Raw genomic sequence first — 63,017 nt, forward strand, 5'->3', positions numbered from 1 at the left:
CCATTTCATAGACACGGGGTTGGTCAAAATAAATGTGAGAGGCGAGAGCCTGCTGACCTGAGTTCGTCTCTGTTTCATGGCCGCCATGATGTTGGCTGCTCTGTTCCATGCCCTCTCTGCTGTGCTGGATTGAGGTTCTAAAGCAGCGAGCAGCCTCTGAATAACCCTTCCCTTCTCTGACTTGTTCCTCTCACGTATTTGACAGAGCATACTGTACACCCATGGATAACAACTTTATCGGTGGAGAACAGTGCTACCTCAGCAGACGTTAGACGCCACTCCTCCCCACGAGTACTCAGGTGGCGCTTTGCTTCCTACAGCTGCATTTGATCCTGTGAACTGCTGATCTCCTGTGAGATTTTATTATAACTTAAATTGAAAAATGCCAGGGTAAGGGCAAGGGAGTCACTCGGGTGGTAGAGCCCTTCCTTGTCTCGCAAGCATGATGTGCCTTTCACCGCCAGAACCCAGGTCAAATAATACCAGACCTGCTGGTTTGCATGTGCAATCCTGCACCAGGCGATGAGATAGGCTGGCATCTGAGACTCGCTGGTCAGCCACCCTAGCCAAATCCAAAAGTTCCAGGGCAGTGAAAGACCCTTAAAAACCACGTGGGATAATAAACAGGCCATAGCTGAATGAAGACACTGAATTGCTACAGTGACCCGAGTGAGTGACCCAGGAAATAAAGCATTCACTTGTGATGTTTACTGAAAGTCAAATTTATTTTCAATTCCGCTTTCCCCAATTAATAAAACTGCTCATATCGGTACTGCTGTTAATAGGCAGTTTGATGAGACCACTGCTCTAGGCCTTCCTCTGGTGGGTATCTTCTCCACATGCTGTTCTCTTGCTGTTTAATATTTAGGACAAATGTGTAGACATTATATATGCTGTTTTCAAGGGGTGCCGGCTACATTAGATTTTGCTTTGAGCAGGACTATTTGCACAATTCTAATAAATGTTTTTGACCTTAAAAACTGAGGATGCTACCTGAGGAGTGAGACCTGACCTGTAACTTTTGTTTCTACTTGCATGTGCAATGTCAGTGCACACTTGTGCACACACACATATTCATGTACCTGTACATGTATGAACACACAGTGCATAAGTGGGCACACATATCATACACATACCACACACCACATCCACACACCAGATACATACCACATGCACATACTGACACACACACACACACACCACAAACATACACACACACATATACCACACAAATCACACATCACACAAACACACTACATAAAACACACACATGCTACATAAACACATAACACACCCAATACACACATACCACACACATATTAAATACACACACACAATACACACATGCACACACTGACACACATACACCACACACGTATACATCACACATGCATGCCACATCACACACATGCTATACACACACACACCACATGCACTCACTGACACACATATACACATCACACACACACACACACACACACCACATAACACATACACCTACACTACATACTACACACACCACATACATATCACACATACAAAGACAAGACAAGTTAGTGTCAGGGAGAGCCTCACAGGTGAAGAAGCCCTCTTGTTTCCAACCATCAGACCCTTTGATGATGAGAAACTACACTACCATCCAGTTTTGTATTCAAAATGCCATTCGATTTCTGGAATTTTCTTTCTCTCCAGAATCAATCCCATGATTAGAAGAAAAGTTCCTAAGGGGAATCAGGTTGTTGGACAGAAACAGAAGACAGACCAGATCCTGACAACACCCTGGGCCGCTGTCTCACCGCACTCACACTCATCCTTCTGCCCACACTTCAGCTGAACAAAACCTAACCTCTCCTGCCCAAAGAGAGCCCAGATGAAACCCACACAATTACCATATGCAGATACCAGTCCAAGACTACTAAACATCTGTCTTTCAGATTTGAATATGACTCTTCAGAGTCACTCAAGTTTTTACCCAGAAGTACTCAGTCTAAAAAAAAGACAAAAGAAAGAACAGAGTAATGACTAACCTGAAGTTTTACTCTTTAATGAAAGGGAGGTGTGTGAGGTTTTCTCAGTAAGCATTTGTACCTTCATACTTCTCTCTGTACTGCGCCAAACAGATATTCAACTACTCCCTTGTGTGTTAATCTGGTCCTTCAGAGACAGCAAGAGGGAAAGGGTACAAACCATGTTTCCCAGTGTACTGGCTGGTTTTGTGTGTCAACTTGACACAAGCTGGAGTTATCACAGAAAAGGAGCCTCAGTTGTGGAAATGCCTTCATGAGACCCAGCTGTAAGGCATTTTCTCAACTAGTGGTCAAGGTGGGAGGACCCAGTCCATTGTGGGTGGGGTCATTCCCTGGGCTGTTGGTCTTGGGTTCTATAAGAGAGCAAGCTGAGCAAACCAGGGGAAGCAAGTCAGTAAGAAACATCCCTCCATGGCCTCTGCATCAGCTCCTGGTTCCTGACCTGCTTGAGTTCCAGTCCTAACTTCCTTTGGTGATGAACAGCAACATGGAAATGTAAGCTGGGAATAAACCCTTTCCTCCCCAACTTGCTTCTTGGTTATGATGTTTGTGCAGGAATAGAAACCCCGACTAAGACACCCAGGGACATTAGTTCCTACCTCATAATTCCCTAGTTCACACTCTTATCTGTCTTCATTGAGGGTGTGCCCCTCGGTGCTAACCGAAATCCAAGTGTGCACCCTTATTATTCTGACAGTTTCATTTAGGAATGATTCTGTGTCTGCCTAGAATTTGATGTGTGTTCTCCAGCTCCACTTTGCTCGATTTCAAAGCATTGGAATTAAATCATTTCAACTGTTTACCTTGAATAAAATCCTATGAATTCCTCCAAAGTGCCCGCAAAGCCAGAAAGATGGTGTTACAGAATGCAGCCTTAGCTGATCTGGTAAGACCAAGGTTAACAGTAATGACCAACTGTGATGACTTCTGATCTGCTTGGTCAGCTGATGCTTCTCAGCCTATAGTGGAAGAGGATGGAGTAAAGGGGGTGGGGTTACATGTGAGATTGTCAAGCTAGGTAGCAAGCACTTTACCCACTGAACCATTTCATTAGCCCTGGGGTAGATTTTAAAGAAGCAATACTTCCATACATAAAGATACATTTCCCGTATCATACACACATGAAACGATACCGTTTTCAATTTAGAAAGGAGATAAGCAATGCCAGATGTACAGTCATCAATAGCTAAGCTGAGGACGATGAAACAAGAAGTATCCACCGACAAGACAAAGGGAGACATTTGTAATTACAGCTCACCACATCAACAACTCCTGTCTTCATAACTGATAGAGAAAAACCAATAAGTACACAGGAGATTGAACAATATATCAACACTGATATCACAGACGTGCCACACTTCACAACAACAGGATACCCATGGCCTTTATCGGTAAATGGAACATTCATCAAGATTCATCATATTCTGGAGCATAAAATGAGTCACAGAAGTGCAAAGAAATGAAATCATACGGAAGGTGTTTTCTGAAGATAATAGAATTAAATTACGACTCCATGGTGGCATCTCCTGGGGGATGGGTTCATGCATGGGAGACAAGATGCTACCTCAGGCTTACACTCTGGGGAATTCTAGTGCGATGGCTAAGAGTTCTCAAGGACAGCCAAGGAGGAAAGATCAAAATAATTAAGGAGAAGCAGAGAAAAGGAGCCGTGGAGACACGGGGGGCAGAGACTCCCAGGAAGCAACAGGATGTAGAAATGACTGATGACGTTAGAGTTGAGGCAAAGCCTTTGGGTTTTGAGACAGTGAGATTATCTGTGACCTTGGCAAGAGCAACTGGTGGGAAATGAGGAAGTAAATGTGTGGAGTATCTATTCCTCTTCCAGGCAAACCTCTCCCTCATGGGAAAGCCAAGATCATGAAAAGAAGGCAGTGGCTGAGGGGAGAGCTGAGGTCAGAAGTGAAGTCCTCCCCCCGTTTCTTGGTTAACTCATTTGTTGTTTCTAAAGATAAGGCAATTTGGACATGTTTGTAGACTGCATATGACAGTTAGGGGCTGGAGAGCTGGCTCAGCGGTTAAGAGCACTGACTGTTGGTCTCTCATCCTTAACCCTTCTTTTACACCATGAAGTGATCGGTCTTTTGCGACAGGCTGCCACTGCCATGGTGTTCAGTCCAAACCTGTGGGACCCAGCAACCAAAGTCTTGGGAACCATGAGCCCAAACATGTTTGTTCCTTTGAGCTGTCCTCTTGGGCATCTTGTTTATCGTGACAGAAAAAGTAATTAATGCAGTGGGGACTTAAACCCTTTACACAGAGTACCACCATGGATTCAAGGTTTAATTTTGTTCACTGTCTTTTAAAATGTAGCCCCAGGGGTTGGGAATTTAGCTCAGTGGTAGAGCGCTTGCCTAGCAAGCGCAAGGCCCTGGGTTCGGTTCCCAGCTCCGGAAAAAAAAATAAAAATAAAAAAAATTAAATTGTAGCCCCAGCCCTAGCCCTAGCTTTCAAGCTGTAGACTCAAGTTTTAAGTGTCTCACCATTACAGCCACTTAGACCACTCCCTTCCTGCTTACCCTTCATGAAAGCAAGGCATTCTCCCACACCTTCTTCCAGGTTATCTTTCGTTTGTTCCTTCTTGACCCAGGCTCCCAAGGATCCTGATAGTGGTGTGTTCTATCCTTGGATCAATGGAGAGGCAGTGTCACTTGTCAACTGCTGCAGAATGTCAGGTAGGCTGGTGACATGTATGAGGGGTAGGCTGACTATGGATCAGAGAAGGTATTTTTTAATTAAAAATTATATCTATGAATATTGGGCCACATACATCTATATTTACTGCATGTGAACCTGGTGCCTTTGAAGGCTAGAAGAGGCCACCCGAGCCCCCTGAACTGGGGTTACCATCGCACTGGGGTTGTGAGCCACTGTGTGGGTGTTGGGAATAGAACCTTGGCTCTCTGTAAGAGTAGCAAGCGTGCCTAACTACTGAGCCATCTCTCCGGCTTCAGAAAATGTGTTCTGAGATGGTGGGGGCAGATCCAAGACAGCCAGCTTGTCCCAGAGTGTCACCAATGCACAGAAATAAGATGGGTGAGCGATTTCCATAAATAAACAGTAAAATGAAGTCTTGAGATTCTGAGGACTGAAGAGTCTGTGAGAAGCAGGCCCTAGAGGATGCTCTGAACCATGAAACACTGAGGCAAACCCCTTCAAGGTGCTCCTCAGAGCAGGAACATGAGCTTCAAGCACCTCACTAAGCAGCAACTGAGCCATGTGCTGAGACACACCTAAAGTCCTGGCCCACCCAGAGGCTGAGGCAGGAGGATATCACATTTGGGGGTAGAGTGCACCAAAAAGCAGACCCTGGGTCAAGAAAAAAAATTAGTAAAAGTAGCAACCTGGTCCAAGCTCCCATCCACCGTTGGTTCCGACATTCTTCCCAACTCCTGGTTTGAAATTTGGACTTGGCCTGGTGGGTCCCTTCTCATCTCACCCATAAACCACAATGATTCACCTCAGAGTGTCAGGAGCTCTCCTCCATGAGATCTCTCTACTGTGTAAGCATGGGGCTCCTCGTCCCTCCCTCCGAAACTGTCTGCATTCTTTACAGCTTCTGTTTCTAGTCAGTTTAGATTGTTAAAAGCAAAACAAAAAAACCATACATTTTCTCGTTCATTTCCTTCTCTTGGCAGAGAAGACCTGGCTGGAGGCCAGTAATAGTAATGTGTGTAAATATGACAAAAAAAAGAGAAAAGCAAAGAAAAAAAGAAAAGAAGAAGAAGAAGAAGAAGAAGAAGAAGAAGAAGAAGAAGAAGAAGAAGAAGAAGAAGACGACGACAACGGAGCTCAAACCAACGCTGGGAAATAACTTCTCTAAAATGTTGGTTGCTCTCCAGGGGAAGATGCTGGTGGCTGTTTATTTTCTCTGAGCAGACATGGTGGCTACAAGCTGCTTGGCTTCCCAAAGCTTTTCACAAATGCATCACAGCCAGACCCCAGGCCCCCTTTGGAGCAGATTTAATTAGGATAAATGATACTAATGTGTTGGCCTGGAGACCGCTAACCATGGTCCATTTGTCCGACCATGAGGCTGAGGATCACCCTGCTGGGTCCTGACGCCACTCTTGTGCTTCTAGCTGAGTTTGAACTTGGCGTGCGCTGGCTTGCACAAGCCCTCAGGAATGTGCTGTGTGGCCTCATTCCTCTTCCCACCTGGGATCACCCGTGGTTGTGAGAGCAGAATATTTCTGCCGGTATAAGCACAGCTCACAGGCTAGCCTGAGTAGCATCCTTGTGCTCTTTAAGGACAAACCCTCCATTTTGTGGTAGATAGATACACGTGCTTTTGACACAGAGGAGTGTAGGATCTTGCCAAATTTCAGTACAGCTGTGTGTCTGTCTTCTCTCTAGCGATGGACTGGCAACTACAGTGTGTGACCATAGTCTCTGTTACAAAAGCTGAGCCTCCACATCAACTGTGACTCCTCACTGCCTTGCTGGGTCAAACCACCCACTGGGTGTGTTCCTGCAAATGCTCTTCTCTGATAATACTGAAGGGTCATGCTGTCATCTGCCATGATCGTCCGTCCTGCAGCTTCTGTCCTTCCAAACTACCAAAGGTGTTTAGTGCTCCTAGGTAACTCCGGGACAGTGACAAAGTAACCCATTGTTGATTTTTTGTTTTTATCATGATGGCCTTTTCTGGGTTCTAATACGGAAGAACTTGTGTCCACACCACCAAGGAGCTTTGACACGGAGGTGAGCGGCAAGAGCTTATTGTTGAGGTCCACAGGAGGTGGGCGAGTTTGCAAACAGCTGGCCACTCTTTGGCCCCCTGGGAATATCAGTCAACCCCAGAGACAGACAGGGTAAGGCCACCAAGAAACCTGCAGGAGAAAGCTATGGGCTTTCCCTGGGCGAACCACTAGGGGCCACAGACTCCCTGAGGGTGGAGAGGAGAGGGGTGGCACAGTTTCCAGGCCATAGGGCTGATGACTGACTGCAATAACAGTACTACTGAGACTGAAGGCACTAGCCGAAGGTCCCTGATGGTGGTTCTCTACAGGTGGCAACCCCGTTAGACAGTTCATGAACATTCGAAAGGGACATTTCAGTCAGTCACCACTCTGTGAGCGCAGACACGAGAGACTCAGCGCGCGCGCACACACACACACACACACACACACACAAATTCAGCAAGACACAGGTTGATGTCTCCAAACAAGGAATCACTCTATTGAAATGTCCTTTGAGAAATATAGGGGCCGCAGGGCACCCAGGAGGATCCCACTCAGAGCCGGGGTACACCTAAGATAGGGCATATTTTGGAGTTTAAGTGTGGTGCCCTGCCCCAGTCTTTGCTGGATGGACAGGCATTGTTTGTCAGAGCACAAAGCCTTCAGAAGAGCCAGTCCAATGCCTTGGACTTGAAGTTGCCACTGTCCCGGAGTTACCTAGAGCACTAAACACCTTTGGTAGTTTGGAAGGACCGAGGCGGCGGGACAGAAGATTTTGGCAGACGACAGGGTGACCCTTCAGTATTAGCAGAGAAGAACGTTTGTAGGAGCCCCCTCTGCCTCTGCACTGTTCTCTGGAAGGATTAAAAATGAGCTTGGTGCTGGGGGAAGGGACTGGAAGCAGATTTACTGCTGACTCTGTTCCTGGCACCTGTAACCTTCAGAGAACAAAGCATCCCCTGAGACCCCAAGTTTCTTCCAGCTTCTAGAAGCTTCTCCCTGTTTGCACAACCAGACTCTTTGTTCCTGAGGCACAACGCTTCCCTTGCCCAGTTGCAGGTCTGTCGATCTCTCCCCTCCAACCAAGGCAATAAATATTTTGTGAAAGCTCAGAGTCAAGTTTAAAAAACGAAGGTAGATAAGTTCCTGGCTTTGGTTCCTGGATTTTCTGCTTTTTGCTTCATTCGGGGGCCTGCCAGGGCCTGGCTATTTGTCTCCAAGCGAAAAGATTGATTGAAAAGAGATCTTAGGCTCCCAGGGGCATAACACCCTTCATTTCACAATGGAGAATTATTTTTGTGATATTTATTTTATGATTCCTGACCCTTGTTCTAAATCTTTCTGGTGTGTTTTCATTTAAAATGTATTAACTGAAACCTGGCACGGCGACTTGGCTCCATTAAACTCCTCTACAACTTAATCCAGATTTTATTATACTGGGGCCTGAGTATCTGAACTTTAATATGGGAGGAAGCTTGGGGATGAATTGAGGGACCGCGATACTTACCCTTCATTTAACTCTTTTGGCTCTCCTTGCCAACTCACTGGAGTGTTGTGGTTGCATTTGGAAGTTGAGAAAGTGGGACTAGTCTTTCTGAGGGCTTGGTGTGCCTGTGGGTGAACGGCAGACTCAGTTGAGTGTTTGGGGTCAGTGATTGGGGCCTGCTTATGGATGTGGGCCCCTCCCAGCAACCTTTTGAGTCCCTTAACACTCTGTATCTAAACATCTTTCTTTCCGTCATAGCTCAAAAACCTTAGCACTTCCAACATGGCTCCCTGTATCTTCCCTCCAGCGGCTTCTGTACTGTGTCCACCTTGGAGAAGCAGCTGCTGTCTTCCTGGCGGTCCCTGAAAGCCTCTATCCTCTGCTGGCTCTTTCCCCCTCCCCTCAGCCTGTTCTACCCTGTTAGAGTCAGTCTGTTGCCTCCTCCCCCTCATCCTGTTCTACCCTCTGTTGCAGTCTGTTGGCTCCTCCCCTCAGCCTGTTCTACCCTGTTAGAGTCAGTCTGTTGGCTCCCCCCCCCCCCAGCCTATTCTACCCTGTTACAATCTGTTGGCTCCTCCCCCTCAGCCTGTTCTACTCTCTGTTGCAGTCTGTTGGCTCCTCCCCCAGCCTGTTCTACCCTGTTACAGTCTGTCCCCCCCACCACACACACACCTGTCACCTGTTCTACCCACTGTTACAGTCTGTTGGCTCCTCCCCCTAGCCTGGTTTTGTGTGTGTGTGTGTGTGTGTGTGTGTGTGTGTGTGTGGGTGTGGGTGTGGGTGTGGGTGTGGGTGTGGGTGTGGGTGTGTGTGTGTGCCCACTTTCTTCCATCTTCTCCCCTCCATCCCAGGTCTGGTATTAATGGTTCTCACCTGGAGACTTCTTAGCCTCTTGCCTCTCTTTTCATCCCTGCTGTGACCCTGTTCATCGGTAGCTTCCTTTTCTATAGCCAGAGTGATCTATACCTGGAACTAACTCAGCCAACATCCCTGCCCCCGGCCCTTTAGGTGCCCCCACTGTATTTGGCTTAGAACTGAATCATCCCTCCTCCCCACAGACCCTGTGTGATCCAGCCCCTCTCCCCCTCCCAGCCTCTTACAACCCATCCCTGGGTTATGTTAGCTCACCCAGGCTCTACCAGCTTGAATCAGTCCCTGGCTAGGACGATGCCGCCATCTTTTTTTTTTTTTTTTTTTTTTCTTTTTCTTTTTGGGTTTTGGAAACAGGGTTTCTCAGTGTAACCCTGGCTGGCCTCAAACTTTCAGAAATCTGCCTGCCTCTGCTTCCTGAGTGCTGGGATTGTAAGCGTGTGCCACTATGGCCTGCACTGCCTCCCTCGCTTGCTGGGACCTTTCTCGGCTCCTCCCAGTGCAGTCAATCAAAGCATCTCTCACTCTCATTATGCTCCAGGGTTTGCTTCTGTCTTTACCAAGCACAGGCTTTTGCTCCTGCTCAGAGGCTGCCCACCAGCCTTTCCGATGGCTTCTGTTGGTTGTCAATGCGACCCACAGAGCCTCTCCCTTTGTGGCTGCCCGACACATTTCCCTGAGGGGAGCGCACCTGCTTACTGCACCTCTAACTGCAGGGTTCAACTCGACTACCTCTTTCTCTTGGGAGTTCCCACAGTATATTCACGAACGGCACAGATGGACGATGAATTGGCTCTGGTTACAGATGCTAGTATTGACCATCTTGGTTCTGAATGGCTTCCAAAACGGAAATAATCTTCGAACTTGCAAAGTTGGGGAGTCAGATACAATTTTAGTGTTCTCATCAGATGGTTGGATGTAGTTCAAAGCCCACTTGGAAAAGAAAAAAAAATGATGCAGAAAGCACACGGCGCAGTCAGGTGGTTTGATCTGAATTGTTCCCTCTGGGCTCCTCCTGACGGCCTGGGGGCTTCCTACCTAGGGAGCAGAAGAGTACTTTGGGATCTGAAACACAATTTCTCTATAACAGCATAGTTGTTTATTTAATATTTACTTCAGCTAAGCCAGGGGGCATGGGAGGAAGGAATGAGACCCGATCCTTGATTGTACTGAGGTAATGAGTGGAGGCCAGCACTGATATTTTGACTTATCATGGTGTGTCCAAAACTGTCCCCCTGAGGAGTGGAGGAGGTTCCCTGCTTTGTGGGCTGAGCTGTTTCTCTGTCAATCCATGTATTGAAGTCCTCATCCCTAGAACCTCAGATTGCAAGTCGTTTAAGATAGAAACAAAGAGATAGATATGATGTCACAAGAATGGGTTCCCAATAAACTCTGACTGGAACCCTTAGAAGGAGAGGCAACAGACTAAAGAGACACCTGCAAATTAATCCACAGAGGAAGACGACACAGGAAAAACCAAGCTCCACCAACCTCTTGACCTCGACTTCCTCTCTCTCCAGAACAATGGGGACACCTTCTCATGGTTTAAGCCCTCTTGCCTGTGAGGTTTTGTTAAGGCAGAGCCCTGTGGAAGGCCAGGCCAAGCAAACAGGAGCCCTCCCCACCTTCCTCCCCACTGCTTTCTCTACCAGTTTATCCAGACAGGGTTTGTCTGTGTAGCCCTGGCCATCCTGCAACTCCTCTTATAGACCAGGCTGGCCTCGAACTCAAAGATCTGCCTGCCTCCGTGGGGATTAAGGGCGTGTGCTATCTCCCCAGCCAGGCTGGGTTTTTTGTTTGTTTGTGTTTGTTCTGTTTTTTTACATTTTTTATTCCAGCACGAGTTGGTGTTTGAAATCTTTTCTAAGTTTCGTATCCCATGTATTCCTATTAGAATGCCAGCCCCATAAGGGTAGAGACAAGCTCTGTTTGTCCTGCAGCCTTTTCTGTGAAAGACTTCTAATACACCTCAGGTGCTCAATGTGGCATTGGAAGCAAACGGCTGGAGTACTACTGAGAAGAGATGACCTCTTATGGCACGGGGTGGTGTCCAGGATTGCGTGAAGCATCTGAATTGATCTTCCACTCTCACGGGGCAGAGAATGGAAGGAAATACATCCCCGGAGTGAAATACATGAGCAGGACACCGAAGTAAACACCCCGTGTTTCTTCTTGGATTTTGTTCAGTCACTGAAAGGGTTTTATCATTTTCCCAACAAGCCGGTGAATTAGCCTCATTTTCCGATTGTAGCTGAAATGGTTTCCCTGGCTGGCCTGTCTTCTCCACTCAGGTTTACTTTTCGGCAGCTTCCCCGCTAGGCCTGAAACCTGTCACACTGCAGCCTTCCCCGCTGGAGCTGCTCTCACGGGTGCACATTTATCTGTTTATACTCAGGGAGTCTGCCTTCGAAACCACGCACAGAATAAGCCTCTTCCCTTCATGAAGTAGCCACTTAGGTATTTTATGGCAGTCGTTAAAAATAGACCAATATAGTTCCTGTTCCAGGCCTCTTTGATGGGTTCTGTGTTAGTGGTGAGTGAGGCCACTCAGGGAAGAAAGACACCAGAAAATCAGACACGCGTGGCATGCAAAAATCACCAAGAAGATGGGATGGGGGAACGGGAAAAGCAGGCAGAGAAGGTTTGCTAGAAGTGTCAAAGGAAAACCTCCCCCGTGTGTTGCCCTTGGCCCATGGAAGAATTCTCTAAGAAGGGCAGTCTCCAAAGAGTAGCAAACTGTTTGGCAATTGTGCTATGGGTCAGATTTTAGTGGCAAGATAGGTCATTGTGCCAGAGTGGAAGGTCAGAGCTGGTTTGCAAGATCTCATTGTTGACATTTCAGACATTTCAGGAGCTATTAAAAATGTTGCAAAAACCACATTTTGTAAGCTCGCAATTAAATCAGCTTCGCTCTGAAACAAATCTAATAAATATTCGAAGTTCTTCATTTTCTTATTGTCTTCTTACCACCTAGATCTGAGGCCTGGATGTCACTCTGCAGGGAGCTCTGTGCAGCTCTTCTCTATTCCGCCATGTTGGCAGCTTGAGCTCAGCTGCAGCAGAAGCCTTTACCCCAGGGCAATTGACAAAGGGACGGAATCAGGGGCCTTCTCCCTAGAGAGCGATGCACGCCGCCGTTGGGGGTGATGCGGGAAGGAGCCTCAGTGGGTGGTGGTTTCTGAGGTGGAGAGAAGAAAAAAGGGAACCCCGAGGAGGTACTGACTCGGACTCCCCAGCGAAGCACAGGGGGAAGGAAACCGCTGTGCGTGGACACAGGAAAGCTGTGTTTACACCTCCAAGGTGATGAGAGACCTTTATGGTTTCTCTGTCCAGACCCATCAGTCCTGCGTTTGATGCTCCTCCCTTAACAACAACAACAAAAAAAATCTCTCCTGAAAATTTGCTCTTAACCTGTTACAGGTGCGTGGTGACGGGACAGACGGCCTGTTCCGATTGTACCGACTCCCCGGCACGGAGTGGCTGAACAGATGTTTACTCTCCCTGTGAGACAGTCGGTTATGAGTCAGCAGGACGGTTACCTCGGTGTGGACGTGGTGACAGGAAGTCTGGGAATTCAGTGTAAATGACATCAATTAGGTTAGACTCTGAGAGCCTCTGCCTTGGACCACCTCCTGGCTTTGTCTCTCTCCTCTCAGGTTCCTCTGTCTCCTACAGGGCAGAGTAGCAGGACTGTCACTAGGTAAGAGCGGCCCAAGGGGCCAGGGGTAGGGGTAGGGAAGCAAGGTGAACACACACACACAGCATGCTACAAAACATGCATTCTGACCTTTGACCCCTTCTGACCCCTCCCCGGCTTCCTAAACAGCACTGTCACTCCCCGAGGCCACCAGATATTTCATTACCTTATGGAGTCCACTCCCCAAAGCCACTTCCTCCCAGTTGGGTTCTTGGGTCATTTCCAGCTTTTTGTTTTTTGTTTTTTTTTTTTTTTTTAATATGTGGCAGGCCTGAGACATCTTTCTGCAAATACGTTCTTGTTTCTTTGGAATTATTCCGCAGGACATTTTCCCCCTTGAGGCCTGACTGGGTCAGAGAGGAGGGGGATGGTTTTATGGTTTGTGACATACTGCGAATGCTCGGAAGTTGTTTTCCCCCTACTCACAGTGTCACAAAATCTGGGTTGCCTGTTTCCCCAAGCCCCGCCAACAGTTTTGTCATTTTTATTTGTTGTTGTTGTTGTTGTTTTTTCACTCCTGCTGTTTCCTAATTGCAGGACAATCCATGTAGCTGGGGAGAGAGAATTAGAAAGAAAGGAAGGAAAGAAGGAAGGAAGGAAGGAAGGAAGGAAGGAAGGAAGGAAGGGAGGGAAAGAGGGAGGGAGGGAGGGAGGGAGGGAGGGATAGGAAGAATTGTGGTGCCAGGGATATGGGCAGTTTGAATAAAGAACAGAAAGAGTGGAGAAATATCTTATCATTCAAGTGAGACAACAGGAAAACGCAAGAGGGTTTGGCGTTTTTAGAGGCTAGAAACAGAAAGACCACAGACAGACAGGCACACAGACAGACAGACAGACAGACACACATTCTGAAGGGAAAGCAGTGAAATGCCTTGTAAAAATGAAGTGAAAATGGAATTTGTTTTGTTTTCCCCTTGGCACGTTACAATGCAAAAAGAATGGGTGGAATTACTAAAATTTGGAAATTTAACTGATGCTTTGTTTTTGTGTCTGTGAAATATGTTAAGTCAAACACAATGAGTGTGGTGTGTATGTGTGTGTGTGGGGGGGGTGTGGTATCGTCGTCCTCTGGGCTCAGACTCTGCTTTCCTTTGACTAAACAGAGCCGGAAGCAGGCGCGTCGAGCACAGTGTCAAACTGGCTCCTGTGGTTTGAACCCTCAGAAACCTCGTGTGGACATTCCTGGTGTTTGTCAACGACTATAGACATACGAGCACATTCCTGCAGGAAGACAGTGCGTTTTATCTCTGTCATGTGGGGGATATTTTAATAAGATTCCCTCTGGAACTATCAAGATGGCTCAGTGGTAGGGACATATACAGCCAACCCCGATGACCTGAGTTTGATCCCAGAGGCTGACATGGTGGAAGGAGCTGTCTTCTTACCTCTATGCGCAGGCTGTGGCCACTAAAAATGTAATAAATCTCCCCCTCCCCCTGCAAACTGTCAAACTCATATGTTTTGGTGTCTCAGAGGATCCTGTCAAAGGAAATGATCTGACAGAGCCACTGAGTTATTTCACAAACCACACTTACGTCCCGGGGATAGGAAGATGTCTTTGGGGCTGCTTCTGCTGTGCCCTGCATCTGGCTTTTTAGGTCATTGATGAGTAGAGAAACCACCCATTATTTCTAGTCTTTGATTTAGGGCGCTGAGATTTCCTAGTACGCATGTGCTGACCAGCGGTGGTTCCTTTCGACAGCCTGAGCTACAAAGTTCAGCATGGTGCAGAGGCAAATTCTGGATAAGCTGGCTGAGGGCGCAGCCTTAGCCTGCAGTACAGGAATTGCATCCCTCCTCACTGGGTGGAATTGAATTCCCCAAGAAAGGGGAGTTAGTTTTTCTCTGTTTTAGCCCATTCATCTTCACGACCTCGTCCCTTGGTCCATCTTGGAGACCTTTTAGCCCGGTCCTCCTACCCGCTGACTGGTGCTCCTCCTCTGGCACCTCTGCTGGTCTTCACTCCTTCACCTGACTCCTCAGAGCAGGAACTGAAGCTCGTGCCTCCTGGGTTCCTTCTACATCCGCCAGCCCAGGGGTGACAGTCTTGCTGGCGCTTTCCATGGCATCCTTCTCTCTGAAGCTCTGATCCCGTATCTCCTCACACTCGTCCACTGCACAGACGTATCTCCCAGGCTGCCACCATCCAGCAGCTCAGGTCCCATCCTCCGGGTCTTCTCCGAGTTGTCCTGACTGATCCTATGGGTCCCCGGCTGGACTTTCTATTCCCACCCGAGCACCAGATTTAAAATCTCTCACAATGCCGGAGAGCTCCCCCTACTCCAAGCTTCCCTTGATTCCCTTGAAGGAACACCACCCTCGTCTCCACACATGCCATACCCATGCAGTGCTCTCGGGCTTCCTAAAAGGCCACGCTGGTCTCTTCCTTTGCTTGGGTCCTCTTGGCATCTCCCATGATTCCATAACTGACAACACTTTATCTAAGACTGTTCTTGGTTTGTTGTTGGTGGCGGTGGCGGTGGCGGTGGCGGTGGCGGTAGCGGTGGCGGTGGCGGTGGGGGTCTTCCCTCTCTTTAGAATCTGGCTCCACAAAGTGAACTTTATGTCTCTCTGACGTTCAGCACGAACTGTCCCTATGAGACTCACTTCCCTGTGTTGGGTCCGTGAAGTAACAGTGTGCTGGGCAGTCTCTGGTTCCCAAGAGCCCAGGCTACATTTTCAGAATGACTGTGATCTACATGGTACACATAAACCGTGATGGTTGGCATGTGCTCGTCCCAGGGAGTGGCACTATTAGAAGGTGTGCCCTTGTTGGAGGAAGTGTGTCACTGTGGGGGGTGAGCTTGGAGACCCTCCTCTTACCTGCCTTAGGATGCCCAGTCTGTTCCTGGCTTCCTTTGGCTGAAGATGTAGAATTCTCAGTTCCTCCTGCGCCATGCCTGGACGCTGCCATGTTCCCATCTTGATGACAATGGACTGAACCTCGGAAACTGTAAGCCAGCCCCAATTAAGTGTTGTCATTTATAAGACTTGCCTTGGTCATGGTGCCTGTTCACAGCAGTAAACCCTAAGACACAAACCTACTGTTTAAAGAACACACTATTGGAACTTTCCATTAAGTTAATCATATCAAAAAGTGTAGGAAGGTCTTGGAACACAGCTTCCTAATTATTTTCTCAATTGCTGGGTGTCCTGAGAGCATTAGCACACGGCAGAAATATATTAAGGCGATATAGTGATATGTCTCTCTTCCCGATTGCCCGTTCTGTGAGGTCATGCCAGTAGCTGGAGTAGTTCAGAGCCTTGGGACTTTGAGATTGTAGACACCATGTCTCAGCTTGTTTCTGTTCTGACCCAAAAGGCCCCTCGCTATTTGCTAGATTTGCCGGGTTTCAATACATATGAGAGTCCTAGAAGATATAAATCGTTTCGCATATGAAAACACTCTACATGGTTCTTCCTCATTCCTCTGGAGAGGGCTGCTGAACGTGCTGGCATATGTTATTGAGGCTACTCAACTCACAGCAGACACGCAGGCCAGTTGTAAGCTCTAGTGATTACTCACCAGGCCAAGGTCACCTGGTATGGCCGAGACACAATAAACCAGGCCAAACTGTGACAACGTTATTGAGAACAATTGGACTTTTTATCCCTTTATCAGAAACAGAAAGTAATGACTGTCTCCAGGATCAATACAGTTGTAGTCGCCGGGACATGGGGACATTTGCAAGTTATACAGGGTTTTACACGAGATTAATGTCTAAGAGCAATTGTCGTGCCAAGCTTCCACACTTCCCCGACCACCAAGGGAACATACAGAGAAACACAAAGAGGTCTGGATGCTTCACTGAGGAAGTGCATCTGTCTCTCCAGAACTGGAAGGCACAAAGTGCCCCAGGAGGAATGGACTCTAGCTTGTGTCCTAGGCAGCTAAGCCAAGCCAACTCCATAGCTCCCTGCACCAGCAAACCTATAGAAACTGAAAATGAACTTATAAATCCAATCCACCACACATCTATCTTAGCCTAGCTGCCTTCTAATGTAGAACACTAACATTAGCCCAGAGTCAGGGAAACATCTAACGGAAGCCTCTCGTTAGAATTGACATGTCCTGAAGGTGACACGGCACCCGCACACCATTAAAACCCTCTGAGTTGACCCACTGTGTGCTGGCACTGTCTCTGCTTCTCTTACTGGGACTTTTATTTTCTTCCTCCTATCAACTGTGCCTTTGCCGTCTCCCTTGGTGTAAACTCTTTGCTCAGCCAACAGGATCCACATAGACTCCTCTCCATCATTCGTCCCCTGCGAGAACTCTCTTGCATTGATTTTTTTAATCTACTTCTAAATCCTTTGTGTCCTCAACCATACAACCGAGTACTTAATAAACTATGTTCTAGTGAATCACTTCTGTCCCTGTCGCTGTTCCAATCTCTTCCCTGTTGCTGTGACCAGAACACTCTGACCAAATGCAACTTAAGGGAGGAAAGAACTTGCTTGGCTTACACTTCCAGATCATAGTTCATCACTAAAGGAAGATCAAAAGAGAAAAGTGCATCACGTAAACATGTCTACTAATCAGACTGAGAACCAAACAGCCCCTTGGCTACCACGGTCATGGCACCTTCTTCTCACCAGTCACCCAGAAGCAAGAATAAAGGGCTGGTTTAGATCATCCTGACTACATTGTCCCCTTATTGCCTTCCCACACTGAGGCAGCAGAGGTGTCAGGCAGGAAAGCCACCATGAAACTGGAAGAGTCAGTCTTCCTGTAGATGAGGGGATTGAGCAGACGGCATCACGCACTTGGCTTTTTGTCTTGTTTTTAAAGATTTATTTATTTATTTATTTATTTATTTATTTATTTATTTATTTATTTATTTATTATAAGTACACTGTAGCTGTCTTCAGACACACCAGAAGAGGGCATCAGATCCCATTACAGATGGTTGTGAGCCACCATGTGGTTGCTGGGAATTGAACTCAGGACCTCTGGAAGAGCAGTCAGTGCTCTTAACCCCTGAGCCATCTCTCCAGCCCCCTTGTTTTCGTTTTTGCTTTTAAATGTCTTATGAAGGGACTAGCATAGATATTGTGATGGTTTGTATATGCTTGATCCAGGGAGTGGCACTATTAGGAGGTGTGGCCTTGGAGTATGTGTGTCACTGTGGGCATGGGCTTAAAGACCTAGCTACCTGGAAGTCAGTCTTCTCTTAGAGGTTGGCAGATGAAGATGTAGAACTCTCAGCTCCTCCTGCACCATGCCTGCCTGGATGCTGCCCTGTTCCCATCTTGATGATAATGGACTGAACCTCTGAACCTGTAAGGCAGCCCCAATTAAATGTTGTCCTTATAAGACTTGCCTTGGTCATGGTTTCTGTTCACAGCAGTAGAACCCTAACTAAGGGGGCTGGGGATTTAGCTCAGTGGTAGAGCACTTACCTAGGAAGCGCAAGGCCCTGGGTTCGGTCCCCAGCTCCGAAAAAAAGAACCAAAAAAAAAAAAAAAAAAAAAACCCTAACTAAGACAGATATTATTAGTACTTTGCTACGGGCAGAGCAACTAAGGCTGAGAGGGTCTCAAGAATATCACCCAACTGCTATGGTAAGCCCATAAGAGATCCAGGATGTCAAGCCAGACTCTTATTCCCCAGCAAAACATCCTTTGACATAACTAACTTTCCAAAGGAACTAGAAGTTTCCATTTCAAGGGAGAGTAGGAAATATAGGGTTGAGTGTCCATCCAGTAGGTATGTACACATGTGTGTGTGCTTGTGTGTACATGTAGGTGTGCTTGTGTGTATGTGTTTGTGTATATATACATGCGTGCTGTGTGTACATGTGCGATGTGTGTGGTGTGTGTGCTTGTGTGTGTACATGTGTGTGTGGTGTGTGTGCTTGTGTATACATGTAGGTGTGCTTGTGTGTATGTTTGTGTGTGTACATGTGTGTTTGTGTTTGTGGTATGTATGTACATGTGCCTGTGTGTGTGGTGTGTGTGTGTTTGTGTGTATGTGTGTACATGTGTTGTATGTATGTGCATGTGTGTGTACATGTATGTGGTGTGTGTTTGGTATGTGTGGTGTGTGTATGGTGTGTGTGGTGTATATGTGTGTGTATGCACGTGTATGGGTGTGCACGTACATGCATTTGTATACATGTGTTACATGTGTGTGGAGGCCAGAAGTCAACCCCAGGTGTCATTCCTCAGAATCTTATTTTGTGAGACAAGTCTTTCCCTGGGCCTGCAGCTTGCCTGTTAGGCTTGGCTGGTGGTTGCCAGCCCCAAGAAGAGTTTACCATTGTTTCCTCAGCACTAGGCTGTAGGTTGGTGTCATTATGCAGGTGAAGGCAGGTACAGTATAGAATGAGGCTTGTCATTGGACAAAAAGGAAGAATGGGCAGAAGAAAGGTTTTAGAGAGGAGAGGAAGCTGGAGTGAGAGGGAGGCAGCTGAGAGAACATGGCGGTGGATGTCAAGATTCCTCTCTGTACATATTAGAGGTTTTATGACTATTCTTAAGGGATGGATGTGTACTGGATTCTGTGTTGTCTAGATGGGCAAATTATATCTTATCTAGGTGAGTGGTTTATATCCTTACCAACTGGTTGTAATTGTATTGTGTGGACTGAGAATGTAACATGTAAATCTGATTGTTGGGTTGCAGTTTGTTGAGTCTTGATTTTACCGGGTACCTGGAACCAGAGAGTTAGCGACTAGCAGAGAGCCATGGGGAGATACTAATCTGAGATAAATTAGCGTTAGTTCCAATGGCCCGTTGGAGCCAGAACTAGTGACCACCAAGGTACATGTAGGAATCGGTTTTTATTTTTACCCAAACACTAGGATTACAAGTTTGTACCACTGTGCCTGGCTTTTAAAATGTGGATTCTGGGGTTTGAACTCAGTTCTTCATGCTTGCATAGCAAGCACTTTCCTGACTGGGCTGTCCCCAGCCCTACTTGGTCCAACTGTTACCCACTGGAGTGTGTGTGTGTGTGTGTGTGTGTGTGTGTGTGTGTGTGTGTGTGTGACTCATCTGGGAATCAGAATGTGTCTACAGGATGGGGCTAAGCATCTGATTGTCTCAATAATACATATACAAAATAAAGATTATTTTCTTGCTTTGTTTTTGCAAGCTGCTCCCTTTCCGCACGGTGTTTTGTGGGTAGAGCCTCCTTCCAGCTCTCTTTCTGCAGCTTGAGCCATCTGGAGCTCCTCAGGGGGAGGCCGGTAAATAATTAGAATTGTTATGTTGGGATGCAAAGAGACCAAGACAAGCCTTGAAATATAGTCTTTGTTGAGAAGGAGGTGATTTTTAAAATTCTTCATCATGAGAAACAAAGGCAGGAAGTCTTACTTTTTCATTATTATGGATGAAACGGATTTCAGCCCGTGACAAGCAGGCCTTGAGCTCTATTGCTCCAGGGCAGGGGAGGATATAACATGCAGAGAGAGTTTGAAACCCATCCCAATGGATTTGGTACTGTGGGTACGTAGAATGAAAATCTCTGGGTCAGACTTGGGGGCCTTGATCACACTCCTCTGTTTGTAGCATTTCCAGGTGGGTGTGTGGGGTTGTCATGAGCATGAATGTCAGAAGCATAGATCAACACGTTCATGTTGTTCCATAAGACTTTATTGAATAGCAGAGATTTACAAGCCATGTTGGTTTTGTTGACCAGTCGACCCCATCTCCCTTGGCAGTCAGGGCAAACACACATTCTTTTATTCTGATCTAACTACTGTTAATCTACAGATTTCTCTCTCTCTCTCTCTCTCTCTCTCTCTCTCTCTCTCTCTCTCTCTCTCCTCTTATGCTCTCTCTCCTCTTGTTCTCTGTGTCTATCTCTCTGTCTCTGTCTCTGTCTCTGTCTCTGTCTCTTTCTCTCTCTCTCTCTCTCTCTCTCTCTCTCTCTCCTTCTGTAGGTCACAAAATAGTTGAAAATAGTTAAAGAAATATAGCTCAAGGAGGTGACTTTACTGAAAGGCCAAAGCGAGGGTAGGGGGGTGGGGGGAAGCACAGAAGCAAAGCAAGCCTCTGTTGGAATCATGTAATTAACCTCTTACAGATCTACAGGGTGTGTCAGAGCTAAGTTGCGTCTGAGGTCAGCCTGAGCTGCCCATGTGAAGAGTGTGATTGTGGAGGCCGTAGAGACAAAGGGATGGACTGGGTCTAGATGAACCATCAGGTGGACAGATGGGAGGCAGTTCAAGATGAACTTAGCAGCAGTAGTGTGAAGCCTAACAGGGGTTGGTGGGAACTGTTGTTCTTCTTCTGGTGTGTTCGATTAGCTCTCAGGCCTGGTATTCTTACTGTGATTTTTGTATGTCCATGGGCTCATATGGTCTCAAGATGCTCTGATACATTTGTAGAGTGATAATGTGTTCACTTTTGAGAATATGTCATTAATCAGTCTGTGCCTTGTGGTTGGTGCTAGACAGTGAAGTTCAGAGTCCCTGTGGTCCTTCATTTGTAAAATGGAGTCCTTCAGGACAAGATGCAACTTGAAAAACTATTGCTTCATACAATGTAGAGGAACTTCAAACAGTGAACAACAGTTTGATTTCGACAGAAGCCCGCAGCATCACTGTTAGTGGAATCCTTGCCTGGGGACATTAAAGAAGAATGTCTATACCAATCTCTCACTCAGACCCCATACAGAGGAAGACACCTAATACCGCACTGGTGGTGACCCCTGCTTACCTGTCTGTCATCTGACCACTTAGCTGGGCATTAAGGGACCGACAGGCAAAGGTTTCCCAGTTGTCCCAGGAGCTTTGGCTTGACACAGTTCCCTGTGGAGCTGTAGTCTGGACTAGGTCCTACTCTTGCCTCTGGGTCATTTCCTCAATGGTGTGGAGGGCTTAGCACTGGGTTAACAGTAAAGGGAGAGGTTAGAGACCAGAACCAATGCTAATAACCACCCAGAGTTGATGGTTGGGGCACAGGGTGGTTATTGGTAATTTGAAAGAATTTGAGAAAATGTAAGTCTCTTGAACAGACCTCTCACAGGCTACCCCAGCACTACCCTGGCCACACAGAAGTAGCCTCCTCTTTATCCATCATTAGTTCCAGCTCAATGCTATGAACCTTGGTGATGAGGCAAGGAGAAATCAACTTAAAGAATATGGCTGGGGAGTTCTTGAGTGGTGAGGTCAAAGATGTCTTCTTCTAATTCATGGCAGCCATCATCCACCTTCCCTTCACACACTTGTCTGTCATATTGGAATGGAGACTGAGCCGTCCTTAAGAGACTGTTAGAATCCAAGCTGTCCTCTGGGAGGCTGTGCTTTAGAAAAGCTGAAGGTATCTAACTGAAAGGAGAGAATTCAAGTGGGAAAAGCCTGAGCAATCATTCGTTGGTCAGACATAGCTGCCAGTGAACGATGCCCACAGATACCCACAGTTTGGAGTCTTATGAGGAATACCAGCTGACGCTGTGGAAAAAATGAGGAACCACCTCTCTGTGTCTCTGGCAACATGACTACATGTGTGGCCTTGAGATATCTGTATCTTCTGTCTCCTTAACCCCAGCAGACATTTTAGACAAAAGACCCCCAAAGGCTTGGAGGATTCTCTGAAAAGTTATATCTGCTCAAATCTTTCGGCTATTGTGGTTAGTACTGTGCCAAGTCAAAGAGAACCGATTTGTTACTTCCTGGGCTCTGAGATTTCCATTTTCTTTTATTAGCATGGCTTGTCTGGGGCAGCTGAAGTTCTTCTACAGTGTCCCGTGTCCCCTCAGGGGAACTTTTAGTGACCTGTTACAACAGTTCTGGTCTATCCACAGAGAGGAGAACCTCATGACATGCTCTCTGTCCGCCGTCTTGCCAACTTCTACCTAGTGCGTTTAGCTAAGACACAACTTATCCCTAGCTAGCATATTCCGTTATCTCCAGGGTCTATGTTTCCTTAACTTCCTGTCTCTTGAACTTTCTGTTTTCTCTAGATACTTCCTGTTTCCCTTCCCTTCCCTTCCTCTGGGCAGGTCTATGGTCTTCTGCCTCACCTTACACAGATGAGTAGGTGGTTAGGTCAGGAATCTCTCAGTTACTGGAATGGAATTTGTTGGCATTCTGTCTAAGCTCCACCCCCACAGCTACCTGGCAACACCCAGGTATGCTCCGCCCCACAGTTGCCTGGCAACAGCCAGCTATGCCTGATACCATATAAGGGACTGCTTGCCCCCTCCTCACCCTCTTACTCTCTTGCTCTTGCTCTTCCTCTTCTCTGCTCTCTTGCCCTCTTCCCTCTGTCCCTTCTCTCCTCATAGCTCCCCCTTCCCTCCAGGTGCCCACGGCCGGCCTCCTTTACTTCTGCCCTCTGCTACTCTTCTCTCATTAAACCTCTCCGCGTGGAACCGTGTTGGCTAGGTGTGCTTTGTCCGGGCGCGGGCCGAGATTTAAACCCCAACAGAAATAGCCTAGGTCAAGCACTCCAGCTTTCTGTATATCACGTGTCTGACAGTCTCTGGGTTTAGTGCAGGATAGGTGAGACCCTAAACCAGTATGAACAAGTCATTGAGTCTCCACAGTTTCTTTCATCCCTCATTGTAGTCATCGAGTGGCGACCTTTTATTGTTGACTTTTGTTGTTACTTACTAACCACAGAAACTACGTGAGCAAGGTGGTTGTGTGTGTCCTCTTCCTCATCACGCTCCCAGGGCCTACCACGTTGCCAGGACCGCAGACTGCGCGCACACTGTGGATCTTTAAGTCACTGTGTTGAGAAACGAAGAGAGAGAGAGGGCAGCGGGGGAGTAGGACGGCAAAGCCCCACCGCGCCACTCTCTTTGCCTCTTACCAGGCACATTCTCCTTGCCAATGGCACAGGCCAAGGGCGCTCCTGTCCCTGGGGGAGATCTTCATTGCTCTCCACTCTGGCAGCTCGCACTCCTTCCTCCACTCCGAGTTCCCACCATTTGTGATGGGCTCGGATTTTAAGATAAGAGACTGTCGGTGATGACGGTGGTGCCTGCAGGTCCCACAACCCAAGTCCTTTGAGCCCCAGAGGGAGGCGCGTGGGTTGACTCTAGCTGCCCCGAATACAGTGAGACTCTTCCTCACAAGGACTCTTTGGCACCAACTCTCAGTTAAATGTCATGTTAAAAGGCTGTGTGTCTTCAACCCGTGTCCCGGAGTGGTACCTTTGTGATAGCTCGAGGCAGCAGAGACAACCGTGGCTGCTCTTGGGTAACTAAACCAGGAGGTATCTGGGGACAGGGAGAAGGAAAGTGAGTGGGATCTATGTACTTGCTATGGGATTTTTAGATTTTCCCATAGGATGGAATTCTCCTTAAGACATTAATAGACACCAAACTCTGATAATATTTCATACTCCATAACTCAATATATCTTCCATCCTTAGGTGTCTGTGGGGTCTGCTGAAGGATGGCTGTGGGCTGGTAAACACCATGGTTTTCTTGCACAGTTGAGTTAAAACAATAGCCAGGCACCAGGCATGATCAAGCCTGAAGCCCTTCCTCCATCGCCAACCTGCACTCACTATGGAATTTGAACAAATATCTACCGTATTGATGAGTATTGATGGGCTTCTGTGGGGCGGGAGACACTGAGCTGCAGAACGAGTCTGAAGTATGGCTCTTTGGAGAATGATTTAGAAAAGGCCTTTGCCCTTAATCTCTGTCAAAATATAGACGGAAATGAGTCTTTGCTGTTTCTTGCCAGAACACGTAGCTTGCAGTACAAGTGTGTACCCTGGGGAGTGTCTGCCAGTGTGTGCACTGCCAGGGGGCGAGCAGACCACAGCCCCTCGGTGCCGCCAGCTCTGGTGGAGACAAACAGGCCTGCCTTCCACATCTAGGACTTCTGGTTCTTGGCCAGAACCTGGAGTGAGTTGGAGTGAGGGTGGGGTGTCAGGGAGTCTGCTTGGGGCTGGAAGATGAATGGTTTCATCAGTTCAACTGAGGGGAAGGGAGGTGGGCCCAGGAGTTTGCAAAAAAAACACATCTTGGCAAAAATAGTTTGAAAAACAGGAGATTCCTGGAAAGCAGTAATGCTGACAGTGGGCAGAGTGTTTGGGGCTGCCAAGCTGCAGGGCAGGGTTTAGTTCAGACACAGCAGAGGTGTAGGGGCCGAGAGAGAACAGACTGGCCTCTCCCACTCGGGGTCTGTCTGTAGAGATGCCTGGTGGCAGACAGGCTTTGAGCACCCTCTCAGGTGTGTTCAAAGCCCCGGCCTCCGCTTAAGAGGACTTGGTCTTCTGCTCAGGCTGTGGCTCACCTGGTTACATGGAAATTGGCCCCTGTACCGTGTGTGTCCTGTTTCTGGGCCTCCGGCTTGCATTCAGCTGTAGTATCCTCCCCATTCCAGACTCAGCTGGGTCACCATCTTCTCCTGAGCCCTCGTGACCCTCATCTGGCCTGTGCCACTCCTAGCTCTGTCTCATTGTGCTTTTTCACTACGTCAGGGCTCTCTCCCAACAGGATGCAGGTGTCCCTTCTTCCTTTCAGAGTTTCCTGGAATCGAAGGCTCATTAGTGACAAGGATGAAGGCAGTCGTGAAATGGCTGCAGGAGGCCTCTGGCAGCCTCTGGTTGCTGGTGCCTTAAGCCCATCTCCATTGAGGCCTGCCTGTGGCCTCTTCTGTCTTATGAGATCACAAGTGCCCGGGGCAGGCCTGGAAGGAGTGGGGTCTCCCCCACTCCCCAGAACCGAAGCATAAGTGGCATCAGCTGCCGTGGTGGGGATGGGAATCCTATATGGAGGATTCTTACCTGAAGGCTGGGGTCACAGCCACAAGGCAGAGTAGCCAATCCGCATACACACTGCAAGGTACTTGGGGGCCCCCATGAACCAGGGAGACAGCTTACCAGTTGCTCCCTTCAAAAGCTTCCTCCAGAACACTGACCTAGAAGCAACTGATTTTCTAGGTCTTCCCCTCAAGCTTCATTCTAGCTAGTGAGGGGTGTGTGTGACGAGGGAGGGTCTAGAGAAAAGGGGAGGGTCTAAAGTTGTTAGGTACTTACCGTGTGACTATTAGGGACTAAAATTATGTCTCCGTCCAAATTTGTATATTGACGGCCTAATGTGCAGTGCTTTTTTGGATGAGATGGTATTCAGAGGTGACTGAGGTGGCGAGAGGTAGGGTGGCCTCCCATTCAATCAGCCTGTCGTCATCATGAGAAGGGAGAATTAGGTTATAGATACCCAGAAGGAGGACTGTGTACAAACGCCAGAAGAAAATGAAAGTGTTTAGGATAAGCAAGTAATCTCTCCATTGTCAACCAGTAAATTTCAGTTGGTCAAAGCCAGCCCACCTGTGGGAGTTACTATGGCAACCTGGACCACTCATAGCTCAATGTATTCATGATCAGCGTGGATAGTCCTATGCTGTTTTGAATAATCATCTTCCTCCAACTCAGAAGGCACTATAAGTGTCACTCACCTCAAGTCTGCACACCTCGTCACTCTCTTCAGGGCCGCAGAGCCACAGAGAGAATTCCAACAAGGAGAGACCCCAACTGTGACTTCATGGTCTAGGATGGGAAGGAGCATACAGGCTTGTGCCATGTGCCCAGGAGTGCCTAGGTGAGGAGGAACAAAGGCAAAAGATCCCTGTGGGCTTTGCCTGGGAGGTTTTTGTCCTCCAGGTGAGTGGGACTTGGTAGAGGATAGAGGAAAAGTATTTAAGACTGCCTGGCCTACACTGAGCTCCACTGAGGAGGAAGGGACCAAGCACCAGCATGGTTTTCCATAATCCCCACCTAAGGTTTCTTTGCATTTAGAGGGTCCAGGCTTTGTGGTTCCATTCTGATACATACACAGACACACAGACACACACACACACACACACACACACACACACACACACACACACACACACACCATCTGTAGTATCTGGAAAAAAAACCCTCAGCCTAGAGCCTACCCCAGAGAGCAGTTTGTGGCCCTAGTATGACATCGGCAGGTCTAGTATAATATGCAAAGAATTGAGGTAATTAATTTTAATTGAAAGCCTCTAGTTGCATTTCCGGCAATGATGTTCTCCAGATGACCCTATCCCCCAGGCCTACTGGGTGCTAAACAGGACAATGTGTGTGTTTTATGTATGTGTTTCAGACAAGCTCCCCTTCCCCGATGCAACCAGCCCCACATCTGCTAACACTCACATGAAAGGCTCTGTGAGACTGGCATCTACAAAAACTGTCAGTTCTGACAGACTGCCTTCTTCTATGAAAATGTGGCCTCAAAATCACTCCCAGGTTTTAGCCCCGACTGACTTTCCAGGCAAATATAATTGGCGGGGTTCAGAGCACAGCCATGAGGATTTTGAAGCTGCCTTTGGAAGTTAACTGCTGGTGCGGATCCCAACAAGAGCTAAATGGAGAGCACTTTAATAGCGGGTACCTTCTGGAAAATGCTGTAGTCAGCACAGGAGGACAGGATTAGGATTGTAGGTGGCCAGTACGAATTCTCTCCGAAGCATCCTTCACTTTGGGTGACTAATGACCCACTCTGCTGATAGCTCTCACAGTGAGTCCCCTCTCTCGGGCCAGGAACAGAAGAAGCTAATAGGCTCTGGGTGAGATGGAAGAAAGGTCTAACTCCTGGCCTGAGCGTTGTTAGCATCTCGAGGCTTTCAGATCTGCAAGTTGGCTGTAGATGTGCAGTGCTATGGAGACACCCACTGGCGATGGAGTCCGCACAACCCCTGTCCATCCATCTCATAGCAGACGGGTCCCCACTAGTTCTATCATGTCCACACAGCTTTCTTGTCCACCAGCCTGGCTTCCGACAATGGGCCATCCCTTGATGTCACCCTGGTCAGAACCCCACCTGCTGGGCTTCTCCCAGACTCTCGTCTCGTGTAGCCCCCTGATTGGTTTTGGATGTGGCTTCTCCCAGCCTTCCGGTTTTAGATTCCCTTTCAGGCTGTTGGAGGCTGAAGCCCTGATGCCGAGAGTCTTAGTCAGTGCTCTATTGCTGGGAGGAGACACCATGGCCACAGCAACTCTTGTAGAAGAAAGCATTTAGTTAGTGAAACCGTTTCAGAGGTTCAGTTCATTGTCATCACGGCAGAAAGCGTAGCTATTCAGAAGGCAGATGTGATGCTGGAGAAGTAGCTACTTCTGGATCCACAAGTAACAGGAAGAGAGGGCCACTGGGCCTGGTTTGAGTGTTTGAAACCCCAAAGCACACCCCCAGTGACTCACTTCCTCCAATAAGACCACAGCTCCCCATCTCTCTCAAGTAGTGCCACTCCCTGAAGACCAAGCATTCAAATGTGTGAGCCTGTGGGCCATTCTTATTCAAAACTCCACACCAGGAAAATAGGAGAGTCACGGGAGGCCAGGAAAATGAAGAGAGATGAGGCATAGTTAATTCACTGTGGGCAAAGGACTCTACATAGTGCTAGACAGGCACACGCCATCTGGGACCTGGGCTCTTGTCAGCGTATGCACAGGCAATGCACAGGCAGACACACACATAGACACAGACACACAGAAACACAGACACAGACACACAGACACACAGACACAACACACACACACACAAACACACACATAGACACACACACAAAAAGACACACACAGTCAAACACACATACAAAAAGACACACACAGTCACACACACACACACACACACACAGAGAGAGAGAGAGAGAGAGAGAGAGAGAGAGAGAGAGAGAGAGAGGCCTGTAGAGAGAGACACACACACAGCCAGTCTGGCAAAGTAAGGCCAGAGCTAAAAGCTTCTGATCTCCGGGCTATATTTAGTCAAAATCACACAAAGACGTCATTTAGCTAGGAGTGGTGCTACAATAGATTACAGTCTTTGCTTTCTTTTCTGGACTCCACTGTAGGCCATTTGGTGCCGACTCAAAGCCCCTCTGGATGTCCAGCCTTAGGACTTTTGCTTTATACTGGACATCTGTACTAGTGCCCTGCTCTCCGAATACAAATCAGTCTCTGTTCCTCACAGCTGTCACATCTTGTCCCATCACTGCAGCCTCTGGACTGGTTTTCACTCTCTAATTTATCTTCTTTTATCTAGTTTACTTGTTCTCAGATTTCTCGAATGTTAAAAGAAAAATTCTGCCACATATGGTAGTGAATACCTAAGAGACCCAGGAGGAGGAGGGGGGCCAGTCAAATCCCAGTCTGCGCAGTGTACAGAAAGCTCCAGTCTAAAAAAAATCAGAGCTTAAAAATAAGGAAAGAACTAAAGAAAAGAAAAGAATAGAAAAGAAGAAAACTCGTAAGCTGTTATAAATTTAAAGGCAAGGGCTGGGGGATGGAAGAAGGAAGAGTTATAAGGTGTGAATTAGTGAATGGCTTCAGGACAAACCAAAAAGACACTATATAGTGACCTCAATGTGCATTGAAACTTCTATTTGACCCCAAGGCCGCTGCACATCATTTCTGTGTAAAGGTCCCATGCTGTCACTCCATCCAGCCCAGAAGCAGCAGTGAGTTATTTCCCCCTGGCTCCTGCCTCAAAACTTCACCCCTTCTTGTTGTCCTGCCTATTCTTCTATAACCAACATGAGTGTGAAAGTCAACATGTGTTGGTGGGGTCGGGCCCTCAGCTCCTTGTGCAGTCAACACTAAGTATCACTTCCAGCTAAATAGATACACTGTATCTCTATGGTGGATTTCATGGTTCCCATACAGGAAACATTGCCTAATTAGCCATGGCTACTTGGGAGTGATGGTTGATTTTATGTTTCACCTGACTTCCAGGAGGGTTCTATGGAGCAATATTTCTTGGTGTTTCTGTAAGGGTGTTTTGGGCTGACACTGTTAGAGCCTCTGAGTGAAGCAGGCATCTCTAGGGGCAAAAGCCTATATCAATATACTTTCAAAATGTCTGCCTACCTCTTTCTGTTAAACTGAGCATCCTCTTTACAACACTAATTGAGACTGCCCCAAAGGACAGCTCTTTTCCATTTTGATGTCTCCAGTGCGTGCCCCATAATGTATGACATAAGCATGTCTATAAATGGATTCACTATCTTCCCCTTGATCTGCAGGCTTAGACGGAGCATGCTCAGGAAGGTACCTTCCCCTAAAGTTCTTCCTTAGATGGTAAGTGTAAGTGCTTAAACCAAGCCTGGCTTTCCTTTGTCAGGGAGGCCATTGGGAAGTTCATTGGAGGTAATAAAACCTGTTCTTTTATTTCTTTGAATATGTTTGCTGCATAGCTCTCCACTCACCCAGAAGTCAACCCATTGTGTTTGATTCCACAGTTGACATTTGAATCAGTGGCTGCAGAATATGGATGGGTATTCACTGGTAGAATGAATGGAAGAGGGAGACCAGACTGCGACTTAGAGCATCAGCTTCCTTAGGTGCTCAAGCATTAGGACTTTCACTGAATGTATGCCCCTCCCTGCCTCATTCATTCATTCATATTTGAGACAGTGTTTCTCTGTGTAGCTCTGGATGTCCTGGAACTTGCTCTGTAGACCAGGCTGGCCTCAAACTCAGAGATCAGCTTGCCTCTGCATCCTGGGTGATGGGATTAAAGGTGTGAGCCACCACACCACACCCTGTATCTCAGGCTTTCTTATCTTCATCCTAAGCCACTTCCCAGTCACCTTCGTCACTGTCGCTGTCATATATTCTCTCTCTCTCTCTCTCTGGTTTGGTGTCCCTGGAGAGCAGTAACATGTTAGTTAAGATTTAACATGACCAAGTAGAAAAGGAATTTGCTTTCCACTCAGATCTGAATTCGAAATGTAAGTCTGCTGTTTACTGGCCTGTGACCTTTGGCTTGTGATCTGAGAACTGACGTCTGTAAGGCTGGAAAGTAAGAACAATCATGCTTACCACGGTGATAATTAAAGGGAATGTATGTGCAGAGCTGAGTCAAATTGATCTTAACACCTAAGCAGAGGGAGTCTGGGGATGGGGACAAGGACGCCATCTGTAGGCATTGGGCATCTTTACACAGAATTTGAGTAGCTGTGAGTCCTGAGGTAAACCTTTGGCAGCATCAACGAGGGATTAAGTAGGCTTCTGAGAGACTGGCCAGTCAGGAGACACACAGGCAGCGGTGAGAGGTGCAGAGGCTAGTCAAAATGGTAGCAAACACCAAGGTATGAAAGGACTCTGAGATATAGTTCAAACAACTCATTCTCCCGCTTTCTGAGGGATCCCTCATATGTGTGGATCGCAGGAAAGGAAACTGACCAATGGCCAAAAAGGCAAATATGGGCGCCAGCCGGAGTTCTGGATTAAAGTGACAAGTATACCTTTTATGACGCCTCTCACTGTTCAGATGACCCAAGTATGAGAAAGAATTCTGATCCAAACACCTAATTATTACGGAAAACATAATCATTTCCTCCCTAGGTTGCTTTTGGTTCTGATATTCATCACAGCAACAGAAAACAAACTAGAACAGCCTGGAGTGTTTGGGTGGGGTAGAAAGCCAGAGGGTAGATCTCCCTGCCTCTTGGTCAGGCATGTGGTTTTCCTCTCTCTACCAAGCCTCTACCACACCTTGCTTGTATCACATGACCCTTTTGTCAGGCCACAGTTTAGGAACGTAGACTTATGCAGCAGACTCAACAGTTGGATTTTCTCACCAGGGAGTTGGAAATTTGATCGGAGAATGAGATCTCGAGGATCGGCCACGGGCTCATCTTTTGAGCAGCTGTGTGGGTAAAGACCCTTCACTCCCTGTAGGACAGGGCCTCAGGGGAAGTTGTGGGTCTGGCCTCTTAAAGACCAGTCTCACGTAGCTTGGGAGAAACTGTTCTATTAATTATTTTACATGAGTACTTAACACTGCTTACTGTTTCTTATAACCAAGATAAATTATGGTTAATAAAACAAGAATTGATTATTCGACTCTAGGCAAATTAGTCTAACAGCCACAGACGTCTCATTTCTAAAATGAGGATAGTTTTCTCTGCCCTGCCTACATCTTTGGAGTAGTTCAGCTGCCTAAGACACAAGGTACTTCATGCCCAGTAAATATTGGACCCAGGCGGAGCTGTTTGTAGACACCAGGACGAGTGTCCAACACATCCCCGAGGCTGAAATGTCTTTGTTTTTTAACTTAATTGCTGTGGTCTATCCTTCTCAAGCTCCGGAAGTCTCTGGGCTACAGGTTTGCTTGGCTTTTGCTAGATGTTTAAGGCTTTCCTTATTTCTGATAGTGTAATAAACCGTTCCACTGTTGCTTGTGGTCAGGCCAAGCCTGAGTTTTATGTTATCACTGCCATTTGGAACCATTTTTTCAGCAGCTCTATTTGACAGTCTGTCGAGCACACCATACCCCAAACCTTTTCATTTTTGAACTGTATTTCACTTCTCTTTCATTCTCTGGAATAAAATCATGTTATTTAGCTAAGAGTGACATAACAAGAAACCAGAGACTATGTGGCTCAAGAAACCTAAGCCACAAATGCATTGTCTCAGTGTCTGGGAGGCAGAAGTCAAAGATCCAAGTGTAGGCCAGGCCACCTTCTTCCCACGCCTGTTTCTGTTCCATATCTTTCTCTGGTTTGTAGATGGCAACTTTGTGTCCTTTAAAATAAGAAGATGTGGTGGGACACACCTTTAATCCCAGCACTCAGGAGGCAGAGGCAAATAGATCACTGTGAGTTTTAAGCCAGACAGGATGACACAGCAAGACACTGTTTCAACAACAAAATTAAAGGTGTATATATAAATAAAAAGATTAATTAATTATTTATTTGAGACAGGGTCTCACTATGTAGCCTGGAGCTCAATGTGTAACCTAGGTTGACTCCACTAGAAAGAGATCTGCCCGTCTCTGATTTATTTTACTTTTAATTATGTGTATGTGTATGGGACTGTGCACATAAATACAGGAACCTTGGTGGCTAGAAGAAGGTGCCAGATCACCTGGCGCAAGAGCTACAGCAGACTGTGCTACCTGACACAGATGCTGGGAACCCAACTTGGGTCTCTGCTAGAGCAGCAAATGCTCTAACCACTGACCCACCTTTCCCACCCCACTGGGTCCTCCTCTTCTGTCATCTTCTCTCTTTCCGTGTGTCTTTGTGTCTCTGTTTGCTTTTTAGATAAAGATGCCAGTCATCTTTATTTAAATTATTTTTATTTAATCTATTGAAATAAAATAAAATACTTTATTTAATTTAAATCTTTAGATTAAAATGAGGTTTGAACCTCATTTTAGTTTGATTATTTCTTTTTTTTTTTCTTTTCTTTTATTCGGAGCTGGGGACCGAACCCAGGGCCTTGCACTTGCTAGGCAAGTGCTCTACCACTGAGCTAAATCCCCAACTCCTAGTTTGATTATTTCTATATAGGCCTTACACCTATATAAGTATGTTACAAGCTACTGGAGCATAGACTTTTGACAGGTCTTCTCCAGGGAACACCATTCAGCCCAAGATATTTCAACATTTAATCCCTGCACATAAACGATTATCTTAACAGAATCTGGAACTTAGAACTAATTAGAAGGAAATTTATAGTAAGAAGCAAATGTGTATTTCCTCAAGTAAGTGCTGAGGTGGAAGTGTGGGGGTGAATTGGGGATGCTTGAGCCTCTTGGTCACGTCGACGCACACGTGCAGCCTGCTGCGGGCCAGCTGTGTGACCCCCGGCACTGAAGGGCACTGCTGGTGGTAACATCGTGTCCTAAGTGATGGTTGGCTCTCGGTAAACAATATAATCTTCCCTCACTTTACACGCTAATCTCATTCCTGGAAACCTCAGCATTTTTAAAGAGCTTCTGAGAAATACTTTGTTTATATGTAAAGCAGAGCCCAGCTTTTACCTACCTAAAGCTCTGATGAAGCATTTAGCAATGAGGCAGGGTATGGGGGCAGCTGTTCTCCAGAGGACAGTCCTCACTCCCGCCAAACTAATGTCAGTGGGACAAAAATACCATTCAAATTGCTAAAATGGTTCTCACTTATAAGGAATCACGGATAGAGAGAAGGCTTCAAATAGTCCCAAGGAACAATGATAACCATGAACCTGAAACGTGAGTCAGAGGGACACTGCGATGGCGGACCAGGTCCACCGGAAGTGAATCAGAGGGGGCACTGTGATGATGGGACCATGTCCACCGGAAGTGAGTCAGAGGGGGCACTGTGATGAAGAGACCACGTCCACTGGACCATGAGTCAGAGGGACACTGTGATGGCGGGCCAGGTCCACCGGAAGTGAATCAGAGGGGGCACTGTGATGATGGGACAACATCCACCGGAAGTGAGTCAGAGAGTGCACTGTAATAATGAGACCAGGTCCACTGGAATGAATCAGAAGGGGCACTGGATGACGGACCAGGTCCACTGGAAGGTGAGTCAGAAGGGGCACTGTGATGACGGACCACGTCCACTGGAACGTGAGTCAGAGGAACACTGTAATGATGGGCCAGGTCCACTGGAAGTGAGTCAGAGGGACACTGCTGACAGGCCAGATCCACTGGAAGTGAGTCAAAGGGACACTGTGATGACGGACCACCCCAGATCCACACCCTAGCTGAAACTTGCTTACCCAGACAGTAGCCAGAGTGTTCCCTTTATGTCCAATACCTCGGTAGAACTTAAAGTCCCAACTCTCCCCATCATAGGATAGCTCTATGGCACAGCATAGTGCCCAGCGCACAGCAGGACCTGGGATAGTCGGGAGGGGTCGGATGGCTAGATATTTCTATATTCATTCACTGACATCTTCATTTGATCTGAGCTATGGAACTATGAGTCAGACATTGTGCTGATCCCCCAAAAGCCCCATCCACCACAGGGTAGTCCTGACTTCTAACTGTGGGGAGTTTAGTGACGGAGAGAGTACTGTTGGATGCTATGGGAGCACAAACAGAGGATCCTCTACCTGGGATGTGATGTCAGATAGAGTAAAGGAATGGTTAGACACCAAGTGTGAGGAGGGAGTGAGTGACTGGGGGCGGGGGGGTAGTGCTATACTACTATGGCAGCTCTTCCCTTCTTGACAGGGACGGAAGTGGGTGGAAATCAGTGTGTGAGAGAGAAACATGCACCCCATTTTTCTTCTTTAATTATTGTTACATGTATATATGAGTATGAATGTGCACCCATATGTATTTAACTTATGGAGTTCACTTGACTTTGTTCTTGTGTACATGCGTCCACTTGAGACTCTACATCCATGTTGTGGAGGCTGATCCTGGGAGCGGGGAGACTAACTATTCTTCTTCAGCAGTCACTGACTACCTACAGCTCTCCACCCAGGTTTGGGACCACATGAGATTTCTCCTGTTGGTAATTGGCATGTCAGCTGATGTCATTACATTGGTCTTGTCTGGCCAGCCGTATTGTTAAGAGTTCATGAACGGTTGGGGATTTAGCTCAGTTGTAGAGCTCTTGCCTAGCAAGTGCAAGGCCCTGGGTTCGGTCCTCAGCTCTGGAAAAAAAAAAAAAAAAAAAGAGTTCGTGAACAATTTCTCCTTGACATGCCCAGAAGATGCTGTCTAACAGCAGATGTCCTGGGCCTCCATCAGGCTGAAGGTTTGAGGGAGATGACATTCTTGGGAGTCACAGGAAGCTGTTATCCCCCCTAAAGGTTCCTGGGTCCCTCTCACCTGAAAAGATGCTGGTCTGATGTATTGTCTCCTCTAGCAGTTCTTCCAATGGGAGGAAATGGTCCCCCTTTGTGTGACCCAGCCTCCTCCCTGTCCTGTCTCCAGCTGCTCATGTTTCTAGCCAAGTCCCCTGCCATGGATGTTCTCATCCAAGCCCAACCTTCTAACAAGAAACTCTGGATTCTTGTCACAACCTGTGGATAGAGACATGATTCAGTACACTCTCCATGTCAACAAAGAGGAATTAAATTAACCCAAAGGCTTCTGAGTGGGGTCCAGGGCCCCAATAAGACATCTTTGTACTAAGGGTTGGAAGAAAATTTTGATGGAGGGTGCAAATGGGGGAAATGTGGTCCCTCTGTGTGTCTGAAGACAGCATAAACACTTCCAGGCATTAGTTCTAGCCAGAGAAAGAGGCTAACTGGTTGTCTGGATCCAAAGGCTGCCAGCAGTAATAAGAAAAACCTTTAAAAGTGTTTTTCCCATCTGTTTAATTTCTTATGCTAAAAAGGAGGAAAAATATAAATAAAGGATTCAAAGAAATGTCACATGCAATTGCCTCCACCAGGGAAAATGACCAAGACTGCACTTCATTAGGAAGGTTCTCAAGAGGCTGCTGCCTGCTGGGGGGCTGCCATCCTGCTGGGAGTTCTCAGACTTCTGAGTTTCCAAATTGAGTTGCTCAAGATCAACTTTGGCTGAAACTTTCTTTGCCTCAGCAGTCATATTAGGCCACATCCAGGGCATCCATCCCTAGGCATGGACAATCTCTTTGTCCAAAGATGAAGTTAGGTTTCATCCATAGCACCATCTTTTCAGAACTGTCTAAGCCGTCCGTGTGTGGTTTACCTTCCTCACTGCTGTGAGAGATAGCCCCCAAGAAATAGCTTAAAGGAGGAAGTGTTTATTTTAGCTGGGGGTTTGGGGGAATACAGTAAGGAAGGCAAGGTGGTGGGCATGGCCCTCAGGCATGGCGGCAGGAGTGTGCGGCTGCTTGTCTACATCCGGGTAGAACAGGAAGCAGGAATGCTGATGTTCTATAGGTTTTCTCTGGCTTTCCATTTCATTCAGTCTGGCACTTTAACTGAGGGACCAGGCCACCCACATTCAAGGTGCCTTTGCTCAGTTAAACTCTAGAATGCCCCAAAGGTGTGTCTCCTGGGTGAGTCTCAATCCAGTTCCCCTAGCAACACCCTGGTTTGTATGACTTGTATGGCATAGTTTTTCTAGATGTTTCCTCTATTCTCATTCTCTTTTGTCCAAGAGGTAGAGCGGGTTGTGTGTCTTCATCTCAGCAAGATGCTGATCTGTATCTTGGGGTCACGTTGTCCTGTCTCTACAGTTATTCCACTTCTTGGGATCCTCTACCTCAGCTTCCTCCCTCTCTCTGGCTTTATTTTAACACCTTGAACTTGCTCAGTGGACAAAGCTATTTGATTGGAGGCTGGAGAGACGGCTCAGTGGTTAAGAATACTTGCTGCTCTCCCAGAGGACCCAGGGAGAGGCATTCATGTGGTGGCTCACAACCATCTGTAACTCCAGGTCCAGAGGACCTGATGCCTTCTCCTAGTCTCCATGGTAAATAAACATACATGTACTCACATGATTCATAGACATACATGCAAGCAGCTCTTTTAGGTAAATGCTATTTTGCTTTACGTCTCAAAACCACCCTCTATCTTACATGCAGGATAATGTTCTACGCCACACTCACACATTGATTACACGTGCTCCTACCATATATTTTACATCCACCACCTTCTTTGTTATCCCAGAACCAAGCCCAGATCACGTCCTTATTGTCGAGTACTGGGGACACATCATGTTCATGTAAACATGTGTGTTCCCTGTTCCAGATGCTGCGTTCATGCCTTACATACACTGTACACATCAACTGTACGAGGGACCTTCTGTTATTCTCCACCCTCCCCACCCGGGAAACTGAGTCTCAGTAAAGTGACTTACCCAAGATGGGCAAGAATCACAAGAGGTCAGCTGACCCCTGAGACTTGAGCTTTGAACCACAACAGCTGGGGCACTGCAGTTGTCCTCAAATCAACCCCACACTGTTGCCAGAGGGTTCTTTCTAAATTATCATCAGGACTCTCTGTCTTCCTCCACTCAGCTCTTCCTTCAAGCATCAAGTTCAGGTATTCAAGTTCCAGTTCAAACAGGAAAGTTTTACCTTTCCTTTGAGAGGCAGCCCCTCCTCATCTCTATTGAAATCTCTTCCCCTTGGTGTGTTTTGCTGTCATACTAATTGGGGCAGTTATCCACTTGAGCTTTGGTTGTGCTTAGTGTGGCTGACCCATAAGACTGCACGCCTGTCACGTATACTCTTGGAGTCACTGATATGTTTATTTTGCAGCCTTCCAAACACGAAGGCCCTGCATGAAGAGAGCGTGCAAATTAAGGGTAGTATCAAGTGCCATTACAGACTCCCCAAGAATTGGTGTCACACAGCACAGGTTGATTTCTCAGTTCAGGGGTGGGCCCAAAGAGGTCTCTACCACCTAGCAGCCACCAGCTGGTGGCAGTGTCACCACCAACACTTACAACTCTGACTGATTTTCACACTGTACTTGTAGAAGCAGAGAATGGTGAGGAGAATTTTCTGGTCCGTCATGGAAAGGGAGTAGTCAGTCGGTGAGAATGTAGTCTGTAGCCTTTGAAACAAACAGAGTAAGAAATATACACCTTGTGTTGTGGAAAGAAGAAACAGTTTGGAGAACAGCTGACCAGCCTGCATTTGGGAATAGGTACATTCACAGATAAACATATTGGGACATTTATTAGGGGAACAGACTAGGGAAGTGATGGTCATCTCCATGGAAACTACACAGACATCAAGGTAGCAGATGCTGTCTACTGGTGAGAGGAAGCTGTATTAGAATGTTGCTTTTAACAACCAAGGGCTGTGGGTATAGTTCAGTGGTAGAGCACTTTCTCAAACTGTGTGAGGTCCTAGGCTGAATGCCTCACACTGCAAACAAACAGCAATACAATACGATACAACACAACACAACACAATGATACAAAGTCTAAAGAATTAGGAAATCTCTGTGCAGTTAGTATCTGCCTGTGGACTGACACAGATAAGCATCCAGTCCTCAGGGGGCATCTCCCCTTATTCCTGGAATGTCCACAGGGTTGGGTGGTCCTCTACAATGGTTTGCTTGCACTCACCGAGCTATGACAAATTACAGATCACGTGAATTTAGTTATGTGAGTGGTTGGTCTGTATGATCAACATGGACTTCTTCAAAGTGGACACATAGCTTTCAGTAAGGCTGTAGAGGTGTGGTTGTTACAGCAATACCAACAACAGTCATGAACCGTTGAAAAGTCTGAATGCATATTGCTACTTGTACTACCAATGTGGTTCAAAGCCATTTTGACCTACAAAATGTCTTAAAACATGTTATTTAGAACATGAAGGTGAATGTCTCTATTTTGAATGCTGTCTCAGCCCAGTGCCTTTCAAAAGTCACTACAAATTTGATGATAAACGTCTGGAAGCCCCTGTTGGGGTTCCTGACGTAACAGTGAACGGAAACAGCTACAGACTACAGACAGAAGCCTTGTTGTTCACAATGTAGTGACAACAGTTGTGAAATAATGGCCGGAACACAAATTGCTGGGTAAACCAAGATGTAGCCTTTGTCAGCAAATCCTGTTGGAAGACTCCTTGAACACATCACGGAGCAGCTGAGAGTCATGGGCCCCTAACATGGTTCGGTTTACAGAACCTGCCAGTTCTGCTCAGGAACAGAACGATCGAGAGCCACTCTCTCCAAGCCACTAACAGAGATGCCCTGGAGAAGGTATTTCCAACGTTAAGCGATCTCTGTAGCAAGAACAGATTCACTGAGAAAGTGTTAGCGTCATCCATGATGCTGCCGTGAAGTTGACCAGAATATTCACAAAATGAGTCCCTGATTGCCCCATAGAGGTGGGACGAAGGGTGACTTATTCACTGCCCCCTCCACAGGCAAACTGTTCTAAAGCTTTCACTGGAGGGTACAAACTTCCAGAGGATGATGGCGATGAATCAAACTTTCAGAACAAAGTGAAGTCAAAAGAAGCTGTGAGCACCTGTGAGTCTTTGGAGTCTTCTGGAATGGAAGTAGACGTCACGGGAAGGGTGTGTCCCATCTTCTGCATGACCATTCAAAGTTACTTAAAAGGATTGTCCTTAGAGACCAGGCGTTCAATTCCTTTGACAATGACATGATCAGTGTTACAAATTTCCAGACTTTCTGTGATATGTGACCATCACCAACTTGTTAACTGGGGCATATTTGTAAAGTGTGTGTGTGTGTGTGTGTGTGTGTGTGTGTGTGTGTGTGTGTGTGTGTGTGTGCGTGCGCCTATGTGAGGTCCTAGGCTGAATGCCAAACACTGCAAATAAACAATAATACTGATAAACAATCTATTTACTGAAATTATTTTAAAGTGGGGATGCTCTCTGACTGGGTTGTGAGAGAATTTACTAACTAGAGAAGAGAAACTCACTAATTTTACTTAAAAAGACATTGTGGAAGGTAGAACAGACATCTATATATATATATATATATATACATATATATATATATATATATATATATATATATATATATATATATATATAGATCTCCCTCCCTCCCTCCCTGCCTCCGTCCCTCCCCCTGTGGCAGTAAAATTTCTTAACTGCGGTAGCCAACAAAACCACATCTTTAAAACTAGACACTTGCTCTTTTCCAAAGTCTAAAACTGATGTCTCGGAGTCCGGGAGATGGCTCTGCAGTTAAGGAGCTCCAGTGCAAGCATGAAGATCAGAGTTCTGATGCTCAGGAACCACATCAATGCTGGGTGAGCATGGAAAGCTGCCTGGAACTCTAGCCTCTGAAGGTGAAGACCAGGAGTCTTCAGAGCAATCTGGCTAGCAAACCTAGTCAAATCTGTGAGCTCTGGACTCGATTGAGAGGCTGTGCCTCAGTGAGTAACATGGAAGACCGTCAGTGATTGCCAACACCAACTACAGGCCTCCTCGTGTACCACACACCTCCACATACACCGACACATGCAAAATCACACATGCTCACCCATGCACAACACACACCCAAAACTGAAAAAAGAGAAAAGAAAACCAGTAAGGCTCTTGTTAAAAACTCCCGAAGTCATTCTTTAACACTGCATCTTTCATGGCAAGTGGATGACAAGTTTTCCAAGCAGGTGACCTTGGCCCCTTCACCAAATGATGGCGATGCCACGAAGGAAATACCAGAGTGTGAGAAAAAAATGGATGCTGTGACAGGAGAACAGATTAGTCTCCAGTTGTGGCTACAGCACCCCTCAAACTTATTGCTTGAGAAAACAGTATTGGGGTGTTGACTCACAGTTCTAGGTGTCAGAGACTGAAATCCGGTTGAAGTAAAGGCGGAGGTGAGCTGTTGGGAGAACATGTTTGTGCGGGCAGCTGCATTCCCAGGCTGTGGCTTCTCCAACCTGCCTCAAAGCACGTGGTTCCAGCTTCTGCTGCCATCCCTGATCTCCCTCCCTTGTTCTTATGCCTTGTTGTTTGGTTGGATTCTCATAGACTGTTCTGGAAATCTCTGTCTCGATTGCCGCCATGAAATCACATTGATGAAATCCTCCTTCTGAGGTGACATGTACAGGGATTCCTAGAATCCGGGTGTAGACATCTTTGAACACTATTGTGCCAACAGTAGGTTCAGTAATCTGTGTCTTGGGTCCCTGACATGATGTTTCTGATGGTGTCCCATGTTGCCTGTCCTTGAAGTCCCAGAGGAGACATGCTACTTTTAGCAGAGGAGCCATGTGTCTGACGAGAGTGGGGTCGCACAGAGCCTTCCACGCAGCCGTTGTCAGATGACAGCTCATGTCCCTGAGTGGGCTGTGAGCTCCTCTTCCCACAGTTGTCACTGCCTGTCACTTGGTGACTCTCCCTTGGAGACTTGCACATTGTGTGGTAAATGTCTAGTCCTTACTAAATAAATAGAAAATGCAGGAAATCGATGCTTGAAAGTATTACAGTTGGAGCGCAGAAGCAAACTCAGGGTTACTGTTCGTTAAAGACATAGTGCAGATAAAACCCCAAAAACTGTCTGTCAGCTATCTGTTTCTGAAATACGAAGAGAGCTGTGGGTAGATGTGTGTGGAAGTCGTTGCTCATTTTACCTTCCCAGGTCTCTGGTGACCCTGTTTATATGATGTCTGCTGCCAGGCCTGTCTCAGTGGGAGGGGCTCCACTCTGCTGTTTCTCTGAATGTCTTCATCTATTGCCCTGAGGATATATTGATGCTGGAATGATAGCTGGAGAGGATCCGGAGTTATGACCATAACGGTCTGAGTTCCCTTAAGATCCACAGAGAATGGAGTTGTGGCTTAGTTGATAAGGACAGAGTCCAGTCTCCCAGGGACATGTCACCTGGCAGCTGACCTCCCAGGTATTAGTGGTCCTGGAAGCAGTCCAAGTTGCCGCCTGAAGAGACCCTGTGTAAAGAGGCTCTTCACTTTCCCACTGTTTCTCCTGCTCCTCTGTCCCACGTGGACTTTTCCCTCCCCCGACTCTTCAATGACCCAATACCACACCTCTTGAGGTCATTGGCCAACTTTAGCTTAATGTCTTTTCAAGGTTGCTTTCCTAAACTCGGGTTCTATGCCCACCAGCATAGAGTCCCTGAGCAGAGACCCATGGCATCCCTGTCCTTGGCTCTGTGTTCTGGTTTCTGGTTTCTATTTCCTCTTCCCTTCGCATTCTTCCTCCACTGTGAACTTCGCTTATGACACTTATTTTTCTCAACTGCCTCGTCCAAGATTTCCGTGGGGATCCAAATGTGGTCTTCATAACTGCGGTGAGCTTTAAACAAATACTCATAGTGGCGTTACAATAATGCCTACCAGAAACAGCTCCATGGGAATGGCTGAGCACTCGGAGGGAACGAGAGTGTGGTTTCCAGCATAAGTCTCTTAAGTGCATAAGTATCTCAGCAAGTGGCAGGAGAACCCCAACTGTTTATTTTACTTCTCACTCAAATCAACTTGAGGACTTCTTGCCTATAAACCATGAAGATGTGATTAATGTGGCCATTTTGAGGGCTTTCCTATTATAAAATCCACTGTTCTCCTGGTGGTTCAATATTGTGCTATTTTGAAATTGTAGGTGAAAAGCTTGATGAATTCCCAACATTCCTCTGCACAGCAGCTGCGTTTTGTCAGCTTGGGAATGGCAACTGGTCAGGACACTTGGGAAAACTACAACACACTGGTCTTGAGCACGTGTTGTCTGTCTGCTATGGCATGATCTGTGGCTGGCAGCTGGAGATGCCAGGACGGTAGGAAGACGACATCTTGTATCAGTTACATTCCTGTTGCTGTGATAAAACACCACGACCAAAAACAACTTAAGGAAGTTTATTTTGATTCCATAATGGCAATGAAGACATGGTGGAAGACAGGAAGAGAGAAAGCTGAGGTTGTGTTTCAGCCACACCTGGAGCAGAGAGAGCAAGGGGAAAGGAAACAAAGCTTTCCAGTCTCAAAGCCCGCAGCAAAGCTCCTCCAGCTGAAGTTTCTGTAACCTCCACAAACAGACTATGACTGAGAACCAAGTGTTCACATACCCACGCCTGTGGTATTGTGTTATGGGTGATTCTCAGGGACAGTGATCCCAAAAGTATGTGATTAGGAGGCTCAGGTCATACATTAGCCAGTTTCCATGGTTTCTAACTGTAGCCTGCTTTGGAACCCAGAAGGCAGGTCGTTCTCAGCTCAGTGTTCTTTGTTCTTGTAACTTAGTGCTCTTCCGGCTCTCTGTATGTGGTGATGGATGGACGGGTTTGGGGATTCATGGTTGTTTTCTCTTGTTTAACTTTTTTGAAATTCATTTATTTTTATTTTATTATATGAGTGTTTTGCCTATGTGTATGTCTGTGTACCTTGTGTAGAGATCAGAAGAGGAGAATCAAATCCTTTGGAACTGGAGTTATACACAGTTGTGAGCTGCCATGTGGGTGTTGGGATTTGAACCAGGATCCCCTGGAAGAGCATACAGTTCACTTAATCTCTAAACCCTCTCTCCATCCCTTTGTCATCTCTTTAAATATTATTTTTCCCACACTGTTTCTGTTCTCTGTCTGAAATTCTGCCCCGACAATGTGTTAGGTCAGGACTTCTGAAAGTCTCCAAATACACATCTCCTTTTGGGTCCCTCCAAGGGGCAGATGTCTCCTGGGTGTTGTCTGTGGTAGTTTGGGATTTGCATGAGGGGTCTCCTTGTTCATCCTCTGCCCTGTCTGTCTTTGGTGCCTGCATGACCCACAGAGACTTGAACCACCATGACTGACCTCCTGGGCATCTCTGTCTCAGCATATTCTCTGAATTAATGTGTTCTAAGTTTCTGATCTAAAAATTCCTGTGTTTGCTTTCTTCTTTAAAGAATTTGTTTTGTTTTTTATGTTACATGTGTATGTTTATGTGAGTGTACATCATGTGTGCGAGGGTGCCCAAGGAGCCAGAGAGGTGTCAGATCCTCTGGAGCTGAAGTTACAGGCAGTTGAGAGCCTCTTCTCATGGGTGCAGGAAGTGACTTCAGGTTCCCCAGGACGTACTCTTTTTTTTTTTTTTTTTGGTTCTTTTTTTCAGAGCTGGGGACCGAACCCAGGGCCTTGCGCTTCCTAGGTAAGCGCTCTACCACTGAGCTAAATCCCCAGCCCCCCAGGACGTACTCTTAACTGCTGAGCTGTTTCTCCAGGTGCCCCCAGGATTTATCTCTTTTGATGTTCAGCTTCAGTTGAAAGTTTTTTTTTAATGTTGTTGCAACCAATTTTAGTGCTTTTGGGAATGGCGTCATCATATCATAGGGTAAGCCAACAAACTATTTCATTGTCTGGATGGCAAGGCCACTAGAGTTAAGATTTGGCTCATTTCCTTTTAAATGAATGGATCTGAGGTGTTTCTGTTGTTCCTAGCATTCCTCTTGTTCTTATGTTCCTGTTGTTTTAGGTCCTTAGGACAACCCACTGATGACATGCTCTAGGACTAGACTGGGTTAATAATACTGGGCCTTAGGATCTCATTAGAAATTTACTACCCAGACTGTAGGGACCTATTCATGTGTCTGGGTCTTCTCCTGGGGCCCAGAAGCCCTCTGTTCATGGGACACTGATACACACACGTCCAGAAGTGTGTCTAGGGAGCACATTGTCTGACTTCAAGTGTGCCTGGCCTGTCACCTACCTCTTTGTCTTAATATGTTGGGTTAATTTCTCTACCTGATTGTAAGGTAAATCCTTTGGAATTATAAAACAAATATTTTTCAAATTTGTGAGAAACAGTTGTCAGTTAAAAGCATCACAATTTGTGAAAGCTAAAAGGGTAGCTAGACTGTGGTGTGTTGGGAAGACTCCAGGAACTAGTAAAAACTTTCCACATTCTTGAGTTGAAGAATTCTGGGAAAATCTAAAGTGTCAACCCAGGAGGGTTTTAAGTTCCTACTGTGTATCGCTGCACATTAATGACAGTGTTGAAAATGGAGCTAGGCAGATGCTAAATTTAAATGCTCTGAACGGTTTGGCAATTTCTTAGAAAACTAAATATATCTTACCTTACAACTTAGCAATTGTACTTCTGAGCCCTTACTGAACAGAGCTGAGAGCTGTGCTCATGCAAAAACCCACAAAATGAAGTGTTATTCATAGTTTCTAGATCTTAGAAGCAACCCAGTAGGTGAATGACTAAATACAAACTGGCCCTCCAGACACTGGAGTGTCCTTTGCAGGTGACACAAAACAGCACAGAGGCGTGCTCCTCGGTCACCACGGGGCGGGGGTCAGTCTGCAAAGGCCACCCACCATGTAACTCTAACCCACGACTCTCGGGAAAACACCCAAGTGTGGAAACAGGAGAAGGGCCGGTAGACAGCAGCTAGAGAGAGAAGGCAAGAAGGGCATGTGTGGAAGGTTTTTAAGATTGTGCCACCACTCCTTGGGTCGCAGCAATGCTGGCTGCGTCATGTCTGTCCAGACAGAATGCACAGCAGTATGCATGAACCTGTGTGTGTTTGGATGATAGTGATCTGCCAGCGTAGGTTCACTGATTGGAACAAACACACCAGCCTTCGGGGTGTTGAAAGGCATGCATGCCATCTGGAGGTGGAGGACGTATAAGTACAATATTCATAGTGCTTCCTACTTCACTCTTCTGTGTGGATCTAAGATTGTTATCTAAAAGTTTATTAATTTAAACAGTTTAAGTTTATTGATTATAAAGAGCTTGCAGATTGTATTGAGGTTGTATTGCCATTGTCAGAGTATCTGCCATCAACTGGGAAAAAATACTCTAGGGCCTTAAGAAAGTACCTGCCCCAATCATGTCTCTGGCTCTCTGGAAGGGTCCGAGAGTGACAGAGACAAGAGCATTGCCATCTGGAGCTTGGGAATGAGTAATGAAGTAAAGACCCAGGACATCATCACCACTGTGGAGTGAGAAGTTGGGGTGTGGTGGGGTGGGGGTGGGTGTCTAGAGATCAGTGCACAGCAGCTGAGATGGGGGAGTTGGCTGGGCAAATGCCTACACCTCAGAAACCCCTGAAAAGAGCTGAGAAGCCAGGCAGGGAGGTGTACACCTATACTCCTAGCCTGTGGAGGCTCAGACAGGAGGTTGGTGAATTTAAGCCATCCTGGGCTATATGGTGTTTATCTCTCTCTTGAAGAGAGAGAGGCGGGGAGAGAGAGAGAGAGAGGGAGGGAGGGAGAGAAGGAGGGAGGGAAAGAGGGAGAGAAGGACAAAGGGAGCAAGAGGAGGGAAAGAAAAAGATGAGGGCATAAGAATACACACACACACACACAGAGATACACACACATACACACACACAGATACACACACAGACACACAGACACATACACACATGTACACATAAAGAGCAGAAAGAAGAGGGGGGGAAGAAGACGGAAAAAAGAATCAGAGGCGAAGGGAAGAGGCTGTGAAGGAAGTTGACAGATGTTATTTCTGACACTGCTTCTCTGTGAAAAGCAGGCTCTACCTGTAGACACACTAGCATATGCAGATGCAGGTACTATACCAGTGTGGTATAGAGAGACTGGCAGGGGTAGAGTGGTGTGCTGGTAGCCAGAATGCACAGGAACGGTTGTGTGTCTGTGCATGCGTGTGTAAATGTGTAATTCTTGTCTGTTCTGCTTTCGCACAGATGATCAGGGCAGCTCGCCATGATGGAAGGACAAGTAGCTGCCGATAAACACACTCCCTCTCCACAGCTTGTGGAGTTCACTTCGCTAACTCAGGCCCTGCTGGGAACAAAACCGTTTTCCAGCACTCTCACCCCCTCCCCCATCACTCAGCTGTGCCTGGGGGAGCCCAGCACCACGGGAAACGCCCAGTGTGGTTTCTGGCAAGTTCATGTGTGTTCATTTGAGTCTGTCTGCAGGTGGCTTTCCCTGCCCACAGTGCCACTGCCGAAGGCAGGTTCTAGTTTGCCACTGTTGGTCTGTGACACTCACTTCCTCCATATGTTGCTGGAGGTCTTTGGTGAGAAGAATGTGCTGCCTGTGGCTTCCTGAGAGGGTCAACAACAGAAAATAGGATGGTGTTGGACTCTAAGAATGGTGTTCCTGTGCCCCCCCAACCCCGCCCCCAGCTCTGCCTTCCTGGATTGGAACCCGTTTCCTGCTATTGCATAAGCTACTAAGAAATGAGGATAGGAAGGGCACTGCAGCCATTGGGGACACTTGTGCCCCGAGGCTGCACAGGGGGAGAGTGCCTAAGTGAAAACAGGCCATTTGCACACTGGGGATTAAAATCAACTGGATATGGGAAAAACTCAACACAGGGTTCAAGCCAGAACCCCCATCCCCACCCCAAAAGAACCAGAGCAGCACCTTTTAAGTTTAACAGGGACTTAAAAGGCTATTTCTTAAAACTTCTGGTACTAATAGTTGGTTTAAAGGCATTAATTTAAAAGCTCTTTGTTTAGTTAAAATGTAAGAAGTCTTTCAGCGCCTCCACTCTTTCCGAATTCTCTGCCTTTGAATGTAATGACATTAATTCCCTTGAAATTTGTTTTACTGAGCAGTTTTTTCAACTGAGAGGAAGAACAAAGGGTCACTAAGTGGCCCACATTCTGCTCCCGGGAACCTGAAAACATGACCTTACTTATAGCTCCTGTCCTGTCACAGATCTTGCTGTGTATGGTGTCAGGATCCTGGGGCTCACAGAGTCCATGGGGGTAGAAGAGAAGATTGCACTGTGGAGGTGGAAGTCCGGATGGTAAAGGCACAGAAACTGAAGGAACACTGACTGCCCTGCATCCTGACTTCGGAATGTCTCATGCCCAGAGTGATATCATGAGATGTGTACTATGGCTGAAGCCATTACATCTGTGGAAATTTGTCAGGGCAGCCATAGGGAATGGGTGCAGGCTGGAGTCCTCGTTCCTGTGGTCTCAGCGGTGGTGAAAAGTTCTTACAGGCTTGGTGGTGGGAGAGCTGGGGAAGGAGAAGGATCAGTGAGATGGGATTCGTATCTCACTCTTTATGTCCTGTACCTTGCCTGTCAGCCTAAACAGAAGTAACATACTTCCAGAATGTTAAAGCTGGTAAGGATGCGTCCACTGTGAGGTACAGAAGAGGGTAAAAGGAGGCGTTAAAGGGCTCTGTGAAGTCTGAACCATAAAGGATGTGCCCAAATATTTTAAATTGAAACCGTCTCCACAGAAAACATAAATCTTCCTTTGGCAAAAACAAGATTAAAAGTTAACAGCATGGGAGACATATCCAATTGACTGTGAATTAGTGTTCTGACACATGAGGAAACCAACAGGAGAAAAGCAATGAATTAATTACCAGAACAGGAAATACAAATGGCCGATAACAAACAAAGGATGCTTGCGTTCAAGACAGACAGTTGAAAGGAACGGGTCAGGGTGGGGTAGGGATTGACTCCCTCTTCCGGTACTGAGTCCATGGAATTAAGCAGCCATGCTACCCAGCTGCAGTGAGGTCCCTGGGAAACAACTCGATTGTTCTGTGAGTGTGAATTTGCTTGTGACATCTTGCAGAGAAACCTGGGGGAGCCTGGGAACTTGAAGCCTCCTTTATTTGCTAGGAGCTGAGCTCTAGACGCACCCTGATTAGTCTCCTGAGGCAGAAGGGTCCTCTGCATGTAAGCTGTGACAGCTCAGGTCCGGAAAGCTGGAGGACTGTGACAGGAAAATCTCTTGATTTAGAGATAATCTTTAATATGCCATTTCCTTAATGGTGAAATTAAGTATACATACATGCATATATACATATATATAATACACACATAATTTAAATGTAAATAAACTTGACCTATCAGCATTTTTTTTTTTTGAGACAAGGTCTTCCCATGTAGCCAAGACTGGCCTCAAATTCCTGATTTTCTTGTTTCAATCTTTCTGGAAGTACAGAAGGTACACCAGGTTTGGCCGAACGCAAATACATCTTAGACAACCAGGTTGGCAAGATGGCTCAACAAATAAAAGTGCTTGGCCACCAAGCTTGACCACCTGAGTTCAGTCTGCAGGATCTATGCTGTGGAAGAAGACAGTTGACTCCCATAAGATATTGTCTGATCTCCACACATGTGAACATGTACACACAACACACACACACACACATACACACACATATACACACACACACACACACACACACTTTTACTATAACTTCCAATTTCAGAAAGCAGAAAACAAAGACCCACTTAGAATTCAAGTCTAAAAATAAAACCATAAACTGTAGCCTCTACTAAAAGGGGTAATTGAGGAAACAACAAGAAGCATGTTTGGGGGTGCTGCATCTCACAGAGGGTTACTTAGGACATAGTCAGGGGCCCAACTTGAGGTCCCATGTCTGTGTAGGAGACAGAGTTACTCAGCACTGACTTATCTCTCTAGTGAATAGCTTCCAGTCCCTTAAAACCTTGCTGGGTTACCCTTTTATGGGTTCCAGTATGTGGCTTCTCTGTCCCAAAGCAAGTGGTTCCCTTTTGGGGCCACACAAAACTATTAGAGAAAATTTCTCTCATGTCTTAGGCAAAATCTATTCCTGTGGACTCTACCCCTTGGGAGGTAAAATCCACTGTTCCACAACAGGTGTGCATTCAGAACACAAAGATGACTAGTCTATGCCTCTAACTTTTTATTGTCTAAAAACATAGGGAGATTCATACAGAAATGCAGTCTTGTGAGCATTGTGTGGGAATGTCACTAGGATGTGTCAAAATGGCTGTGGACCTGAACTTTGAAAACTGCCTTTAAGAATCTAAAAGAAATGTCAGAAAGACACAAGGCCGGGCCCACATCATGCCGTGAGCATCTTTCTGAGCATCAGGGAGAAGGAGTCTTCCTGGGATAGAGTTCATAATTAATGAGCAATGTTATCAGACTGGAACACAGACGTGCAAAAGGGAACTGGATGCCTGGCTAAAACCTGATAGGTCAGAAGACAAGAGGAGCTGAACGTCTCCCTATGAATGGCATTGCATATTTTATAAGGGAGTAACAATGCCCGCTGATCAGTGACAGAGTTGGATCATGGCAAGACCTGACGCTGATGTCATGGTCAGCCTGACTCACAGAGGGAGCTGACAGCAGACTTTCCTTACTGGATTGATGTTTATTGGTTGGTTTCTTCTTTTACCTGCTTCAGAAATGACAGATGGACAGGAAAGGGTTTCACACCCAATTTTAGAGAGACTCTTGGTTAATGACGGTTGTTCAAGTGATCTGAGAAGTGATACATCATTGTGAGCAAACGCAAAGGAGAAGGAAGAAGAACATCTCTCAAGTTCCCATGGCTACTAGAGGATCAGGATGTCAACGCAGGCTTTAGACTCCACCATTCTCTGAAAGACCACAATGACTTCAAAGTACTAAAGCTACTTAAGACTGGTGTCAGCCAGTCAAGGTAGACTTTCTTAAAGTCCTTTCTCCTGTCCCTAATGTTACTATTTTACCCACAAACACTTCCTAATATGGCTCCCACCATGATGCCTTCCTTGCCTCTTCACCAATCCCTTCTTCACCTACCCCATCCTTTTTCCCAGTTATGAGTTGTCACCTAAGCCCAGCTTCTCCTAAGTGGAAAACTACATCTTCAGACAGCCCTTCCCACAGAGCAGATTTGGTTTCTCACCATGGATGATGGAAAATAATTATTTCACAAGCTTCCCTCCATCATTCCCCAGACCCCCAAGGGCTACGATATGTTTGTTCTTTTTTTTTCCCCTTTATTGAATTAAAATCAATTTTGTCTGTAAGATTGCACAACCCCCCTTGACATTTGGGGGGATCTGGTGGAGAAAGATTGAAGGCAGATTAAAACCTGCGGGCACAGAGTGGTACCCTCGTCTATGAGGCTTTTGCTATCGATTGTACAAAGTCAACCCTATGGGTTGCAGACAGGAGACTATGCTGCAAGGAAGCTGTGTACTGTTTGCCAGAGACTAGAGTGCATGATTTGAAAAGCCACAGAATTTTAATTTCTGTACTTAGCATTGTGAAAACTGGTAACAGGAGAGTATATGTCTAGCTCATGTCATCTGGATCCCCCTGTAGCCACAGAGTAAAACACCCCAACCCAGTCACTATAGTGCAATGGCTAACTCAGGGTGAATGGTTTCCATGTCTTTATGCTGTCCAATGATTTAACCTTTTAGCTGCCTAAGTCAGCTCATGGCGACCACCTGGCTCTTTTGACCTTGATGGCTATCCCCTTGAACTTGCCTTGCTCTAACTAAGGGAAGAAAAACTGGAGAACGGATTGGCAAGGATGTAACCTCAGTTCTGTCCTTAACATTTCAAATACACAAGGACTCTTTCCAGAATGTCCCTAACTTGGTGCCCACTTGAGAAATTTGTTCTCCAAAACTCAAACCCTCAGTAATTGGTAAAAACGCATTGTAAGAGTTTTCAATATTTTCGAAGCTGAAAATACGCCCATATAGTTAAAACGATCCCAGAGGGATCTGGAACGAGGACCGGCCAGGCTGGATGAGAGGCAGTCCAGAGCTGAAGGCCCAGCACGGGGGAGAGGGTGCCAATGTCAAATTACTGGATGGGATTTCTGAGCAAGATTCAAATATTTTAGGCCTCCAGCAGTTGGATTATTTTAGCAGGGGCACCGCAGCGTTAAGACAATCATTTGTTTTCTTGAAACACAAATTAAGGAATTGTGTGGCTTCGTGTTTACTTTCCCATTAAGATTTTAACATTTTTCTCAAGAGCAATTTACATCGATTATGGGGGTCTATGAGGCAGGGACCTTTGTGTTCAAGGTCGGTAGTCTCAAGGACCCAAAGAAGGGCTAGTCATTGGCCCATGGTCCCCAACCTCAGATGGTTCCCATGTCTATAAGTTGTAAACCAGGAGACATTAAGGGGAAGAAAGCAGGGCTCACTTAGAAAGTGAGCACACAATTCTGAGTTATGGGAACAGAGAGAATACAAAGAGAACTTGAGAAACAGTGGGTGAGCTGACACTCATTTTTTGCTGTACAATAGAAAATTTGTTTTGAATTTGCTTCCAACAGATGCATAGCATGATGAGTGAGGAATTGAATGTTATTCCAGGTTCAAATTTAACTTTGGAAGTGAAATTTGGGAAGGCATGCCTCATTTCACAGGAACTAAACACGTTCCTGAATGTTCTTACATAAGCATCTCATGGCACGGATTGGACTTGATGAGCCTGTTTTGAGTCTCTGTGTGTGCTGAAAGCTGTTTTGTTCATCTATAGATGCTGTCTAATATTCTCCCCCTTCAATCATTTGTGTCTTGCACTATCTGGTTCTAACTGCTCATCTTTAAAAAGCAAAACAAAACAGTTTTCAAGAAAGCCCAAGTGGGAGACCATTGCTTGCTGTATGGCTGTAGAATAAAGCACATACCCGTTTTCTGTCAGGTCCTTCCAAATTAGACCTGATAGAAATGTCACACAAGTAAGCCACCCCTCCCTTTACACAAAGAGTTCCTTTGTGTCACCAGTCTCCTGCCATGTTCTTACGCTGTGATGTATTTACTTGTGATGCTGATGGATCTCAGTGGTGCAAGGCCACACTCCCTCAGGATAAGACAGGTCTATCCTTTGGCTAACCAGGGGTGGAGGCACATGACGCTTCCTCTTAACTCAGCCACAGCTGTTTCCACTGCTTCCAACAAGGTCTGTCTCTACCTGGGTTCTACAAATCAAAGCCTTATACCTCACAGTATTAGTCAGAGTTCTCTAAAGTAACAGAACTTATACAGATTGAATAGATGATAGATAGATGAGAGGGGGGAGGGAGGGAGGGAGGGAGGGAGGGAGAGAGAGAGAGAGAGAGAGAGAGAGAGAGAGAGAGAGAGAGAGAAAGAGAGAGAGAGAGCCATTGTTGGACTAGCTGGATCGCACCTGTAGTTTTTCAGTCCAGGAGGCTGTATGTATGTCTCAGCTGGTCTCCAGTATACATCAGAATCCCAAAGTAGGCTTTAACGTCATTGAAGGCATGGACTTGCCAGCAAGGTGAGAGCAAAGAACAAAAGCTTCCTCCTTCTGTGTCTTTATATAGACTGTCAGCAGTAGGCATGACCCAGATTAGAGCTAGGTGTTCCCACCTCAACAGATCCAGATTAGAAGTGAGTCTTCCCACTTTGAATTAGGTAAGATTCCCTCTATTTTTGGGCTTTAGTTATTTCCCGATGTAATCAAGTTAGCAACCAAGACTAGCCAGCCCGCTCACCCACTGGTTTTCCTCTGCTCTAATCCCCAGTGTCGGATCATCTTTGAGACTTATTTATGTATCTGGTCCTGGGGAATTAGACCCAGAGCCTTGCCACCTACAAGACAAGTGCTTTACCACTGAGGTAAAAGCAGCCCCTGTGACCTTAAGTGAACTCTTACCCCTGCTCTGAAGCCCTAGAAAGGTGCTTAAAGGACACCTATTTGCAAAATCATGCTTCAAAATTTCTGCAAGGCTGTCAGTCAGATACAGAGAGCTTCCAGTCTACTGTTCCTGGCCACCACTCCCTCCCTTGAGCACCCACCACCAGTGCTGAATCTTGCTTATCAACCTGACAGTATCTGGAACCACCTAGAAGACACACTTCTGATGTCTGTGAGGGGCTTCCAGAGAGGATTAACCCAGAAGGAAGGCCTGACCTCAGAGAAGGGCAATGCCTTCCAAAAGGTGGCCAGGTATGAAGACCAAGACAAAAGCACTGTTGCTACCTGCCTTGCACTGGTCTACACTGGCCTTCGCTGGTGTCAGAATCCAGCTTCAGCCTTCCGACGTGAATGAAGACCAGAATCTCCTTAGGAACCTTACAGAGTTTCAGCAACATACTGAGATGGCAGAGGCATCCAGCTCCATAGATTGAACTGCTTCTGGGGTCTCAGCTTCTCCAGCGTGCAGATAACAGTTGTAATAAGTTTCTATTATGCAAGCAGATCTCACAAATTCCTCTCATAGCACATACATGTTGCCTTGGATCTGTTCTACCAGAGGACCCTGTCGTCTGTGGCCTCTCCACAGTGTTCAGTGCTTCCCCTATTTCACCCCCACACAAAAGAAGACACCAAGAGGGACCATCACAGGTTTAGGGATATCCTCAATGCCTTGTGTGTAGTCTGGCTGACTGCTCCATCAGTTGGGCTAACCCTCCCATAATCCCCTTCATTCTTTCCTTCAGAAGAAAAGCATGGCCTCCTTCCTAGCCACTTGCAGGGTGACCTCTGCCCATCCTGCAAGTTTTCTCTCCTCTAGAACCCTGTTCCTTCTCTGCCTGGAACCATCAGATTCTTCATTTTGCCCCCCTCAGAATCCCTGGGTGACATCCTATGTCTCACCTCTCCTCTCTCTTTGTGTGTCCAAAGTTGAGAACTTGTCTTTATCAAGAGGCAGCGCTACTGCTTGAAGAAGGGATAGGTACTTTGATCTATAGAAGTGAGGGGAAACTAGAAGGGAGACCCATAAATAAGGGTTGAGGCATGCTCTTAGAGTGTCAGAGAGAAAGAAGAGATGGAGGGGAATGTTTGGAGATAGCAGGCTTCTCCTGAAGATCAGAAGGTTTGGTGATAGCAGGCTAACACAGCCCTGGTCAGCATCCAAGGAGGAACCACGATGATGGCTCAGGCTGTAAAGTGCTGGCTGCACACCTGTGAGGACCTGAGTCTCTGGTGTTCGTGAACAGACACTGAGTGTAGCAGCACCTGCCTGTGACTTCAGTGTCAGGCGGGGAGAACTTGGTGGCCAGTCAGTCTAGCATGCACCAGATGCGTGCTCCCCACTTGGTGAAGCTTCAACAAGGTGAATCTGCCACTGGTCAACAAGAGACAGACTCTAACTCCCCTCCGGCTAAATCTGACCTTGCCTTGGGATTTTCCTTTAGCCCACAGAAGGCAGGAGATGAAATGGCTGATGGCTCAGGACAAGGATGGGCAAGGCCGTAGAGTTCCGCTGAGGGAAGCCTGGCCAAACAAAGAGGCCTTGAGAAGGTGCTGTAGGGAGTTCACTCATCAATACTGAGTCTGGTGTGAAGAGATCTGAGAATTCCAGACCCCACTGAAAATCAAGACCACAGGGCATCAGAAACAAACAATGACCGTAAGCTCTGTCTCATTTTGAGCCACAGAATCCAGAGCTCAGTGACAGAGTTGCTGCAGATCCCCGTGTTTAGGAGATTTCTGTCACTTACCTAAAGAGAACTGGAACACTGTGGCTTCGCAATATTCAGAGCATTTAGTCAAGGTCATCGGCAGAGTGATTTGCTGTTTTTAATTGTGTGGATCTTAGACCATAGGAGGCCCCTCAAGTGTTCGCTGCTCTTATATTTCTCTCCCTGTAGCGGTCCTGTCTTTGCATCCTAGCATACAAGGGTGAGACCAGAGACATTTACACGGCCAGCATGTAGAAAGAGCACCCATATGTTCTCTAACTGCTCTTTGAAGGTTTGTTTACAGAGCATTGCCTGAGACCTTCCTCGTGGCTGCTTAGCCTCCCTGGCCCTCGTGAACAGCCAGAAGTTTTCATGCTGAACTTGATTGCAACCTTGGTGCATCACTGGTAGAAAGAGGGGGACGTTGGCCCACAAAGGGCTCTTTCTCCTTCCTCCAATCAGGCAAAACCACTGGCAGTGATAGTCCCCGTTCCCTACCTACAGCTTGACAACCATCTGGACAAAAAGAAAAACACAGACCTAAAAGTTCCCCCAGAATCATTAAAATCATGCTACCAAAGATTCCAAGCCAGGCAAATAAAAGACCCTTTGTTGGTGAGGTGTTTACTGAGTTATTTCTAGAGATTGATTGGCCTCAGAAGGTGAGGAGGGATTGTGTACAAAATACCCTCCGTCAAAGTTTGTACTTAAAACCCCGATTACAAGCACAATTCATGTTCATTACAGGAGACAGGAGAAGCCCGAAGGAGAAAGAGAAAATGGCCTTTAACCTTAGTTCTTGAGGAATAGCATTATTAGATTTTGGCTGCATCCATTCTTTTTCGTAGACATGAAACTATTGAGAGGCCAGAGATCCGACTTATTGCCCTCTGCTGCGTCCTATTCTGCGCTCTTCCCACATCATTAGATATCCACCTATGGTATAGTTCCATGCACCGTGTTCTTTTGTGTAAGCGTTTCATAATTTATGGAATTATACCCCATTGTTTGAGCCAGACTTGTTTCCCACCTCTGCCTTACTGTCCCCGTCACAGCAGTGAGCGCCCATCCACGACGATTTCTTAGATGAGTATATAGAAGCGGAGCTGTTGGGTCAAGCTATAACATGTTCAAGGCTTTTGATACTTCCTCTAAGATCGTGCCGCTGAATCCCACCCTGCCATCCAGAGTCCCTTTCACTAAACCCACACGGACTAGGAACCATCTCCTGATGGTTTGGTGGTCAGCAGTTGCAGTATCTTGGCTCCAGGCTACTAGAAGAAAGCTAGTATTGAAGAACAGAACAGAACGTATCCCTACGATGCAGACTGTCTCCCTGATAGCTGGGTTACTCAGGAAAGCAGGTCATTGCTTAGTTGTTTCACAGCTAGTGGCTTCTGGTGTGGTGTTGGCCTGGTCACTCAAGGGACCAATTATGGTCACAGTGTCTGGTCAGGTTGTTGGGCACTGCACTGCTCTCAGCTTACCTAGCCTCACCTCGTGCACATTTGAAACTGTGCATTTAGGGAAGGTTCCCAAACTGGTCCTGAGGTAACCTGAGGACTTGAAATTCTGTAGGATCATAAAACTGGGATACATTTTCTTTGTGGTTATTTGTCCTGAGTCTGGATAACCTTTCTGAGAAGGAATCTTGTATCAGGCTCAGAGAAAGTTGATGGCCTGTATTGAGGCATGACCACCTCCCAGATGAGAGGTGAACACACTTTGTGTCCCCTCAAGTTCACAATACAGGGCATACCCCAGTGGTTGCTCATGTGTGTAGTCTCTGAACCTTCAGAGGTCACACTTTGTGTCCCATAACATGCTCATCAACACAGGGCCTTGTCCCTGGCCCTTGGGAAGTTCAGGGTCCTCTCCCGGGATCTCTTTTCTCCCCTGAGTTCTATGCTTCTAGGACACCTCCCCTGCCCCCATCTCTTGTTTATTTTTTGTATTTGTTTTAAGTGTCTCTGCTTTCTCCTTTGAGGCCTAAACATGTGACTCAAATATTGGAATATAAATTTAGAGATGTACATAATTTCGATTGCTATGAATTTAATTGTAATAACCGATTCTGCATTCCATTCAAGCTTTTAATTTTCCCGGCAGTAAAAACTAATGTGTTCATAAATTCTGGGTCATGTCAATCTCCCTTGCCCTGCTTACTGCTTCCGGAACTTCTGCACCTTTGGAGGTGGGCAGGAGGTATTGCGTTCATTAGCTCTGGGTCACTGCCCATACACATGTTCATATTTCCTATCCCGAAGCCTTCCTGGGTCCTCTTGTATCCCTGATCACAGCATTCTCCTCCACACCTGATCAGAAAGGGAACCGTGACAGGCCAAAGTAACGATTGCGCAGAAGTCCAATTTAGGGGACCAGTGAGTTTTTCATTCCCTTTCCCAATAAGAATCTGGGAAAGGGGGGTTACTTACAGGAGCCAGGATGTCTCAGAAGCAGCAGCACTGAGAAGCCCAGCCTGACACAGACAAGACTCCTGAAAGCATGGAATCTCAGTACGGCTGAGAATCTCCTGTCTGCAGCTCAGCCTCTGCCTCCACGATCCTTCTCGTCAGAACATACCTCGTTCCCCACAGTTGTTCTCGGCTTCTGTAACCCTGGAGTCGGAGGGGTTAGCCCTTAGGAGTCTTGTAAGTTTTCCAAGTATGTGAAGTTTGTTTGCTTCCTGAGTCTTACATGCCCTCTACTTCCTCCTGAAGGGAGTGTTTGAATTTAGAGGAGGCTGTTGTGCAATGTGTGGGGTTGAGGAGGTCAGGAAGCAGGTCTGGACCAGCCTTCTCCAGCACTCACTGGTGCGTGAGCACCTGGCAAGCTCATCTGTGAGTATGTGTGTGTGGCTCATGGTAGCCGCAGGTTTTACACCATAGATTCAACAAGTTCTGTGTGGGAAATACTTGGGGAAATTTGCTTCTGTGTTGAACATTTATAGACTTGGTTACTGTAGTTGGCATTATAGTCAGTTGAGATATTCCTGTGTGTGGGAAGATGTGTACAGGTCATTGGAAACTGCTATTTCATAAAGGGGCTTCAGCATCTGTGAACCCTGGTGTCCATGGGGATCTGGGAACCGATTCCTTTGGATACTAAGAACATCGGTTCTTCCTAAAGAGCAGAACCTCATTTCCAGATTCCTCATGTCCCCTGCCCATTTCTCTCAGTCCTATTTCCACTCTACGCCACCCATCCTTAGCTACATCTCATTTTAAAATCCTCATTTTGGAATGCCCCAAACTATGGCATAGCCATTGCTAAGAAACCAAAAGGACCTCTGAAATGAAGAACACTAATTTCAGTACATCCTATCCCCAGTTCCACTTTGAAAGCCTATCCTGAACCCTTGACACTGAATCCTCTCAGAGGCTGCCTTTCTCCCCTGCAGGAATCCGTCAGTGGTGCCCTGGATAACACGGCATGATCAGAAGTGCACACCCACCAGTCTTACACTGTTCTTTGTCCCTGAATAGTCTGATTCCCATGCTGCCTCCTTGTCCCTTTCTTCATGAGCCATTTTCTGACATCGTGTCACTCAGCAGTGGCTACATGTCACTGAGCTCATGTCACTGAGCACATGCTGTTTGGTGTCATTTTCTGAACACTGACTGGATTATATTATTGTCTGGGGGCCTCTGCCACTGTGACCCCAGGGCCTGGTACATCACAGATACCCACTGATAAATTCTCCTAACAAAGTTTGAAGCTCATCAAAAATGCCTAACTTATATCCAAAGAAGATATCAGCATCTAAGACATCCACAATGCAGGCAGGCAGTCCCATTGTCCCTGACGGTGACGGTGAAGTGAGCTGGAGACAGAGTCTCCTCCTGCAGAGGGAAGCAGCTTCAACAGGTAGAGATCCTGGTGAAACTCCTCAGTACTCAAACCTCAGGTGGGCCATGCCCATGGCCTCTACTGTACTCTAGGAGATCTCCCTTGACCAAACCTGGACACATTCAGGACTGTGTCTGTGGTTGTATTGACTGCTTTCCTATTTCTGTATCAAGATGCCTGTCCAAAGCAACTCAAGGAAGAAAGGGTTTATCTGGGCTCCCAGTTTGAGGGTACCATCCAGGGGGAAGGCACGGAAGCAAGAGCTTGAGACAGCTGTCCCCACAGCATCCAGGCAGGAACAGAAAGAGTGGTGCTGGTGCTCAGTTCACTTCCTTCCTTCTGCCCATCTGGACCCCCAGGCCAGAGAACGGTGGGTGCTGTGCACATTTAGGATTCGTCTTCCTACCTCAGTCAACTCGGTCTAGAAACTCTCTTATTGACACGTCCAGAAGTTTGTCTCCTAGGTGATTCTAGATCCCACCAAGTTGACAGCATCAACTAGTAACGTAGTACTCACTGCACACAAGGCTAAACAAATCCAAGCAATCGACCCCCACTCCCCGAGGATGTATGTGTTTAGCGCTATATTGAGAGAAACAGGACATGGAAGGACGCAAAGACTCTGAAGGGTGAGACCTTGTCCCCTAATGACTTCACAGCCTTGTTTAGGAGTCAAGCACATGTACCTCAAAAGCAAAAGGATAAGAACAAGGTTATGCAGCAGAAATACCACCCCCACAAGAATGCCTGGCAGTCAGCAAGCTAGGAGAAGGGCAGTCCATGGCAGGAACAATGAAATCTTTCTGGCGGGCTCTGGAGTTGGAGCTTGCATCGTGGGGTCCTGGTCCGCACTAATATGAGCAGCTCGGGAGCTTCTGAGCTGTGTGCATGGACAGCAGTGCTAGTCCTGTGTGTAGCTAATTTAATACACAGGGCCTCAATGTCATACGCACATAATGTTCTTTTAAAAATTCAAACCTCACTTATAGACTAATAAAAAGACTTAAGAATTTACAAATTAAAAGACTCCTTTGTATAGAAGTATTGATTGCAAAGTCTCAAAACTAATTTCCCTGATCATTCGATTAAACTCAGTTTCAAATGCTGGGTCCTTTCACAGGCTCCAAGCGGTTGGAGGGTTATCACAATGACATGGACTTTTAGTTCCTTGTCTTGTTGCCGTGATGAAATACCCAGAATAATGCCTCTTAAGGAAGGGTTTATTTCGGCCTGCAGTTTAAGGGCACGGTCTGTCATGAGGGTAGTCGTGGCCGTGGCAGCAAGAGCTTGAGGCAGCACATCACACTGTGTCCATACTCAGGAGGCAGAGAGAGAGTCATCTGTGAGTTCCTCATTTTCTCCTTCCCTATTCAGTTCTGGACTGCAGCCCCATACACTAGCGTTGCCTAACTCAGTTAACTTAATCTTGCCTTCCTCACATGCTGTCCGGAGACATATTTGTCAAGGGAGCCTAGACCCTGTCAGGCTGACATATTAACCATCAACAGTATAAAAAGCAGTAAGATGGTGAGGTTTGCAGTTCAGCGTCAAGTTCCTCCTCCTTTCTAGAGGCAGCCACACTTTGTGCCTTGTCTGGTACTCTCTGCCCTAGGTACCTAAGGATCCTGTTATGTAGTTGGGTTCAGCTAGAGAGGCATCTGCCCTGGATCAGAAGCAGACAAGGAAGGGTCTCTGGACCCATCATCTCCGTGAAGTGGCCTCAACTCCTCATAATCCTTGCAGTCTGTGTTCTGAGACCCTCTTGTCCTTCATGCCCATCGGATGGAGTGTCAGTGCTGCTACTGACTCCCTACAGGATTCCCCACAGTTCTTAGATACCCAGCCCCCCTATGGTGATTTTCTGCACATGTGGCCCCCTCCCCCTTGCTTTCTCCTGAGATCTTGCTACAGCGAAGCGTCTGAACCAGGTAGGGATGTGCTTGGTGCTCTGGATGTCTGGGGGTTAACCTCTGCCCAGTCAAAGGCAAAGGAGGAAGGATGTTTCAGAAGCAACATGCTGGCTGTGTAGTACTTTCCACTCGGGTCACTGTGATTCGGGTGTCTAGCTGCAGGAATGACTGCTGTGGACACCTCGAAATTGGGGGTGTTTAAGTTCTTCTGGTGTGATGCTTGATCTGTCAACTTGACTGGACTGGAATCCACTAAGATACAAGCCTCAGGGAAGGTCAGGGAGGGAGTTTTTGGGAAATATCAACTGAGAGTGGAAGGCTCTTTCTCAGAGTAGTTGGTACCCTGTACCTTGAGATGTTAGGGTTCAAGACAGTTTTCAAGGTGGGAGCTGCACCTTCCAGAGCGGTTGTGACACCTCCAGATAAAACCCACCAGACCTAATGTCACCGGAAGTCTAAACCTCGGTGGTGTCTGTTGCCTGCCTGATGCGTCAGACTCAGTCTCCCTTATCAAATTTGAATTGATATTGAGATCATTCCTGACTTCTGACCATTTGGATGAGCTGGTGACTTGCCAGGGTCACAATTTTACAGACAAGGTGAAGAACTCAGTCCGTCCTACAGATTCTATAATTACCAGAAGAGCTTTTCAGACCACCATATTCTTTGACCATGTGAATTTTCACCCCAATGGGAAAGTGATACTCGTAGCATTCTGCCGTGGGACCCTGTGAAGTCAATAAACGAGGCATTGCAGTATGAAGCACGATAGCATCAGGGTGCACAGTGGAAGCCCTAGCAGTGTTTGTTGTTCCGTCACGTGGCTCCGTCACCTCTTTATTCTTGAGGGTCCTGCAACCCATCTCTCTCTGAATGTGCTGTAGAGCCGATGGAATCTTCCACTGAGCTTATTCAAATATCACAGCAATCTATACTGATGGGTCAAAACCTTGGGTTCTGCAAACTGGCTCCCATGACTCTCTCTGGTTCGTGACCGTGGGTCAGGAACAACTCACAGGAGCAACTGCTTTGGTTTATACATTCTGGAAGATGTACGGAGAAAATGCCTTAAAGGCTGCAAATATGAGCCAGGCAGTCACCTCCAGTGTCACCGTATGCTGTGGATCCCCCACTGGCACAGCATGAGCCTTCTGAAATAATCTCCAGTGGGGAAGGGGCTTTCCTGGCCCCGGGTGCTTATATCAAGTTTTGTTCTAAAGGAGAATCTATGGCCAAGAATCCTGGCCAAGAATCTATGACCATGAACACAGATGGCTGTGAGTCACCTTTCATCTAGAGAGAGGTAAAGTACGGAAGTGCTATTGGCTGGCATACATGGCACTGTGGGTTGGGAGAAGTTATGGAGAGATTCTAATTTATCCAATTGGATGTTGGATTTTTAGACAAAATCAGTGTGCAGTATTTTCCAAGACTAAATGTAGCTCAGGGTCCAGGGTTACTGGGAAGGGTACAGACCGACATTAAATGTAGCCACAGAGACCAAACCCCATTTCAGAAGTGAGCAGCTGTGTGCAGCCCTGCTCCTCTGGTATGTCCCAAGGGGCATGTCTAAGAGGTTAGGATCATAAACATTCCAAGTATTTCCAAGGAGAAGGCAAACCAAAGCAAAGTCATCCCTGAGGAGTTTAGTGGGGCTGGCATGAAGGTGGCGGGCTTGTGGTATAATTTGCAACCTTTCAGCAAAGCCTGATCTTACCTAAGAAATTCTGCCTTCCTGTGACACCGATCAACTGGTTAATTTATATCACGGTGAAGGGCGACAGAACAACTGAAGAAGGGGGCGATGTGCTTGGGCCCCTGGTTTCAGAGGGATCGGTTCATTGTGGAGGGAAAGGGATAGTGGACGGCTTAGATAATGGTGACAGAAGTGTGTGACGAGGGCTGATGATATCATAGCAGGCCAGGAAGATAAGAGCCAGGCAGGAATCAATTTCCCCATCAAATTTACAAAGCTTGCCTCTAGTGGCCTTCTTCCACAGCCAGGTTCCACCTCCCATGGTTCCAGAGCCTCTCCCAATAGCACCAGCAGCTCAGAAACTGTGCAGAACATGGACTTGTGAGGGACCTCGCAGATCCAAACCATAATAGTTGGTAAGCAGGTAGCAGCAGGTCCATGGATGTAAAGAGGGAAAATTGGTTTCGGGAATAACAGATTCTGTGAACCTACCCTGAAAGTTAGGTCACCTAGTATCCCGGGGAGAAGAATCCCCAGGGTCGTCTCAGACACCAAATGTTTCAGTACTGAGGCACCCACTCAATGGGCTGCCACTTGGCAAAGATGCACAAGCAGCTGT

The 63,017-nt window shown here is 46.7% G+C and overlaps 1 long non-coding RNA gene across 7 annotated transcripts; it reads right to left on the minus strand.

Annotated features, from left to right (window-relative positions):
• Positions 1–20,361: 20,361 nt before the first annotated feature.
• LOC102548079 (uncharacterized) lies at positions 20,362–60,699 on the minus strand. 7 transcript variants are annotated; one of them, XR_010056067.1, is made up of 7 exons: positions 57,379–60,699; positions 35,276–35,469; positions 26,151–35,097; positions 25,732–25,872; positions 23,548–25,222; positions 21,448–23,463; positions 20,362–21,350 (listed from the first exon to the last, which is right to left on the minus strand). It is a non-coding gene; the product is annotated as an uncharacterized LOC102548079 (long non-coding RNA). The 7 variants fall into 7 exon arrangements; XR_010056064.1 differs by having other exon boundaries at positions 23,548–25,872; XR_010056066.1 differs by having other exon boundaries at positions 23,548–25,613; positions 25,732–35,097.
• Positions 60,700–63,017: the final 2,318 nt, after the last annotated feature.

Source organism: Rattus norvegicus, chromosome 11, assembly GCF_036323735.1.
Source record: "Rattus norvegicus strain BN/NHsdMcwi chromosome 11, GRCr8, whole genome shotgun sequence".
In the NCBI taxonomy this organism is placed as follows: domain Eukaryota; kingdom Metazoa; phylum Chordata; class Mammalia; order Rodentia; family Muridae; genus Rattus; species Rattus norvegicus.